The sequence below is a fragment of the Sprattus sprattus genome, assembly GCF_963457725.1.
Source record: "Sprattus sprattus genome assembly, chromosome: 4".
Lineage (NCBI taxonomy): Eukaryota > Metazoa > Chordata > Actinopteri > Clupeiformes > Clupeidae > Sprattus > Sprattus sprattus.
The window spans coordinates 33,291,847-33,356,727 of NC_137923.1; the positions used below are offsets into that span (position 1 = coordinate 33,291,847).

The following is a 64,881-nucleotide window of genomic DNA, read 5'->3' on the forward strand; positions in this document are numbered from 1 at the left end:
AAGCACAGTTTAAGAAAATTATACTTTTTTTAAAAAGTAGGAAATGCTTTTCTGAATAAAAAGGTTATTAGGCCAGTCTTAAAACAGTCCAGTGTCTGTGTTGCCCTTAAGTGGTCCGGGAGGCTGTTCCACAGTCGCGGGGCTGCAGCGGAGAAGGCCCGGTCGCCCATGGTGCGTAGCCTAGTGTTTGGGACCTGCAGGAACAAACTGTTATTGGATCTGAGGGGGCGGTTTGATGTTTGGGGAGTGATGAGTTCTTGCAGGTAAGGGGGGGCATGACCGTTTATGCATTGGTGGGTGAGTAGGAGGACTTTGTAGTCAATGCGGGATGAGACGGGGAGCCAGTGTAGTGAGTGTAAAATGGGGGTTATGTGGTTGTATTTCCTGACTCTCATCAGGATCCTGGCAGCGCTGTTCTGGATGTACTGAAGCTTTTGGATGTTCCTGCCAGTGATCCCAGTGAACAGTGAATTGCAGTAGTCCAGTCTTGAGGAGATGAAGGCGTGGACGAGCTTCTCAGCATCTGGCAGGGTTAAAGTGGGGCGGAGCTTGGCGATGTTTTTAAGATGGTAGAAGGAGATTTTGCACAGTTGCTTTATATGATCGTTGAAGGTCAGGTGAGGGTCAAACCTAACTCCTAGATTTGTGACTGTGGTGGAGAGGGGTATGACCTGACTGTTGAAGGTGAGATGAGTTATGGAGGATGACTGAACCTGGTGTGGAGTGCCAACAAGAAGGGCCTCGGTTTTGCTGCTGTTTAGCTGGAGAAAGTTGTTTCTCATCCATGCCTTTATCTCTCCACGACAGGCAGTGAGACATGACATGGCAGCAGAGGGGCTTGGGGCAGTTTTGATGTACAGCTGTGTGTCATCGGCATAACAGTGGAAGGACATCCCATGTCTGCTGACAACACAGCCGAGGGGGAGCATGTAGATAATGAAGAGGATGGGGCCGAGGACAGACCCTTGTGGAACACCACAGGAGACAGGGAGCTGTCTGGAATTGCATCTTCCCAGTGAGACGTACTCAGTCCTGCCAGACAGGTAGGACTGGAACCACTTGAGTGCAGAGCCTGACAGTCCTACGGTGGTGTGGAGGCGCTCTAGGAGGATTGTGTGATCCACTGTGTCGAATGCAGCAGTCAGATCCAGGAGGATGAGGAGTGAGGGTGATCCTGCATCTGCTGTCATCAGCAGGTCATTCGTCACCCTGAGCAAGGCGGTTTCAGTGCTGTGGGCTGAACGAAATCCTGACTGGAATTTTTCAAACAGGTTGTTGTGTTTGAGGTGGTCCTGAAGTTGAGAAGCAACTACCCTCTCTAGCACTTTGGACAGGAAGGCAAGATTGGAGATAGGCCGGTAGTTGGCTAGGACCCCCGGGTCCAGGCTGGGCTTCTTGAGAAGGGGACGGATGACAGCGACCTTGAGAGCCGATGAGACACAGCCTGACTGAAGGGAAAGGTTGACAATTTTGGTGATGAGAGGACTGAGAGTGGGGATGTGTGACTTGAGCAAAGCAGTGGGAATGGGGTCCAGGGTACAGGTACAGGGTTTCATTTTTCTGATGATTTCCTCAACATGGCTCTCCTGAACCTCAGCAAGATGCAGGGGAGACAGCACACTTGCAGATAAGGTGCTGGCGTCAGAGGGAAGCAGAGATGGAGAGCTGGACATCTCAGAGCGAATGCTGTCGACCTTTGATCTGAAAAAGTCAATGAAGCTGTTGCATTGCTCCTCTGTAGCCTCAGTTGAGGAGGATGGTTGTGGTTTCAGGAGATGCTCTATGGTGGGAAAAAGCTGTTTAGAGTTTCCAGGGTTTTTATTTATTAGGCTGGAGTAGAACTGTGAGCGAGCATCTTTAAGGGAATTGGAGTAGGCCTTTTGATGTTCATGGAAGGCCAGCTTATGGACTGTGAGCCCAGAGTGCCTGCATCGCCGTTCCAAGACACGCCCAGCTGTTTTCATTTTCCGCAGTTCATCAGTGAACCATGGAGCAAAAAAATGTACAATACGTGATTTGACCGGGGCATGGAGATCAAAAACACTGCTCAGGGAGGTATTATATATCTCCACTAATTCATCCGCTGATGCAGATGCTGGGCAGGTGATGAGCTGTAGATCCATGCTCATAGTGGCTGCGTCAATTCTTTTCCAGTTGCGAAAAGACATTTGACGCCTAGGTGTAGTGGTAGGCAGCATAAAAGTAAAGGCCATTGAGACCACCTTGTGGTCAGATACACCAAGATGGTAGACCTGTATGTTATTGATTAGGGCAGTGTCAGTGATGACCAGATCCAGAGTGTGCCCCTTGGTGTGAGTAGGGACCTCAACATGCTGCTGCAGGCCAAGACACTCAAGCACATTCAGGAAATCTGCTGCAAACAGACAGGAAGGGTTGTCGACATGGATATTAAGATCACCAACAATGACAATGTTTGTTGAGATACTGCAGAGTGAGGTCAGCAGATCACTTATCTCTGGTAAAAAAGATGGGTTTGGCTTTGGAGGACGGTAAATGAGAAGCACTGTCATGGGGTATGGATGTTTGCAATTGAAGGCCAGACATTCCATAGAAGAAAGATCAGGCATTTGCAGAGGAGATAGTTTTAGTTCAGCCCGGTGTATGATGGCCAGTCCACCACCACGACCAGAGCTGCGGGCTTTCTCCATATAGTTGTATCCAGGTGGGCATGCTTCATTGAGTTTGAAGTAGTCCGCTGGTTTATGCCAGGTTTCAGTTAGGCACATAAAGTCAAGCCTTTTGTCTATAATATGGTCATTTATGAGGAGGGATTTATTTGTGAGGGATTGTGTATTAAACAGCTCCATGGTGATAGGAGACAGAGCTGAGGGTAGAAGTCTCTGCAAGCTCCGTAATACGCGCCGATCCACTCCATATTTTCCACTTTGCCTAGTCTTGGGTATTTTCCGATTTGTTGTCAATACCGGAATGGGACAGCAGAGGGCGCCAGATGCTGTATGCTGCAGGGGGATCGTATATTCCACAGGAGAGGAGCGGAAGTCAGAGGCAGGAAGTAATTTCAGAGCATGGCAACTGCATGTCACGGCATAGTGGATATTTGCAGCTAGCAGACGTGTGCCTTTCGCGTTTGGGTGTAATCCATCCCTCAAGTAGAGTGATTGTCTGTTCCAGAACACATCGAAATGATCAATAAAGCCCACGTTGGTTTCCCCGCAAGTGTCCCGAAGCCAAGTGTTAATGCTCAAAAGTCTACTGAAACGCTTGTTTCTGCGCCCATTGGTAGGAATTGGACCGGAGACAAATACAGATTTACCACACTGCTTAAGGTAGCTAATGAGAGCACTGAAGTCAGTTTTTGTGAGCTCTGACTGACAATGGGCAGAGTTATTTGTCCCGACATGAACAATAATCCTCCGAATTGTAGATGGGAGAGTTGGTAGCATATTCCGGAGCTCAGCCAGGACATCAGTAACCAAGGGGCCTGGCAAACAATGCGTTATAACGTTGAAGAAGCGCAAATGTCTAGTAATGGAGTCGCCGATTATCAGAGTGGATGGTGGGAACAGTGGCTGAATGACTGGGATCTTGGGGCCGGGGATACAGTGTGTGGTGGCAGTGCTTTCAGAGGCTCCCTGCAGCGGCTGTTCCACTGAGGGCTGGAGGGGAGAGGCACTGTCGGGCTCCACCTCAGGAGGCATCGTGGGAAAAGGTGCCGATCGCCTGGAGACTGCCTCCTGCAGCAGCCTTCGCCGGGATGAGGAATATCCATTTTGCTGTTGGCCTGGTTGATCGGACTGGATGGTAGATGCGGCTACGGACGGATGCTTCACCGGAGGAACCCTTGGACAGCAGTTGGAGATAACTTCAGCCCCCAGGGAGGAATCGACCGGAGGAGCAGCCCCAATCGCCGGGACACTGGCAAGCGTCCAGTGGGAAGTTGCTGGAGGTGATGACTGGGCTGGCGGGGCACGCGGCAGGTCCTGCTGTTCGTCCGACTTGGCCGGTGGAGTGTTTGAAGGTTCGACTGCGGAGAGGGCCTCATACCGATTTCCGAGGGGCAGAGCAGGTGTGACCGCCCTAGTGTGCCTTCTTCTTCGGTCGCGAACGATGACCTCCGTCCAGGGTTGAGGGCCAGGAGTGGAGGAGACAGGTGCTCGGATGCCTGATGGGTCCAAGAGGACAGTGTCCTGGAGGGCTGCACTGAGGGTGGAGATCTGCTTTGATTGATCGGTTGCGAGATCAGTGAAGCTGGAGAGTAAAGTTCTTTCCCCCGGAGTTTTTCATTGAAACTGGAGAGGATCGCTTCTTTCTTTCCCAACTCAGCAGAAAGTCTACGGATGTCATCAGTCAGGTAAGCTATCTTGTTTTGGGCGTTTTGCAGGAGGATTGAGTCCTCAGGTGATGTTGCCATCTTGTAGGTTGTGTAGTCTGAATGCATCTGGGACTCACTCCTCAGCAAGGGAAGTCTAAAGAAAGTCATGACAGACAGACAGATAACTAGACGTAACGCAAAGCGTTACAAAATATGACCGCCGAACTGTTCAGTAGGTTTTTAAAACAGAATGAGTCATGGTTGTCAGTGTGTTTGTGTGTTTTATGTGTTTTTGTGTGTAAATTGATTTGTGTTTCATTTTTATGTATTAAAGGAATTATTTGTGATAGATTTTGATGATTTGGTAATGTCATGTTTTGTGTATTACTTTTTTGTGGATTGTTTTGGTATATTTTTCTTTTGCAATTTAGTTTGTTAAAACAGGTCTAATAAAGAGGTGTGGAAACAAAGTGAAGTTTCCAACCACCAACAGGTGGCGCTATAGGTGATCAGTCAGGCATATGTACAGGCATATGTACGGGTTCGGGCCAGCGTCCACCCTAAGACATTTTCTCTGGATCAAACAATGTTCGCAAGAGTTATAAGAGACTTTGTGTTTTGTTGCAAGCACTGGCAAGTTGGCAAAGTTTGAGGGTCTGCCACGCCCACACCTTCCGACTAATGAGAAAATCCAATATAACTTTTAGTCGCCCATGGCTGAAGAGTAACCTGACCACATTTCAAGGCGTTACCATTAAATTTGTCGGAGAAGTTCGATCAGATGCGAGGTGTGCAAACGCCGTCAAAATGCATCTTCCCCTCAAAATGGCCGACTTCCTGCGGATCTGCCACCATGGTGTCAAGAGACTTTTTGGTGCGTCCAAGCATGATGAAGATGTGCACCGAATTCCATCAAGCTACGCCAAAATAACCCCAATGCACAGGGTTCTTTGCAATGTTCTAGGGGGCGCTACAGAGCCATTTTGCTCCATCCATGGACAAAAACTCTACCGAAGATGGACGGTTACAGGCTTGATGTCCCTGGCAAATTTGGTAATTTTTCAACACTTTGACATACATGCGATTGAGTTATAAGAGACTTTGTGTTATGTGGCAAGCACTAACAAGTTGGCAAAGTTTGAGGGTCTGCCACGCCCACACCTTCCGACTAATGAGAAAATCCAATATAACTTTTAGTCGCCCATGGCTGAAGAGTAGCCTGACCACATTTCAAGGCGTTACCATTAAATCTGTTTGAGGAGTTCGATCAGATGCGAGGTGTGCAAACGCCGTCAAAACGCATCTTCCCCTCAAAATGGCCGACTTCCTGTGGACCTGCCACCATGGCGTCAGGAGACTTTTTGGTGCGTCCAAGCATGATGAAGACGTGTATCGAATTCCGTCAAGCTACTCCAAAATAACCCCAATGCGCAGGGTTTTTTGCAATGTTCTAGGGGGCGCTACAGAGCCATTTTGCTCCATCCATGGACAAAAACTCTACCGAAGATGGACGGTTACAGGCTTGATGTCCCTGGCAAATTTGGTAATTTTTCGAGCACTTTGACATATATTCGATTAAAACACCTCATTTTTGCTTTTTAATTTTTAACTAGGTGGCCCTATACATGAAATGACTGGTTATGGAATGGGTTGACATGGCCCCTTAACACAAACATACAAGAACAATTTGGCCCTCCAAGGCCCTGCGGTTCTCGGGATATTCGAAGAAAACTGTGTCGCAGGCCAGTTGGTGTACAACCATATAAATCAATTCATTGCATGCCCCCCCGTGAACGGAAGTCCATGAAACTTAACGTGCAGTCAGGAGGTGTCATAATGATCCCACACCTCCGATTTCGTGCAGTTCACTATATTCTACGGGACTGCAGACTTCTTTCTCTAGTAGTTTGTCTATCTGCTTGTCAACAGCTGCACTCAACGCATACGGTACTGACCTAGTCAGAATTTCAGCTTAGCATTCTTCATGACTCGCAGTTTTGCTTTTACCCCTGAGATAACACCTCGATCAGCATTGAACACTGGAGAGCATTTCTCACGTACTTCTGTCAGTGGATCTGCTACTGGTACATGGTTCACTCTTGACCAGTCTAAGGCCGAATCTCGATTCTTCTCCTTGCCCCTTTTGCTTAATCTTGTCTTAGTCTTAACCCTAGCACTTGCAAGTGTAAGGGCCAAGGGCTGAGATCTTTCCCCTATGAAATGAGACGCCACTAGGTTTCGGGTACGTCATGCGTGACTGTATGAGCTATGAAACTAGCGATTTAAAAAAAAGTCTAATGAAGAACATGGTTGCAAATATATATGTATACAACTGTGTAGAGCACGAAACAAGACTGTCGTCATTTTTAAATTAATTATAAGCCAAAAATACTTACATGTAGTGTATGTAGCATGATAGCTGGCAAGCTACCATATAAGCCAATGGAGTGGTGGTATACGCGCTAAATGTATCCTAAAACTACCGTTTGAAAGCTTCAGTTAAGACCGGCAATTCTATGCATCGCTCGTGTAGTACATTTCAGATCAAACCGAGTCATTATAAACATATAAAAAGTTGTGTAGATAGCTTTATTCATGTAAAATATTCCTCGCTTCAAGCAGCCATGTTTTTTTGAAAATTCCCGAGCTGGTTTCGCGGTGTGCTCTGGGATAGCCCTTGGAGGACCAAGGTAGCTCTCCGATCATCTCAAAAAAGAGGGACATACATCCCTTAAACTTACCCCTTAATCTTGATCAAGTTGGGTATTGAGACACCACTAGCTCTCACATGAACGCGCAATTTCAAGGGTAAGGGGTAAGATAAGGGGTAAGGGGAAGTATTGAGATTGGGCCTAAGTGTAAGTACTGAATCCAATTCCTACCCATTAGAGTCGGACCACTTCCCTTTGACACTATCAACGTTAGCTTTTCTGTCTGATTTCCACATTGTACGATCACTTGAAATTCACCCAGTAACACAATTGGCTCTGAAGAGTATGTTTTCAGACTAACATTACATGGTTGCAGCTTACACTTATTAAACCTTCGCTTGTACAGCTTCTCTGAAATTATGCTCATTGCTGCACCTGTGTCTACTTCCATTTTTATCTTGACACCATTACATCTTACCATTACCATGTATGGCTTCACATACTCACTGTCACCTTTAACTGAAAACAGTTCAAATTCCTTTTTGACCCTTGATGCTTCCATGTTAGCACAGTTCTCTGTCTCTGGAGGGTGTCCTCGCACATCCAGGTTGTGTGCAGCTCCGCAATTCGGAGATTTCAGAACGTTGCCTCAGCCGTGTGGTACCTGGTCCGTTGTCCGGTGGTTTCCTCGCAACGTAGCGGGTCCCTCGCTCGGCTGTGGTGGTTTTCGCAGCGGCACGATGTTTGCTGAAGGAGTTGCCTTGGCTGTAGGTCTCTCTCTGCGATGCGTTCCTACAGGCCCGTTCCAGATGTCCCTTCTTATTGCAGGCCCTGCACTGGAAATCCTTGTACTTGCAGTTGATAGCAGAATGTCCTTCTCGCTGGCATCGGTATCAGATGTCCCCGTTGACACTCGGTGTCTGCTTCCTCTCAGTCTTTTCGCGTGCGTGAGCTTTCCAATTGCTGCTGCTCACATTGTCTGTTCTCAGCGGTGTGTGCTGGAACGTTTTCAAACTGCTCGTTGTCGACTCAAAATTGTTCACAATGTCTTTTACTTTTGCCCATTTTCTCCATAAGCAGCACTCAACAACTTAGTTCTCAGCTCCTTACTGCTGATGCCATAAACTGGTTGATCCCGCAACTGCTCTTCCAGCGTCGCGCCAAACTCACAAGTGGCGGCAAGTCCTTTTAGCGCGGCAATATATTCTGACAAAGACTCTCCATTATGTTGCTTTCGTGCACGGAAGGTATAACGCTCACTTAACACGTTCTTCTTTGGCACATGAAATTCACTAAGAGCTTTTATAATGTCATCATATGTAGCTTCAGTCGGCTTTTTCGGAGCTAGTAAGTCTCTGAGTAATGAGAAAGTCTTTGCACCTACCACAGATAAGGAAACGGCCCTTCGTTTTTCTTGTGTAATTCCGTTGGCTTCCAACTGTGCAAAACGTTGCTCCTGCTCTCGTCGAAGCACAAACCTGTCTCACTGCTAAAGACAGCCATCTCTGGTTCACTTGCTTGCTAGCTGCTAGTTTCCTTTCGTTGACGTTAGCATCTTCGTTCAGCTTCCAACAAAAAATATGTGGTTAAGAAATCCACTCCTCGTCGCCAATATGTTGTGTCCACGCATTAAGGAAGTAAGATGCAGACGTCGCTATTTATGTAACTGGTATTAGTAGCCCTGGTTCATCAGGAGCGCAGCCTTGTGTGAATGCAGAGTCATATTCCATAAGTGACAAGAGGGTGAACGATGGGAGCTCAGCCCATTTATAGTTCCCCCATGACCTGAAGGATCATTGGAGCTGTAGTGGCAATATCAATACACAACAATACTAACTATATATATAGTGCAAAGTCGTAGCTACTTAAAGACTCAGGTGAAGAGATACATTTTTAGCTTTCCTCTTTGGAAGACTGAGTATTGCAGAGCAGTTGGACGAGGGGTACCGAATTGGCATTATAAAACATGTAGTATCATCCAGTGTTTCTGAATCTATTCTGCTCTAAACCTCTAGAATCATCAGTGTTTCTGAATCTATTCTGCTCTAAACCTCTACACCCTGTATTTTTTTTTAATCTACCCTGTTTTAAACTTCTTGTACACAATTAATGCTTCTGAATGTATTCTGCTCTAGTATCCAATGTTTCTGAATCTACACGTAGTCTACTCTAAACCTCTGCTACCCAATGTTAAAAGTCTCATACCTCTGGAACCCAACCCAATGTTTCTTAAACCATTCCGCTTTAAACCTCTCATGCCCAATTTTACAGTTTGTTGAGAGTTGTTAAACATTGTAGTGTTGAACATTGTGTTGTTATTATGACCGCCGCGCGAGAGTCATATAGGTGTAGTCGGAGTTTTTTTTTTTTTTTTTTTTTTTTTTTCTGTTTGCCGATTTTCTGTCAGCGATTCCCGGGACACTGAAACACCGAGGTGCACGAATTTTGGTGGGCATGTAGCCCCACTAGATGAGCGTGGAACCATTGAGTTCCGTTTTGATCCGTTGCACCCCCGTCGGACTGGACCCGTTTTAGAGAGGGTGGGGCGATTCAGTTTTCTGTGAATATCTCGAAAACCAAAGGGCTTAGGAGGACCACATTTTTTTTGTATGTTGGTCTTAAGAGACCACGTCAACCATTCCACTACCACTTATTTCATGTATAGCGCCACTTAGTTACAAATGAAAAAGCAAAAATGGAGTGTTGTAAAAACTTTAATTGTTAGTTGACAAGGTCAGAACTGCACGAAATCGGAGGTGTGGGATCATTATGACACCTTCTGACTGCACGTTAAGTTTCGTGGAATTCCGTTATGTATGTATGTTTGTGTCAAGGGGCCATGTCAACCCATACCATAACCAGTCATTACATGTATAGTGCCACCTAGTAAAAAATGAAAAAGCAAAAATTAGGTGTTTTAATCGAATATATGTCAAAGTGCTCAAAAAATTACCAAATTTGCCAGGGACATCAAGCCTGTAACCGTCCATCTTCGGTAGAGTTTTTGTCCATGGATGGAGCAAAATGGCTCTGTAGCGCCCCCTAGAACATTGCAAAAAACCCTGCGCATTGGGGTTATTTTGGCGTAGCTTGACGGAATTCGGTACACGTCTTCATCATGCTTGGACGCACCAAAAGGTCTCTCGGCGCCATGGTGGCAAGTCCACAGGAAGTTGGCCATTTTGAGTGGAAGATGCGATTTGACGGCGTTTGCACACCTCGCATCTGATCGAACTCCTCCGACAGCTTTAATGGTAACGCCTTGAAATGTGGTCCGGCTACTCTTCAGCCATGGGCGACTACAAGTTATATTGGATTTTCTCATTAGTCGGAAGGTGTGGGCGTGGCAGACCCTCAAACTTTGCCAACTTGTTAGTGCTTGCCACAAAACACAAAGTCTCTTATAACTGTTGCGTACATTCCCACACAGCAAAAGTACTCCACGGTGGATCCGCCCCGGAGGTCATCCTCCTGAGGTCGTCCTCCGGAACGGATCCGCCAAACGGATCCGTATCGGTGTCCACTTGCACGGCGCGTATCATCCGCCGCGGAGGCGTTGCGCGGACTCAAAAAGGACCCGTATATCATCCGTAACGGATCCGCACTCAAAGGCTCACCTCCGCAACTGGTCCGGTTCGGAGCCGCAACATCCGAGACGGACTCATTTCGTGTCTGCATATTGCATCCGTCACGGATCCACTATTTTTTATCAGCTACGGACCCATTCCGGACTCATAAATGTTCCGGGCCGGGACCATTTGGATCCGTGTTAATGAACTTGCTTTCTTATTATGCCATAGGCCTAATCCAAATAAACTAAAGCAGTTAAGCATTTGTTTCAAACAGCATTAGATTATCTAATTTTACAGATAACACACTTGTCTTCAACTTAACAATGCTGCACAAGGTAGACTAGGCTACACAGTAAATATCAAACTTCCAGAAAACAACATTGAACTTCACAATGCTGCACAAGATGGACACAAAATAGCCTCTAAGCTTCAAGAACATCCGTTTATTAATCAGTTGACTGACGAGGTGGCAAGTTCGCGTCCCCCAGGGGGACGGACTGTGCACGAACACCTCCGTCACACATAGGCCTGTTGGACTTCCTGGTGGCCCGATCCCCAGCTAAATTGAACCATCGGATGGCGTGCTTGCCGATGTCCTCGTCCATGGCAGATTTAGTGATGGGGTTTTTCCTCACGGCACCTGTAATCAGACAGAATTCATATTCAGACTATGGTGGACGAATTAATACCAAACTATCGGGCTGTCACTATTGTGTCATTGTTGGGTCACAACTAGCAGCGGGATGTTATTGATTAGCTTGGGCATTCAACGCATTGTGTTAGGTCTAGATACCTTAGTAAAGAAAATCAATTCAGACCGACAATACAGCCGACTGCGAGGAGTTGTGATGTGAACGTGTTTAATTCATTTTAATATCTTAAGTGACCATCATTTCTGGCTACTTTAATAACTCCCGAACGAACCTGAGAAGGAGCTCATTAGTTGACCCCAGGATAGACAGCGCTAGCTAATGGCCTGGCTATCACGTAGATTAGCTGACTCCCATATCTTGTGTTGCTTGTAAAAGTAGCAACACGGACGTAATTCTGTTCTCAGACCAAACGACCAGTGTGAGGGCCACGGGTTATGTGTTATAAGATATCACGAAATACATGATATGAAGTATGATATGATATCATAGAATGTATCACTAACTGATATTTAATAGCATTTCATCACTCAATGTGGTTCGTGGTTTTGGCTAGCTCTGGCTAGCTGGCATTCTTGCTAAAACACAGGTGCCCACAAGATAGATCACTTCTTGCATAGCACCGATGTATAACGGTATTAGCTTTGAATTATTTGTGAAACCATCTACCCCCATAACTTAACGATCACCTGTATAACACAGACACTGTATTAGTCTTATCTAGCCATACATTGGCATTTCACCCGCACCACTGCGAACAGTTCTGTTCTGGGCAGCGGAAACATGCTTGACTGTAACTTGAACAATGATGCTGGCTGTAATAGCAAATTAGTACACGCAAAATGTAGCAGAACAAGGGGGCAGATGTCTATTGTTGTTTTTATCATTGTTGTTGTTGTTGTTATTGTAGTTATCGTCATCGCCGTTATTGTTATTGTTGGTATTATGATGATGATTATCATTATGGTTGTCCTACCCATTCACGGAGATCTGTGCCACGCTTTACATAACTTACACCGTTTTCCTACAATTGTATTCCAAGTCATACGCAAGTTTGACAATATCCATATCATCAACTTTATATGGGGGCAATCTAGTTTTATGTAACAATCTATAAAATGTGAAAATCAATACTTACTTCGCGAGCTCAATGGATGCTGTGCGGGCCAAATATTCGTCCGTTGGGATGATGGTGCGTCCGCGTCAGCGTATCCGATACTGGTGCGTCGCGGAGGCGCATTTTGACAGTAGAATTTGTGGCTGTGCACGGTGGCATTGCAATGCATTGCTGTACGCCAGCAGCCAGGAGCTTGTGCGACAGCTACGCGGATCTGGTGATAGGCTTCAGATATACTGTTTGTACTTTGTGTATCACAGTATGTCAATACATCAACACTTGCTGGAGGGAACTGTTCAGTCGTGTCTGCTCCAGCAAAAATTGTACCAACGTCCGTTAAATGTCACGGCGCGTCCGCGTTTGTGAATCAGATTTGGATCCGGTCATGATCCGCGTTTTGACAGTAGAATGTGCGGCGGTGCGCGGTGGCGGCGCTGATCCTCCAAGCAGAACCAAAACGAACGTGACTGTGACGCGGATGTGATGACTTGAAAGCGGATCCGTATCGGAGTCCTCTGCTGTGTGGGTTGTTTGATCCAGAGACAATGTCTTAGGGTGGATGCTGGATCCGGCCCGAACGCGTACATATGCCTGACTGATATCACCTGTAGCGCCACCTGTTGGTGGTTGGAAACTTCACTTTGTTTCCACACCAAACTTTTTGAGAATGTATTTTTGTAATTGAACTGACCAAACTCCTTTAAAAATGCAGTTTGATATCAGTATTTAATACTATGAATATTATAATTTGTTTCCCTGAGTTAAAATAACATTAGCACCCCCTATCGTAACAAGAAATTACTGCACGGAGGACGTCCTCCCCTTGGCTCCCATTGAGATCAATGGGATCTGTCTCTGATACTGGCGGCTCATGGGGCTCATTCACTTACATTTCCCTGAGGGGAGGAAAGACCTCCCTAGAGTCTGAGTCTGCGCCAATATCGCTTAACCAATAAACAACGGATTTGGCGTTGAAGGGAGGGGATTAGACATTAATACCGAACGAAGTTTCCCTCTTCAACCATTCTGCAGAAGGATATCGATAACACGTCACCATTAAAGATTGTTGTAGAAAGATTGCAAATAAAGAGGATGTGCAATGGAGAACGAAGATATTGTTCATGTTTTATTAAACAAACCGTTTCATTCATTGAGCTACAGAGAGAAGGTTAGTATCAAAACAACAGGGAAACCTGTTCCAAAAATCCAAGTCACTAAACCCAATGGTAAAACCGCTTCCGTTAATACTAAATGGTATGCGAAATACTTATAGCTCACTGGTACCATACAAAAACAATCGGCTGTACTGGTTTACTGGTACCATACAAAAACAATCGGCTGTACTGTTTTGTTTAAATCGTTCGTACGCCTATTGTTAGTCTGACTATTCACGTTCAGCTGACATTCTGAATGGAAATTGTTAATGAATGTTTCAGAACGCGATGTGTTTCGTATCTATTCTAATTAGCCTACTTGTCACTTGGGCATTGGCCTCATACTTGGCTACTTTGAGTGATAGCTGTAATAATCTGGCATAATCTGAGCAGCAATTATAGGAAGTTTTTGTTTTTGCAATTTTAGAGAACAAAGGTAATTTACTCAGGGTTGTTCTTTTTCCATAGGTCTATTTGTTTAATATAAGCTTAAAGCATCTGCTAAAACAGACACATAGCCAAACATAAAAATATATTTCTTTTTAATACAAAATGTAGTCAAAGTCAGTCCACCCCTAAGTGATCAATGAACATTGACCAACATTCTGAAACATCCACATTTGCCACAAACAATGTTAGGCTAACAGCCCATGTTATAGTTAGTGAAAAATAATAATCTCTTACTTGTTGCCTTTTTTACTTGTTGTTTAATATTTTGGAAAGGATGTTAGTGAATGATTCAGAGCATGATGCATCACTTTTGGTCTTGTGTCTTAATTTTTTTTAATAAACAATTGCAGCTGAAAATTTGTCGAATAACCAATAGCTTTAGTAATTGAGGGGGAAAAAAGGCCAAATGGTAGGCCCAACATTTAGAATGTAGTTTTTCAAATATAGAGTAGGCCTGATTTGACTAATTGGCTTTGCATCCTTTCCTTCTGGCCTTGTCTAGTCCAAAGACATGCTGTCCACCAGCTTTTTAAGTACAATGGTGCCACACTGGTGGCTTTGTATCAATTGTATCCCTGCCTGCTATTTTGTAGTACTGTAGTCCACAAAAACACCCTGAAACAACTTGTATCTCACATACTTATGCCACCAACGGAATAAACAGGGCAATGGCAACCAGGCGCACAGTCCTTCCTCCCTCACTTTAAAAACCTCCAGCCTCCACTGAATGGTAATGCCTTCAAACGTGGTCAGGTTACTCTTCAACGAAATTGAAAGTGGTGGATCATTATGTGACCCTCTGAATGCATGCCAAGTTTCGTGCACTTTCGTGCAATGTCCATGGGGGGCCATACAATATTTTTTTTTTATGTAACTGTACACCAACTGGCCTGAAGGTGGCCTGACAACAAATGACAATACATACATTTACCATTGGCCAAACATAAGAGATTTTAAGGGAATGTCTGCTTTTGATGGGTGTGTGAACAGTTTAAAATAGATAGTACAATTCTGAAAACAACATATTGTGTTTGGGTCAATTCAACTTTTCTTTACTTTATGTGACCTGTTTTAACAAACTACATTGCAAAAGAAAAATATACCAAAAAAATCCACAAAAAAGAAGTCCACTAAACATTACATAACCAAATCATCAAAATCTATCACAAATAATTCCTTTAACACAAACCAATTTACACACACAAAACACAAAAAAACACACAAACACACTGACAACCATGACTCATTCTGTGCCAAAACCTACTGAAAGGTTCGGTGGTCATATTTTGTAACGCTTTGCGTTACGTCTAGTTTAATATATTCTACTCAAAACCTCTCTTTTTTTCTCATTGTGGAGTGCTATTTAAACCGCGTGTAGTTGGACGCAGTGTGCTTGTGATTACCGGTAAGATTTCTGCACTCAAGTGACTCAAAAGACTTGTAAATCCCGATCTGTTTAGATAGTGACTTAAAGGACTCTATATTGGAATCTATATTGAATCTGGAAATTCGTGCGCCCTGACGGGTTAAATACGTTTCCCAATTCCCACAATGCACCACTGACTCAGCGGGAAACCAAAATGGCGAGTGTTTTAGGAGGAAAGTAGTCGTTGATATTCTGAAGCCCACAATTTTGAGTAATTCTTTTTTTTTGATACGCCAGACTCGTTTGTCTAGTAGTTTTGGGAGTATTCGAAGTGGTTTTGACTGCGAAAAGTGTCCGAATGAGGTATTTACACTATGTTAAACGAGCTAACTGACAATAGATTCATTCAGATGAAATAACTCATAACAAACCCAACCAAACTGTTCTTGCAGCAGTTTCTTACAACAGCATACTTTATCTTAAATGCACAATACATTTTCCCCCTCATACTGATTGATTACTGCTTGAAATCCGCCGCAATTTATGTTAACCAGCAAGCTAGCTAGCTGTCAATAGTTCACTATCAAGTTATTTTTGAGATGACAAAAGGTGTTGCCCATGGGGAAAGGGCGGAACAAATGCTTACTTAGATAGCGTTTTAGTTTATTTGGTAAGTTAACGTTTATAACATGGAATAAACGCTTTTGGATTTTGTTAATATGATGTCTTGGTAATACAAATGCATATTACAATAAGAATATCTTATTTTATTTTTTTAATTAGAGAGTCAACAGAAGTGGATAACTTGTCTGCTCACTCGGAGGGAAATGATTACCAAGAGCCCCGAACACCCGTGCCCTGTATCGGACTCGGTTACAACGGCATTAAAGACGGTCCAAAGCTCGGAAACAAATTCGAGGAAGGTTTGGACGTCCTAGCAAGATGGTCAGATGGCTTGTTTTACCTGGGGACTATAACAAAGGTAAGTTTAGTGTTATTCTGCGCTATGATGAATGTTTGAACTGCAGATGAAGATCTAACGGTATTGTTAGACTAAGAAGGACCATTTAAAAAAAAAAAAAAAACATCACTACTGCCCATTTAGAAAGTGTAAGTTCCCGTAACATTCCTATATCGCTCTTGCTGGTGTAAGGAACGTCCCCCTTTAACGTTCTCACTACATTCCCAGATAGTGTGTTAGTGGACGTCTTTACAGGGACGTTATTTAGCGGACTTACATTAAGGATGTTCTGGGCATGTTTAGAGGACTATTACTATTATATACACTACAAGATAAATGATTGTGTTGAATAATGTATTAAAAACATTATAAAGTCATTACATATACTGGAATAATCTCTATGGAAAAAAACCCTGTTAGTCAGGAAGGAATCTTAAGCTAAGGTGACCAGATTTCTGAGACAAAATCCGGGGACAATTTCAGTTCAGATTCGTTAACACCTCCAAAACATGTAACGTTTTTGTCTTTGTAAACGGAAAAACGGGGACACTGACTGGGCCCATTTTCATAAAGCAGTTTATCTTACCCTTGTTCTTGTAAATCGCAAGGGTAAGTGTCAAACAAAGAGTATTTATCTTAAAACTAATCACAAAGTGGCTGAAATAAAGAGTAGTAAAGGTAACAACCCTTTGCCAGATAATTAGAACCAATTTTAGTGATAAGAACCTCGTTGACGTCAAGCTTCCTTGCAGTAGCCCTAACCTCTGTGCTTGGCTGATAAGTGACTGGTCTGCACATATGGGTGTCAGGTGTATGTTTTTCCAGCATAGAAAATGTTAAGGCAATTGAGGAAACTAAATGCAGTGTATTCCTATATTCTGTGTAAAAATCAGCTGGAACAATGAAAATACAGATTAGGGCCATACCCTCCATGATCTTTGGAATTGTTTTTTAGGGTATTACGATACCAAAAGTGATTTAAGAAACAAACAAACAAAAAGATTCAAAATGCAATTTCAGTAAAAAAAAATCCAAGCAATGTCAAGGTGAAGGGGGGAGATCTGAATAATCTAAATAATAACAAGTTCTGTGGCACACTTCCAGTTGACATCTTTGTTAATGCAGAATATGTGAAGTTAATGTGGGAAAAAACACATTTCATTAGTGTCTTTTAAGAGACCACCACAAGAACATACGTTTTTTGTTTTAGTTTTTAGGTAATGTAGTCCTACCCTTATTCTAGGCTACATGAAAATCTATGTAGCCTAAGCACATGACTCATATTTTAGCACATTTTTTAACCCCCTGCTTAAAATTGAACTGATGAGACTGTTTTTGCTTCCTCATCTTGGACTTTGAGTATAATGTTATAGTGATAAAATGGACATCTGACAGCCTGGCCCAGGGCTATTTGAAAACGTATGTTGATACAATATAAAACAAAAACGTTCGTTTTCAACCAGGCTGTATCTAAAGCCTACAACACAATTAATGGCAGGGAAGAGTGGTTGCGCGGCTTTTAAACCAACGTTCCCGGAGCCACCCAGCCAGAGATAGCATACCTCATACGGTTTGTGATTAATGTAAGTCCGCACTCCTCAGCTTTCAAGTGGTTTCATTTAATGTCAAGTTGCCAACTACCTCTAAGTAGTAACCCAGACTAGTGAAACTGAAATATCATATTACTGTAGCTAGTATCACTGCTAATGTTAAAAAGTTAACAAAGTTAGTTAGCAAGTCTACAGATGTGACTGACATCTGACCAACAGCTTATCCTTGTATTGGGCCTAGTTGTAATTTAATTAAATCAAACACGTAGGTCCAGCTTTCAAATTGATGTGACCAAGAACACATTTAACCAGGGGTTCTTAATTATATCAATTATCAATCCATCTCAAACTATAATTTTCTAAATGATTTCCATAGCCCATATAGAACCACAGACAGCAATTATTTATTTTATAATGATTTCATCTTCATATCCAATTTGAAATCTCTATCTGTCTGCAATACCGCTCGCGGCCACTACGCAACTTCGGCGCTCTCAGACTTGCCATGCGTACACAGTAATAGGCTAGGTGCACGAAAATGCTCAGTGTGGGCTGTTTGTTTCCTGTTTAGCCAGGTGTATTTGAACCTGCCGCTATTCTGAATGTAATTAGCGTCTAACATGCCACTATTCTGAATGTAATTAGTGTCTAAACGTCCTTCTTTATCGTAACGCTGATTCACTAGGTGCAACACCCAACCAGGTCCGTGTAGACGCTAATTACATTCAGAATAGCGGCAGGTTCAAATACACCTGGCTAAACAGGAAACAAACAGCCCACACTGAGCATTTTCGTGCACCTAGCCTATAGAAAGCACACGCAGCATCTACTGTTTGGGCAAACCTGGATACAGGGCTGTTAACGATGTGTTTTTCGCCTGGAAGTCTCTAGAAATCTGGCACCTTATTCAATTTCAAGTTCAATTTAAGAATCCTCCTGAGAACACTTCAGCTGTGTTCAGAGATATTTTCTGACTATGGTCTTCGAAAGTGAGTAAGAAAACAGTTCGAAAATGAAATTATTATTATTTCACGACGTGGCCCAACATAACTTACAGCGAGATTTGCGCGTATTTCGTGGACTCCATAGCAACAGATGAGAAAGCAATGGACAATCTGAAAGCCTCTGAGGCTTATCAATATAAGCTACCATTTGTAGCGGTGTAGTACTCCACTCTTGCGTTGTGATTTTGATTGGCACCCAGCCGTTTATTCATACACCCTGGCAGGTTTAATGAACACAGAGCAAAGGCGATCACACACAGTATCTTCGGAATGACAGCCTCTCCCAGCCAGGGTAAATGCAGAGGTTTATAATATTGCAATAATGAGAAAACAAAGTACACACGAATTACAACAGATACATCGGGAAACTAATATATCGGAAAACCTCTCTCATAACGTCAGTAGATGCATGAACGCATGGTCAGTGGTCTAGGCTAACCAGCAACGTTGAATAGAAAGCTAACTCTTATACAAATACATCAAACTTCAATATACTACAATATACTACTTAACATGGTAATGAGAGTTGGGTTACATGCCAGGCCCATACACATCAGCTGGGGTAACATCTATGACGACGACTGTTCTATGACTTTGACATCATTCACGTCGCGCGGGTCCGCCCCTCTTTCTCTGAATTACTACACTACCCATAGTGCCTCACTACCCATAGTGCCTACGGCAAACGGACCCATAGTGCCTTCGGCAAACGGTAAAATACAAATATCTCGCAAACTATGAATTCAGAAATCTTCAAAATCAAGGATGCACAGGTTCATGACATGCGTAAGCTACATGCGAAATCTCATAACTAACGTAACTAACGTCAGGGAGATACGCCCTAGACTGACAGACAGACACACAGAGATTTCTGAATTTATAGATAGATGTGTTAAAGTAAAATCAGCTCGGCTTTGTTTGATGGCTTGTGACCATCCATCTTCCACTTGATCACATTCCAGAGGTTTTTAATGGGATTCAGGTCTGGGAATTGGGCTGGGCATGACATGGTGGTCCTTCATCCACACCTTCACTGACCTGGCTGTGTGGCATGGAGCATTGTTCTGCTGGAAAAACTACTCCTCAGAGTTAGAGAACATTGTCAGAGCATAAGGAAGCAAGTTTTTCTTCTAAGGTCATCTGCTCTGATGAATCCAATTTTCGTCGTCTGATGGTTACACGGAGACCTGGAGAGGCCTTCAAGCTACAGTGTCTTGCACCTACTGTGACATTTGGTGGAGGATCGGTGATGATCTGGGGGTGCATCAGCAAGGCTGGAATCGGGAAGATTTGTTTTTGTGAAGGCGCACAAATCAAGCCAGGTACAAAGTTGTCCTGGAAGAAAACTGGTTTCCTTTTGCTTTGACAATGTTCCCCAACTCTGAGGAGAGTTTTTTCCAGAAGGACAATGCTCCATGCCACACAACCAGGTCAGTGAAGGTATGGATAAAGGACCACCAGATCAGGACCCTGTCATGGCCAGCCCAATTCCCAGACCTGAATCCCATTAAAAAACAGTGGAATTTGATCAACAGGAAGATGGAAGGTCACAAGCTATCAAACAAAGCAGAGCTGCTTGAATTTTTGCGCCAGGAGTAGTATAAAGTCACCCAATGGCGAGCATGCCAAGACACATGAAAGCTGTGATTGTGAATCAAGGTTATTCCACCCAATATTGATTTCTGAACTTAAGTTAAAAAACTAGTATTGTGTTGTTTCAAAAATGAATACAAACTTGTTTTCTTTGCATTATTCAAGATCTGAAAACACGGCATCTCTTTTGCTATTTTGACCAATTGTCATTTTTCTGCAAATAAATGCTCTAAACGACAATATTTTTATTTGAAATTTGGTAGGAATGTTTTCAGTAGGAATGTTTTCAACTCGAATTCTGATTGGTTATCACAACTGTCTGTTTCAGTTCATTCAATTTAAATGATTTAAAAGTTCATTGACGTTGACTGATACACTGCCCTCTGGTGGACAAAACATATACAACCTAAATGTTATACCATATAGGTCTTACTGAAGGCATTTAATGGTCAAACTGTTATTAATAAATATTCGAATATATTCGAATATTAATATTAATAAACAGACGAACTTCGAATATGATTTTTAGGCAAAAGTCAAAGCCCTAGTGTGTGTGTGTGTGTGTGTGTGTGTGTGTGTGTGTGTGTGTATATGTATGTATGTATCTATATAATATAATTAAAATAATTCAAAAATGTTCTTTCCTAGATAGATGATCAGAAGCATCGCTGCTTCGTTGTCTTTGAGGATAAGTCGAAATCTTGGATTCTTTGGAAGGATATTCAAACTGGTAAGTTATATTCTATGCTTTATGGTTAAAACTCAGAAGATGCCTAAAAAAACGTCTGGGTACAATGTAATGACTTGTACTGCTCCTCCCTTTAGTGTTAATTAGCGCGCCGTTAAAAGACGGGACAAATCGCCTGCATGTTACTGCCACCATGGGTGATTCGAGGAAGAGAAAACGAAAGTTCAGCGAAGAGGAGATAGATATATTGGTTCGCAAAGTAACAGCGAACATTAACCTTTTACGAGGAAGGAATACACTGCCGCATCCGGCTTTTCAGGACACCAAACGTTAGCTCAATCACTGCCCTTGATTCAATGTGCGCGCGGTTATATTGTTGTTCTGCTGCCGATACTGGGTTGGGTATAGGTGTCATTATCCATGGCTGTTGGGGATACCCGCCATCACCTACAGCGAGATGTAGGTGATGTGTCTGTGCAGAAGCGCCCCTAGTGGTCGCTATAGTGTGATCAAGCTGATACAATAATTGACGTTGTATGTAGCAACACAAATAAAAAACATTTAACCATAAACAGCTGGATTTTCCAGTTAAGCACTAATACTGCCACAAGCACCCGTAATATCAAATGCCAGTGTGCACCAGTTCTCTAGATTTTGTTTACTCGGACCTGGAAGTGCCCACTGCTTTGTTACAGTTTTGACGCCTCCTCACAATAATTGTCCATTTAAACATGCTATCTTTGCCAAAATGTCTTATTTTTTGTAATGGAAAAATTGTTATATATCCAAACAACTAAATGATGACACTGGAGATTATAACTGAGGGATTTATCGTGGTTTATTTTTGTGCTCACATCATAGCAACAAACGTGTCTCCATTTCCCATATCACACAATCTCAAACTTCTCGTATTTTTCACGACCATGACAAATATTTTTTTCCGAAAACATACCTGAATAAGGAAAGCCTCTTTTACTAAACTGTGTGGTTATAATTCGCCACAGTACATTTTATTTCTCATTCTAGGTTTTATGTAAAGTACACAATTGATGCAAAAGTGTACCATTTACAAAAACGGTTGTTCCGCCAATCCAGGCATTAGAACGTGATTGACAACTATTTTATCCAATAGTGCACATTCTCAGGTTTACAATGATACGCCTATTGTCTGTCTTTGAGTAATGTAGAAGCCTGATTGGATCAAGCGTAATCGCTCTGACCATGATTTATGGCCTGTGCGTAATGATGCACGACCATTGCGCGTGATACAGCTGTGACATCAACAACTGCGAAGCGACTCTACCTGTGGCGATTTTCTGTACTACTTGTGTTCGTATTACAACTGCTGAAGACATGAACACGTCAAGAAGTCTTGGAGATCCTGTTCAACAGTGAAGACGAAGACGAAGAAGAAGTTCTAGGGACTAGGGACAAGGATCATTTCTCAGACAGCGCCAGCTTAGATTCTTCGGATGAAGAAGCTTTGAATGAGCGAACATGTAAGTACAATCCTGCATTTGTGGTTGTGAATTATATACAAATACTATGAGCACGCATGTCTGTATCTTTCCACCATAATATTACCATGTATTATCTGAGTAAATAGAGCAGTAAAGGCTGCTCTTAGCTAGTCACGTTAGTTCCGTGAAAGTTGATCATTTTCAGCGCGCGTTAGTTGCTTTATATGGATAAATGATAAACTGTTGCAATTGGTTGTCAATATTAGTAACTCTTCCCGATTATAGAAATATATGATATGTTTATATATATATATATATATATATATATATATATATATATATATAAATGTTTGTATATGTTCCGAGATGTATCGAGTATGTATATGTTCTGAAAAGGCGGAATGTTATTACCTGCCAAAGGCTGCTATTTGTCTCACGTTAGATGGCTGCTCTTACGTTAGCTAAGAAAAGGTGGCTGCATTATTTTCAGCACGCATTGGTTGCTTTATATAAATGTTTTCCTGTTGTAATTGGCTGTAATGATTAGTAATTCTTCTGTGAGTATAGATATATACTGAGAATGTTTATATTCCCCGAAACGGCGGACATTTTCTCATACATCTAGATGCACTCTCAGCACTATTAGCACCTGTTACCTCCTTTGTCTGCTGTGCTCAGCCCTCCCCACATTAGAGTACACTCATTACTTGGTATTATCTGACCCATACACCTAGATATGAACTCTCTTTGGGTTGCTGGCACCTGCATTAGCACCTGTTCAGGCATACCCCAGCTTTCTTTGTCTGCTGTTCTCAGCCCCCCATCACAGAGTACCCTCATCAATTGCAAAATTAACACCTGAAGCAATAGCTGCCATGTTGTCTGAAGTTGTTTAGTTATCCTTACTCAGTAATCTACAGTTTGTTTTGCTGTATTGCTGGGTGGTTTGTGTAACATTTTGCAATATTTGTCTTTTTTCCAGAGATGTCCCTGAAGATGTTGTCCCTTCTGAACGGCCAGGGCCCTCATGCCCCCCTCCAGCGCCAAGGCAGACAAGGGCCAGAAGACGTGTGAAGAAAGCAGTGAAGAGGAAAGCACCCACACCATCGCTGCCTGAAGAAGACCAGCCAGGGCCCTCATGCCCTCCAGCGCCAAGGCAGAAAAGGGCCAGAAGGAGTGTGAGGACGGCAGTCAAGAGGAAAGCACTCACAGCATCGCTGCCTGAAGATGATGTCCCATCAGACCAGCCAGGGCCCTCATGCCCTCCAGCGCCAAGGCAGAAAAGGGCCAGAAGGAGTGTGAAGACAGCAGTCAAAAGGAGTGCACCCACACCATCCCTGCCTCCTTCAAAGAGGAGCACCCCTGCCCCACTGGTGGACAGATGGCATGATGGTGCTGAGGAGGATGTGTGCCCCCCACAGTTTCCATTCTGCCCTAAGAGGACGCCTGGACCGCAGCTGGATTTCCAGAAGTCATACAGCCCCCTCGAAATCTTCAAGCTGTATTTCACACCCTGTGCCATTCAGACTCTGTGCACCAACACCAATGCATACACTGCCCGGGAGCTTGCGCAGGGTACAAAGAGGCGGTGGACAGACGTGACGCCAGATGAGATGTACCGCTACCTGAGCCTTGTGTTGTATCTTGGCGTGGTCAGGGTGACTGCTGCAAGGGACCTGTGGAGGAAGGATCCCGCTTTCAACTTCCCCTTTCCTCCCACTGTCATGCCAGGCTACAGGTATGAGGCCATCACTGCATATCTTCACATGAGTGACCCAGCTGCTGATGAGGTGAATGACCAGCTCCGTGGCCAGCCTGGGTTTGATCTCCTTTTCCGCCTGAAGCCTCTTCAGGAAGACATCCTCACGGCCTGCAGGGCAAACTACCACCCACACAAGAACCTGGCTGTTGATGAGCGCATGGTAGCCACAAAAGCAAGTATCCGGATGAAACGGTACATGAAGGACAAGCCCACAAAATGGGGTTACAAGCTGTTTGTCCTGGCCGACAGCAAGAGTGGCTACACATGTGACTTCAACATATACGAGGGAAAGGCAGAGGATCCGAGTGGCAATGGACTGAGCTTCGATGCAGTTGTGAACTTGATCAAGGTGCCCTATCCAGGGTACCCGCGAGGTCTTAAAAACTTGAAAAAGTCTTAAATTTAGTATTGATAATTTAAGGCCTTGAAAAGGTATTATATTTTGTGAACCGGTCTTAAATTTCGTCAACAGGTCTTAAATTTCGTTCATCAAGTCCACATTTGTTTATTGTTCGTTGTGACAACGAATCTTAGTACACCCAAACGTCGCATCCAAAATACCAGGCAACCTGTATATGACTCTGAACTGGCTGAGATGCTGACACGATATAGGATAAAACTAGCTGCGCTAGCTAGCTAGACAGTTATCTAGGACACTGCCCTGTCAGGGACAGGGTAATGCTAGTTAATAAGCATCTGCTATCACAGGCAACAGTGGAGCGGGGCTTTTGGGTGATTAAAGAAATTGAAACGTCTAACATTTAAGAACACACTGTTGTACAGGGATGCAAGAACAGTTTCAGCGACTCCCGTTTTTTTCACGGCAGTTTGGGTGACTTGATTATAATTTCATCAACACTAATTCTGGATTGACTCCACCAAACATCAAATCAGCAGCGATTATTTCCCAAACCCTCGAAAGCTGTTGCAATTGAGATTTTAACTTACTTTCTGTTTGAAGATAAGGTAGCATAGTGTTGAAGAATGGGTTAGTTGAAATTGGACAACTTTAAATTCATATATGAGATTGAACAACATAAACCCCTATACAGATAAAATAAATGAACAAGGATAGCAAAACCGATTGAAAACGGCAGAAAGGCGTGCATGACAGGACGTCAGATCAGTGACACAGGCAGTTTTTCCCCATTATATGTGAAGGCTGAGATATTCATAACACTTTATTCAGTCTTACTGGTGGTCCTTTTGTAATACCAACAGGTGCACTTCGTTGTTGCTATGTACTGTTCTCACTACGTGTTTAGCATTACATCGCATAACAGCTGTTGCCATTTCCACGAGAGGAACATTTGAATGATGTCAAAGTAAAAGTCCAATACTAAACGGTGTTTGTTTCCATAACAACAATACAAGTAATATACATTTAACAGCCTATTTTGCTACATTTTTGCTACATCTTTTATTTGGCATGTTGGTGAGGTTATTATTTTAGAGGACCATTTCTCAATGGTTTTGTTATTTAATGAATGTTTGTTTATTAATAACTTATTTTTAACAAATAACTCAATTATAATTACAAAGAGGGAAATTCGCAACTCTATCACAACTTCCACTTGCTTCCGCAATTTAATTGCAACAAACACCTCAAAAACACAGCAACTTTAATGGAAAAGCTCCCACTATAATAAGTTGGCTGAACTCATCATACTGGATGAACAGATTGCTGCCAAAAGCGCAGAGCTCCAAAGGCTGTAGGATCTGTTGTATTACAACCGCACACAGGTTCACCCACAGACGTATCCAGACACGCATGCACACACACACATGTACACAAACACACACTCACACGTCCACCCCTCATAGTTATTGTTTTAAATGGTTGTCTTATGATTACATTTTTTTTTTTTTTTTCTTCATAAAATTATGCATATCAGGAAAGGTGCGATGTTGGTCTTAAATTTCATCTAAAGTGGTCTTGAAAAGGTCTTAAAAAGTCTTAAATTTGAGATGAAAAATCCTGGGGGTACCCTGCCTATCTTGGCATGGGGTACCATGTGTATGTGGACAATTTTTACACCAGTGCCAAGCTTTTCAGTCATCTCCACCAGCTGCGCTTTGGGGCCTGTGGGACCATCAGGGAGAACCATGTGGGGTTTCCCCGCACAAAAGAGAACGGCTTGCACAAGAAAGCCAACCGAGGGGAAATGCGCTGGATCCGCGAGGGCTCCTTGCTGTATGTGAAGTGGAAGGACACGCGTGACGTTGCCATGTGTTCCACAATCCACAAGGCATACAGTGGGGAGTCTGCGCAGCGCAGTGTCCGCAACCCTGATAAAAGCTGGTCCAGGAAGGTGTTTCCTGTACCTGACCCTATCAAGGAATATAATCGGTACATGGGGGGGTGGACCTTTCTGATGCCCTCATCAAGTACTTCTCTGTGACCCTGAAGACAAACCCGTGGTATTTGAAGCTGTTTCTGCACTTCTGCTGTTTCTGCACTGTAGATATTGCAGTGGTGAACAGCTACATTATCCACAAGGAGATGGCAGAGGCAAATAATCAAAAGCCCCTCAACCAAAAGAGCTTCAGGTTAGCTCTGTTGGAACAGTTGGCTAAAGTTGGGAGAGAGTCAGAGTCAGAGTCAGAGTCAGAGTCAGAGTCAGAGTCACAGCCACTAGAATGCTACCCAGTACTCATCTGTGCATCCAAGGCAAGGAGAATATGCGTGCTGTGCAAGCTCTGCACTATGTTCAAATGTTGTAATGTGTCTCTGTGCCTTGTCTCAGATAGGATGTGCTACACCAACTGGCATGGTCCCATGAAGCAAAGAAAGCCTGGTTGCCTATTTTAAATTTGTATTTTTTTTACTTTTGTATAATATTTTTAATATTTTTTTTTTTTACATATTTATAAATAGTTCTTGTTTTTGGAGTTTGTATTTTAGGACGCAACTGACATTCATTACAATGTCATAATGTACGTCTATATGCATTTGGATAGGGTTTGGGTATGTTTTGGAGAGGCTAAAGACCTTTATGTATATTCTCTGAAGAAAATGCAATACAATACAAAATATTACACTGAAATTAATTCCTAATGGTTTGCTGAAGTACAGAAGGCAATAAAAAGTTTGAATGCTAGAAAAACTGTGATTTTTGTGTTTTTTGTTTTTTGGAGAGGTCATAAGACACTTGTAACACTTGTACACTTTTGACTATCTGCTTGAAATTTGTTACACACACTGTAAAGATGTTGTTGAATCAGGAAATATAGGTTTTAGATCCCGCTGACATTCAAAACCCTGTTTTATACTGAAGCAAACTTTAATTTACTTTACTTTTGCTGCTCTAAAATGTAAACTTACATGACATAATAAAGCACTTTAACTAATTGCAGCTGATGACCCAAGTGTTTCCTTTAATTTAAGCCATGAATGGTTATTGTGCAATGTGTAGAACAATAGTTATACAAGTTTTAAATGAAACTGTGCAAAATGCGCTGAAATTGTATAAAATACCCTGCTGTGGAGAGGGGTTAAAAGAACCAGATTATAAAGAATATGCTATTAGGTGGCATTGAAGCAGCACAACGGATCAATAGCTATTCGCTAAAGGTATGCTAGCAGCTAAAACTAACGAAATCTCTTGAAATGTGCTGACTTTGACATTATGACAAACTAGTTACTCAATGACTGTCCTTACACTGTCAAACATCAAGCAAGTGCAACATAAGACAAAGCAAGACGGCAAATAAGCTACTTACTAGATCGGCAGAAAGTAAACAAGTCAGGTCGGCGGGCTGCGGCAGGCAAAACTACAGAACGCAGTTATATGCCTATGGACCCTGCTATCCCAATGGCACGGAGGCGATTCTCCATATTAAAAGTCATTGTAGCGCCCCAATTTTTTTTAAGCTGTTATTTTAAGGTTAAACTGCTTATCCTAACCCTAATCTTGAAGTATAATTGTTGCATAATGGGGCTTTAATGCATAAACTGTCTAATATAACAATATAGATGTGTACATGGCGAGATTAATAAATTCTACAAGGGACATGGGTTCACTACAATACATCCCCACTTAAACAAATACATTTACCAAGTAGCCAGGCCTCTCCAAAATCCCCGTTGCTCAATCTTGGATAGATGACACTATTCCGGAAGATAAAATTGTCCTGGACAGATCCAGGTGCAGGCTACCACGTTAGTAATGGTCATGTTGGCATTACATATGACCTGGACATTCATTAAATATGTGTGCTCTCTGTTTTGGTAAATGTGTTCGTGGATTGAAGGTGGGACTGTTTGGATGTGGGTGCAATCAATGGCTCCAATTACGTTCCGAAAGTTTGCAAAAGTCCTGTTTGATGTCTGTAATTTCGGCTATGGTAGTTGGGAAATATATATATTGACCAGTGCGCCATAGCAATCCGTCGAGGACCTGGGTGAATATTTGGCTGAGTGAAGGCTGAGCTATACTAGGCTGATGCTATAACTGTTTGAAATGATCCGGATGCCAATATTTGCAATGTTGCCAGGAGTTTAACAACTGATGGAATAGAATTTGATCGCCGGGTGGAGGGTTCAATGTCGTCTCTGATTCAGTAACTGTAGTATTGCGTTGCTGGTTAACCTGTACCGTCTAATGATTTCTGGTTAGCTTAACTGGAAAAGGGTTATTCGTGTTGAGATAATTCTTTGTCTGTGTCTTTACCTTGTTGTAATAACTGCTGCCATATCAAAAAGTTTTCAGACTCAATCAAAATAGCGCTTCCTGGTTAAGACGTGCTTTTATGAGGCGGATAATTATCCCGCAAATTAGAGACACACTCTCGCCAGGCAGTTTTACTAAACACCACGGAATACATCATCAGGCGCACTTAACGTCTCTCCTCCCATCTCTTTGCGGCACACACACAATTTTCCTTATACCCTCCCAGCAGCGGTAATCTGCGCTTCTACTCAAATGCGCCGCCTTTGAAAATACCGTTTTATGTTTACACCCGCCAATTTACGCCTGAAATGGGCGCAATCCTGTTAGTAAATCAGGCCCTCAGAGTCTCAAATCTGAGTTAGCGACTCAGAGGTTGCTAATCACTTCCTACTTTGTGTTTGATAATTGAAGAAAATCAACAGATGAATTACCTTCTCTATTTTTTTATTAGAGAAAAAGGTTTTACAATTATTTCACAATTATGACTTTCTATGAACAATGCAAGAATCAATGCAGCTTGCATTTCAAGACAATATGGGTGTAAAAAAAAAAAAATCATTTTCATCAAGACTTCAAACACAAAATCCTCCTGTTGTGGGTTATCAGCAGCATATCCCTGAGACAGAAACAAAACTTCTGCAGTTGCTAAGCTGTGAAAATCAACAGATGAATTAAAAAAAATCTTTGTCACAAATATAACTTTCTATCAACAATTAAATAACTAATGCAGCTTGCATTTCAACACCATATGGAAGTAGCCTATGTAAAAAAAAAATATTAAACCGCTTAATTTTTGCGTCATTGAATAGTTACAACACTTATTCAAATAACCAAGCTCTGTATGTGGCCCACTGCTTAACCATATAATCACAAGGTGATTGGTGTTAACTTTCTGACAGAAGCATCGCTTTTCTATGGCAACATGACCACAGGGATTAGCATGAAGCAGACACGGTCAACATTAGCTCCCTCTCTGTAGCTACTTAGCCAACTGACAAAGTAGCGAGACGTATGGAAATCCATATAGCCAAGGCTAGTGAGCTAAGTAGCGAAGTTAGCAAATATGCTCTCGGTTAGCAAGCTATCTAGCCAGCCGAGAACTTCTTGCAAGCGGTATGGGATTAAACAAAATTAAGGGGGCAGCTAGGTACTTTTCCAAAGTATTTTGTTCGACTTCCACAGACCTTACAAATTGTGTACGTCTTGTCCATCTTGCCCTCAATCTCAAAAAAATAAAACCCAAAATGCTGCCATACGGCAGCTTTTAAAGAAACCGGTGCAGGTCGTATAACTCAATATAGCTCAGAGGTATAACTCTAGTGCTCTCCATTGCAGCCATTTAGCTGCCCCTTAAACTTTGTATGTAAGCGGCTCGCGCACATGTTTGTTTAGTGTGCTTAGAGCGCATGCGTGTATAGCAGAGCATCAGCAGGCTAGAGGGGAGAATTTTCTGTGGCGTTCTGCAGCGGGTGAACAGAATGTTGCAGGTGAACTAATTCCAGCTCTTCCGGAGCACAGTTGAGAAGACTTCTGCACATTTTCAAGTGTTCATGAATTTGTCGGAGGTCATTTTCTTATGTTGTTTTTCCGAAGCCCGTAAGAAACATTTCAGAAGAAACTTCGGAAAATGTTCGAGAATGAGGCCGAATGTTATGTTAACTGTACATTGATTGAGCAGCTATCTTAGAGGAGGACAGATGTCCGTGGTTTGTACATTGACATTACAGTTACATTCATTAATTTGGAAGATACCTTTATCCGTATCCATTTGCACGTACACTCACACACACACACACACACACACACACACACACACACACACAAAATCTCATTCCCACTCACAGTTGAAAACCATTTATTGAGCATTTATTTAGTGTTATGGTGTCTAAGTCAAATAAACAATAGTACCATAAACAATAATCTTCTGATACTCTTGAACTGGGAATCACAATCATTTAACTAGAAAATGCATTTCCTGAAGGAAATACCAGTGCATGAAATGCACAAGTTAGGAAAGGAAGAAGAAAAGAAAGAATATAGCTGCAAGCAGCGATGGCGGTTTCCTCCTCCAGACATTGCGAACCAGGGAGAAATGTATTTTTGTGACAATTTGTCACTGTATAGAAAAATCCATGCTGCAGACTTGCCAATGGGATATTACATTTCAAATGCATTACTTTGAAGATCCTCAAGGGCCATGGCTTTAAGCTAAGAGTGAGAAGGGGTGTGGTCATCCCTAAATTTCCTTAAATGATGTGTGTGTGTGCTTGCGCGTGTCAAAGGAGCCTGTCCCTGTCCCTGTGTGTGTGTGTGTGTGTGTGTGTGTGTGTGTGTGTGTGTGTGTGTGTGTGTGTGTGTGTGTGTGTGTGTGTGTGTGTGTGTGTGTGTGTGTGTGTGTGTGTGTGTGTGTGTGTGTGTGTGTGTGTGTGTGTGAGTGAGAGAGAATCTGGAGCGCACACGCGCGCAAGACCAGAGGGGCAGAGAGGCAGACTTGAGAAACACCCTAGCAATTAGCCAAGCATGCGTATTTCAAATATTCACCAAAAATCTACTTTTCATCTTACAGTCAAATTTTTTTCAGATTTGTGTTCTAAACATTCTCAAGTGTCTTCACATGAACTTGTGATTCAATCAGAGTATCACTTTTTGACCTGTTGATGTGTAAAGCATTGTTTTAGCGTTAACAATCTATCCAATTTGCTTTATATCAATCATTTTTCAAGATATGAAGTTGCCTTTGCACATGGCAACATGTTGTAGTGTCTTCCAGTGACATATCAAGTTTGGTGTTGATTTGTCAAAGATTTGCCAAGATATGACCTCACTTCCTGTTTGGCGACTTTTCTGCTGAATTTGAGTGGCTGTACCGGACAAACGGTTGTGAGGATCAAAATTCTAAAAAGTAACTTTTGTGAGGCTAGGTCTGAAGATCATCTCTGGTAATTTTGAAGAAGTTTTGCCAAAAATTGTAGGAGGAGTAGGCTTTCAAAGGTTTTTGATAAAACCGGAAATAGCGGAAAATCTATATAACCGGAAATGGACGCCATGGGGTGGGTTAAATTCGTCTTGATCCAGGGAATCCAAGGGTAGCTCATTTTTGAAAAGTTGTGTGTGTTACAAAAGTCCAACTTTGCCCTGTTGGTGGCGCTAGAGAGGTGTCATGAGAGCCATGAAACTTGGTGTGAATGAAGAACGGGCTGTCCTTAATGAGTGTGCCAAATTTCACAAAAAGTTACCATATGGTTATAGGGGCTGCCATTGACTCCCATGGTACAAGAATAATAATAATACCTACGATAACAATAGGTTAGAACCTAAAGAGTGAAAGAAGGAAAGAAGAAAGGAAAGAAGAGTGGAAGAAGGAAAGAAGAAAGGATAGAAGAGTGAAGAAAGGAGAGCAGAGAGGATGAAGGAAAGAAGAGTGAAAGAAGGAAAGAAGAAAAGAAAGAAGAGTGGAAGAAGAAAAGAAAGTAGAGTGAAGAACGGAAAGAAGAGTGAAAGAAGGAAATGATAGTTGAAGAAGGAAAGAAGAAAATGAAAGAAGAGTGAAAGAAGGAAAGAAGAAAGGAGAGTGAAGAAAGGAAAGAAAAGTGAATGAAGGAAAGAAGAGCGGAAGAAGGAAAGATGAGTGGAAGAAGGAAAGAAGAGTGAAAGAGAAAAAGAGAGTGGAAATATTGAAAAAAGGAGATAAAAATGGAGTGAAGAAGAGAGATTGAGTGTGAGAGAAAGTAGACTGAGAGGGATAGAGAGAAAGATGGAGAGATGGAGAGAAAATAAGTAGAGAATGGAAGGTGTCTTAATGTTCCTAGTTACAGTTAAATTGAGAGGGACAGAGAAGAGGTTCCTTTGATTTGGTGCAGCTGTCAGTGAAGCACAGGTGCAAGCCAGTTTAAAGACCCTATTATGATGTCATAATGGCCCAATGTAAGTCAATGGGAAAATTTAGATTAGTTTTTATTTAAAATCTTAAAAAGTATAAAGTTTAGAAAAGTGAAAAATACATAGCATAAGTGTCCTTTACAAGACCTACGCGACAAAGTTTGAATGAAGTTTCTACGTTAAGCGGTTCGGGCTGAATTAATCGCAGAAAAAGGTAACAAGAAGAAGAAGAAGAAGAAGAAGCCTAGGAATAACAATACAGGGCATTTCATGCACTGTAATTAACGTGTTCGACAAGGCAAGGGGAGGGGGGGGGGGGGGGACTTTCCCTTCATCCACTACATTAGTATCAGAGTAATCATTGCTCTATTGATGTCCCATTATTTCCTTGGATATTTAATGTCCATGTGAAGCCATTTTATAACAAGAACAAGCTGAGTGCCTCTTGACTGCTGCTGTGTGTATCTGTATGTACTGGCTTGGTTTTTACTATTTTAAAACTAATACTACTGTGAATACTGCTTGAATACTCATTGGATAGGCAATCAGGCAACTTCCTGAGGGCAATCAATCTAGTTTCACTCAGTCACTTTCTGAATTGCTAGGACACACCTGAAGGTAATTAGTCTCCTTTGTCTCTGCAACTGCTGGGCGGGACTTCAGCCGGACGCAATCAGTGAATCTGCTATTTCAATAGGACTGATACTGAAGCGTCAGCGTAAGTGTCAGCCCTCGTGTTGAGCCCTTTTCGTGTGAAGACATTTTCGGGTAAAGACATACAAGTCTACCTGTGCAAGTCCACCGAAGCAAGGACACGAACAAGGTAAACCTTTCAAACCAATACAAAAAATTGTCTTTCTAGTCATGTGTCACAGCAGTATCTCTGTTGTCACTCGCTGTCACAAGAGATCCCAGCGCACCAGAAGGCAGCGCAACCTGGGTAACCTCCGCTCATTTCAACAAACCTCATCTGCTGTAACCTCCTTCTCTGTTGGCCTGTGGAACTGCCAGTCTGCAGGCAACAAAGCCAACTTCATTTCAGGTTATGCCAATCACCTCTCACTAGGGCTCTTAGCTCTCACTGAGACTTGGATCAAACCTGAAGACACTGCTGTCCCGGCAGCACTCTCCACTAACTACGCCTTCTCCCATACATCTCGGCCATCTGGTCGTGGAGGTGGGACGGGGCTGTTGATCTCGGAAAACTGGAAATTTACTCCACTGCTGTCTTCAAACAGGTATGCCTCGTTTGAATATCATGCAATTATGGTAACTGCTCCTGTTAAAACATATGTGATTGTTATCTACCGGCCACCAGGACAACTGGGCGATTTCGTCCATGAGCTGGACACCCTGCTGTCAGCCATCCCTGACCATGAGTGTCCAATACTCATCCTTGGCGACATGAACATCCACCTAGACAACCCCAACTCGGCTGACTTCCGGACCCTGGTCCACTCGTTCGACCTACAACAGGTACCCACTCCCCCAACTCACAAAGCAGGGAAAGAGCTCGACCTCATCCTTGCTCGGAACTGCACCACGGAAAACCTAACTGTAACCCCTCTCCATCTCTCAGACCACTTCTTCATTCGCTTTGATGTTCGACTCATTGAGCAACCCTCTGTCCCTCCTCCTATGGTCTCGTTCCGGCGCAACCTCCGCAACCTCTCCCCCACTCACTTTTCCTCCCTGGTTTCCTCTACTCTTCCACCTTTATCCACCTTCTCCTCACTAGGTGTCAATGACGCCACAGAATCTCTCTGCTCCACTCTAAGCTCATGCTTGGACAGTTTGTGTCCACTTTCTACCAGACCTGCGCGAGCTACCCAGTCTCATTCATGGCTGAGTGATACCCTCCGAACGCAGCGCTCCAATCTCAGAGCGGCTGAGAGAAAGTGGCACAAATCTGCAGCACAGGACGATCTTGCAAGCTACCAGACACTGCTGGCCTCCTTCTCAACCAGCATCACTGCTGCTAAGAAAACTTTTTTCAATGACAAAATCAACAGTGCAACTGATGCTCGGAAACTATTTTCCACCTTCAAAACTCTGCTCTACCCTCTTCCTCCTCCCCCAGCTACTAACCTCACAGCCGATAACTTTGCTTCCTTCTTCACAGAGAAAGTGGCAGCCATTGGGAAACAATTCGACCAACTGTCTTCCCCCCCTAAGGGTGCTACCATCAATAACTCATCTTTTCCCTCCTTCACCCCCCTCACTGAATGTGAGGTCTCCAAAATCCTAGCAGGTAGCCGTCCAACTACATGCCCGCTGGACCCTATCCCATCCAACATCCTTCAAGCCGTTTCCCCTGCCGTCCTGCCGGCAATAACACAGGTGATTAATGCCTCTTTTAATTCTGCAACATTTCCTTCTTCATTCAAGGTGGCTCGGGTGACGCCGCTGCTCAAAAAGCCGTCTCTCGATCCCACTCAGGTGGAAAACTACCGACCGGTCTCACTTCTCACTCTCCTATCTAAAACACTTGAGAGGGCAGCCTCCAAACAGGTCACAGAGTTCCTGTCAACAAACAATCTCCTCGATCCAAACCAGTCTGGATTCAAAAGCGGTCACTCCACCGAAACAGCCCTGCTATCTGTGACAGAGGCTTTAAAAACAGCTAGAGCAGCAGCTCAATCCTCAGTTCTTGTCCTGCTTGACCTATCAGCTGCGTTTGATACAGTCAACCACCGCATTCTTCTGTCCATACTATCAAGTATGGGCATCTCAGGCAAGGCGCACTCCTGGTTTGAATCGTACCTCTCTGGGCGCTCATTCAAGGTGTCATGGCAAGGTCATCTATCTGTACCCCACCACCTCACCACTGGGGTGCCCCAGGGGTCTGTAATGGGACCACTTCTCTTTGCCATCTACACCACCTCGCTGGGCCCCATCATCCGCTCGCATGGTTTTTCCTACCACTGTTATGCAGATGATACTCAACTGGTTCTGTCCTTCCCTCCTGAGGACAACACTGTTTCGGCACAGATCTCAGACTGTCTTGCTGATATATCCACATGGATGAAAAACCACCACCTTCAGCTGAACCTGGCCAAAACAGAACTGATGGTCTTCCCAGCCAAACAGTTCATCCACCACAACATCAACATCAAGACTGACTCTTTATCTCTGGCTCCATCCAAAACAGCAAGAAACCTCGGGGTCATTATTGACGACCAACTAACCTTCACAGCCCACATTGCCTCTGTCGCGAGGTCATGCCGCTTTGCGCTTTACAACATCCGCAAAATCAGGCCGTACCTAACCCAGTATGCCACCCAGCTCCTGGTGCAAACCTTGGTGGGTTCCCGCCTCGACTACTGCAACGCCCTCCTAACGGGCCTGCCGGCATGCGTGGTAAAACCACTACAGATGATCCAGAACGCGGCGGCGCGCCTGGTGTTCAACCAACCAAAGAGGGCACATGTCACCCCGCTACTCACTGAGCTCCACTGGCTGCCAGTAGCTGCTCGCATCAAATTCAAGTCACTTATGCTTGCCTACAAAGTGCTTACTGGGTCTGCTCCCACCTACCTAAATGCTCTTGTAAGGGCAAATGTCACACCCAGGACGCTGCGCTCATCCAGTGAGCGTCGTCTGGCACTGCCCCCAGTGCAAGCAAGGCAATCCAGACTATTCTCAGTTGTAGTTCCACGTTGGTGGAACGACCTGCCTAGCACTACCAGAGCAGGAGCGTCCCTCCCTACCTTTAAGAAACTCTTGAAGACCCAACTCTTCAAAGAGCACCTCTCTTCCTAAACTGGCACCTTGGCTCAACCTGCACTTAAGCAGCAACAGGCCTGCACTTCTTTTTTTTATTCTTTCTATGTCGTTTTATAAGCAATATTTATTGTTACACCAGGTTTTTTAATGCTCTACAAAAGCGTCTGCTAAATGACTAAATGTAAATGTATATCATCCAGAAGTGGTTGTTATCACTCTGAACCTAAGATCGCTTTAATTGGAGTGCTCATTTTGAGGAATGAAACTTTTAACAGGTTATTCAGCAAATGATTCCATTCCATTTCCATTTGCCACTGTTACCTTTCGATATCACAGCACATGGACATAAATGTTAGATGGCCATGTCATTTTCCATTTGAAAGTGACAGAAAGCCTTTATGCATATAATTATTATTATTATTATTATATCTTAAACCTTAAAGAAAAGTTTGTCACTCTATTATATGTTTTTTCGCAGGCATTCCAGCACAAATAAAACACATTTTTACAGTATGTTTATTTAATGATGATTTTAGTATTTTACAAATACTCACCTGAAGTGGCCAGAATTGTCCAAAATATTTGAAATCTCTTTACTACTGATTTTAGAAGAAATACCAATGTGACATGCATGATACATGTTGTTCTCAAAAATCAGTCTGAATCACCAATGGCCCTGAATCTTGCAGCGGTTCCTTTTGAGGTGGAGGGGCAAAGGACACAAGGTGAAGGGGTGGGGAAGGCGGGTGTTCATAGCAGGAAGGAGGCTATCTGGGGGCAAAGAGTTAACATGCTATAGGAAAACTTGAATTCTCACACAAGTCATTTGAATGCTGATGAGTCAAGTCTCAGCGATCTGTTCTTAATGAGACAAAGACAGAGGTCGTATCCAGAGGCATGGGCTGCAGAGTTATATGATGCAAAATAATCTAAGCACTCAGTTCATGTCTGACACAACAGGCCAACAGCAATATAAGGTTCCATCACTTTCCAGTCTCACTTCTTATGTGTTTCCGACAAATTAAATGACATTGCTTACATACCAATATATTAGAATAATTTTCTTTAGATACAAAGTGATCAGATTACATTCATAAGCATCCAGCTTGTCCTTTCTTCAACTGTGCCAATCCACCTCTTTAAAATGCACCTATTTGCATTGTTGTGTATCCACAGGAGAGAGTGAGGACACAGAAATGGTATGCACCATCTGTCAAGATGAAAATTCAGAGGCACCCAATGAGATGGTCATCTGTGACAAGTGCGGACAAGGTTTGTGGCAGTTAAAGTATTTCACAACAATACAAGTGAATATCTGAATGCTTTGCATTATGGCAAAACTCTGGGATGCTTTTTGTAACTGGTGTCTCATTTAACTAAGGTTAAAAATGGGTTGTTCCAAAGTACAAAATAATTTAATTTTATACCACTTTGTCATTGATTTAGTACTGCGTTTCAGGTCATCATTTTGTTATTTCTGCTATCTTCTAAGCTAAACGATGTGATGTCTGTGTGATGGTCTGAAATATTTAGAAACTTGAGCAACTTTTAAACAGTATAACAGTCACATGTTTTTTTAATAATGTGTTTACTGACTCAGGCAAATTTACTACCATTTAAGAGTTCAGAGTCACTGAGAAATGTCTGTTTTTAATAGAAATCCTATTTTTCAGTTCAAAAATTGACCAGAAATAAATATAGGGCCCTATCTTGCCGATCAGAAAAGCAAGTAGGACAGCGCCAAGCGCAAGTAGCTGTGTGGGCGGCTCTATGGCGCAGTTGCTATTTTAACGGCGGAAAAAACACACTTGCGTCCAGCGCAAGTGTCAAAAGGGTTGGTCCAAAGGAGGTTACTCAGCCATAGGTGTGGTTTGGGCGTAATATGCAATAAACCAATCCGAGCGTCATCTCACATTCCCTTTAAGAGCGAGGAGCGCATAGTCCATAGCGGCTTGTTATTTTGATGGCGGAATTACCTGGTGGAAGACCGGAAAAGTTCACAGCCGAGGAGACCGACGTGAGATTTACACCAATTTTTTGGCAAGCCATATATAATTACAAGGAAAATAAAGTATTTACCACTTGAGGAAATCATTGTGATATCCATATCCAAGATATTTTAAAAATAGGCATACATCTAGCGTAGCCTACACATTGACCCAAATTATTCAAGTTAATTGAAGCTGCGTGACATTTGATTTATTGTATGGCTTTGTAAAAAGCCGGGAGATAGATATATATGGGGATGCGAGAAACCCTCCAAAAGTAAGCAAAGTCAAGCAAGCATGTCAAGATATTGCCGTGATTGTTTCTGGAACGGGGCACCCGAAAACGTTGCCCAAAACGCTATAATGACGTCCGGAGACGTGGGACATCCAAGCTGGAAGGTAACACACGTTCTCGTGGCTTCACGGGAGGTGGATCTGCCTCGACCCAGGATCTGACGGCAGTAGAGGACATCGCCACGTCTACCCTCACGCCTGAGAGCGTGCAGGGATTTGGGGGCATGGAAATTAGAATTAGAATCCAAGCCAGTGCACCAGCTGACCTAACCCAAGGTACATAAATAAAGTCCACATACACAGAGATGAGTTTACAAGATTTATAATAATACTGGCATTAAATAAATGCAACAAAGCCATACAATAAATCAAATGTCACGCAGCTTCAATTAACCTGAATCATTTGGGTCAATTGTGTACGCTAGATGTATGCCTAGTTTTAAAATGTCTTGGATACGGATATCACAATGATTTCCTCATGTGGTAAATACTTTATTTTCCTTGTAATTATATATGGCTTGCCAAACAATTGGTGTAAATCTCTCGTGAAGGCGACAGAAGTAAAGTGTAGCCTATAGGTCCTATACTGTGCGGGCAAGCACATTCGCCCTTAAAATAGCGTTCTGAATACGCGTTACAGACTTTAGACATTGCGCCTTTGACATTAGACCAGCTTTTTTGTGGTCAATGGCGCACGGCGCACGGCGTTGTTTTGAAACTGCAAAATACCACTTGCGCCAGAGAAACGCCTTCTCTGTTCCGCCCCCGCCCATGACGACGCAAGTTCATTTCGAAGCGCGCCTCTGGATGGAAAATCGCGCTGTGTGCCGGGTGCAAGATAGGAATGATAAATGCGTCAGTGACAATGTCAATTGCGCTGGGTGCAAGATAGGGCCCATAGTGTTAATTTTGTAAATGAGTATTGAACACTTTTAAAGGTCAAATGGCCAAAACGGCTTTCTCAAACAAATCTTCACCTTTGGTAGTAGGGATGGGAATCAATCGAGAACCGGTTCTTTTTTAGAACCGATTGCCAGTGAACCGATTCTTTGGAATCGTAAGCAAAATTCTTTAACGGTTCTGCTATCGGTTTTCTGTGCCGTTGCGCATGTGCGAAGTTTGCAGCAAACATGGCAACTAGGCAGAAGCATTCTAAAGTTTGGCTGTATTTCACACGACAAAATGACAACTACGCCACTTGTAACGTGTGTAAAAAGCCTATTTCGTTGAAGGGAGGAAATACAACAAATATGAATAAGCATTTGGACACACAGCATGGAATTAAATTACAGCAATGTCATGTGTGATGCATGCAGCGGCTCAGCTAACGTCAGGGCTTCATCTCTTACTATCCAAGGTAAACTCCTCAAAAGTGATCACAACCACTTACTGTGTGAAGCAATTTGCCTTTATTGTGTGTAGTCGATAAAGTTATCTTCTGTCCCTTCGTTTGAAGCATACATTTTAGCTCTGGCATTGGTCTCCCATTATTGATCACTACACGTTTGGATTGAAAGTCCAGTTTTGAGAAATGTTTTATCGTAACGGTGTTAATTATCGGAGGGCGTGTGTTATCCGCAAACGTTCGCATTGTCGTGTTAACCCATTATTAAACGTCATCGTATTATTCTGAACGTCATCATCAGCTAAATTGGATGGAAATGGAGATTATTTATATAGCCTAGTGAAAGCTGGTTTGCACAATGAAACAAATGCATAACAAAATCGCTGAATTTGCTGATCTGCCATAAAGCCACATTGAAATAACAGAGGGGAGGCAAACACTACTTCTGCCTCTATGAAGGGGGCTGAAAATGGAAGATTCTAAAGCTAAGCTAGCGTTGCTATGTCAGTTATACAATGTCCAACATCGGCCATTCTGTTAAACAATTAAATTCTAAGTTTAATAATGGCTCAATTTAGCTGATGATTTTAAATCCATTATTAAACTTAGCATTTAATTGTTTAACAGAATGGCTGATGTTGGACACTGTCATATAACCGACATAGCTAGTTGGTTGGTTGGTTAATTAAAAATGGTAACTGTGTATGTATACATACTGTATATGGTGTGTGCAGCATTATAGAAAATTATATAAAAGAAAATTAATGTAAATAAACCCATTTGTGCTCTTATTTTCACCCCTTGCCCAATAAGAATCGATAAGAGAATCGATAAGGAATCGAATCGATAAGGAATCGAATCGATAAGCAGGAATCGATAGGGCACAGGAATTGTTAGAATCTTATCAATTCTCATCCCTATTTGGTAGTGCCATGCATGGTTTGAATAGTACCGTGTTGCATTCAACCTGACCGTGACTAGGACAGGTATACAGCCAGAAAGGAATCCCCTTGACACCTGACTTAACTATTTTGTGTTGTTTTTAGTTTTTTTTTTTGTATTTCTGAATTGCCTCGTGGGCTGGATGAATCTGTCTTGTGGGCTGCATATGGCCCAGAGGCAGGAGTGCTTGCAAAAAGATATATATTATACACACACACACACACACACACACACACACACACACACACACACACACACTCACCGGCCACTTTATTAGGTACACCTTGCTAGTACTGGGTTGGACCCCCTTTTGCCTTCAGAACTACCTTAATGATTTGTGGAATAGTTTCAACAAGGCGCTGGAAACAGTCCTCAGAGATTTTCCATATTTTCCATATTGTCATGGAGCATCACACAGTTGCTGCAGATTTGTCGGCAGCACATCCATGAAGTGAATCTCCCATTCCACCACATCCCAAAGGTGCTTTATTGGATTGAGATGTGGTGAATGAGGAGGGCACTAGAGTACATTGGGGAAGAAGTCACTTCTGGTCTGCATCCACTATTTTCTGTAACTCCCTAAGGAGTGTAGACGATTTTGTCTTATAGGCTGAAGGCCAGACATCCCACATTGGTCTTCAATCAAAGATGTAGTCCTCTTCATTCAACATCAGATCTGTTGTTACTGTCCTCCATAGGGTAGTCTCTTCCTTTGATTGTAGAGCACCTGGCTGATGTTGGAAGACATCATTGTTTACTTTACTGAGTTAACGATTCCCTTTGAAGATGCGATTAAGGAAGCCTTTGAAAAGAATAAGTTAAAGTATGTGAAACTTAGCGTAAACAAGATTGGCAATCACACACAAGAGCAGTGGAGATATGTGTTAGAGGCTGAATCAACCACAACAGTTATGTTGGATTTTACTTTTCGAGGACAGTGATTAAGGGGACTTTTAAAGGAGTTGTCTGTGGATGCTGAAAGTCTGCCAGTGGCTGAGGTACTCGCAGACAATTTTCGTTTGTGAATTAACGTGAGCTATCACTGAGATATGCCAAATCTTGTATGTATATCTTGAGGTGTGGCATGTGGCATGTGTCCTAACATGAGTACGGGGAGGGGGAATCTGGGATGCCAGACACCAGTGTTGAGGTGCTGATAGCCAACACATTAGTCTCAGAAACACCAACAATGGCACAATTAGCACAGATATCCCTATTAACTGATGGATTTCCACAGTATGACAACAACATTCTGTAAAATCGTGTTTTACATGTTCATGAGTTTTTGACTCGGGGCACAGACCTCCAGGTAGTGTGAACGATAGGTGTGTTTATTGTTCTTTCACACGGTGATATAAAAGCTAGCTGAAAAACCGGAAAAGCATTATGTTGTGCTCATAATTGGTATCTTAATAGGCACATTTATAGAGTTTTTTTTTTTTTTCATTTTGTTCTTTTTGTTTTGTGCACTCCCACATCCTCCAAACCAATCTGTTGAGAACCTCTGCATCGTGGTCTGGATGTTTAATGTGATCTGTAAACTGAAGAGAAGGAAAAACATTTCAAACTATTCCTCTTGTGAAATTTGAGCACTAATCTGCCTTGTTACATGGGTTGATTGACAGGGTACCATCAGCTTTGTCATACACCCATCATTGATTCCAGTGTTGTGGCGTCTGACGACAAATGGCTGTGCCGGCAGTGTTCGACAACGACCAAGGTATCCCTCTTTACTTTGAGCACTGCTGCATGGAAAGTGCTTTACTTGAGTTACTGTCAATGCATTTTGTTTCTGACCACTCACACCGTCAACTTGGTTCTTATTGATGATTTGTTTTTAGAAAGAAAATGTGTGAAAATATGTGGATTATTTGATTTCATCTCTTATTTGTGTACTTTGACTTGAGTACTGGACTTTTTTTCTGTATTGCATTTTTTCAAGTTCGACCATGTTAATTAAGCAATAAGCCCCAAGAGGCCGTGCTTTGCGCTGATTTTAGAACAGGTAAGGGAGTTGTTAGGCACGACGCAAAGCGGAGTGCCGTTAAACCCCCTTACCTGTTCTAAAATCAGCGCAAAGCACGGACTCGCGGGGCTTATTGCTTTTCTAAACCTGTTACTACACATATTTTATATGGTTTCATAAATAAAGACAATTCAATTTAAGAAACAATAGTTTAAATGTAAACCGTCATTCTTCCGCCACTAAAAATTATAGTTCCTAAATAAATCATTGCCACGCAACCCTTGAAGCAACGCAACAGCCAGATGGAACACTGGGTATGAAATGCGCTATATGAATGCCTTGCCATTCGCTGCGCAGTAGTATGGAATGTAATCAGGTCAAATTGTAAGGTAATGCTGGATTTTACATCGGCTTTTAGCCAATCACAATCAAGGATTTGAACAATCAGGTTTAGAATATTACTTTGGGTTTAACCTTTGGGTATGTATTCATATTTGTGTATATGTGTACTCATAGAAAGGTGGTTTACCCTTTGGGTATGTATTCATATTTGTGTATATGTGTACTCATAGAAAGGTGGTTTAACCTTTGGGTATGTATTCATATTTGTGTATATGTGTACTCAGAAAGGTGGTGCCCTGAAGAAAGGTCCAAATGCCCAATCTTTTCCTTATGTTGTGGATGACCTGGTGTGGGATCAGGGTCACAAAACCAACATCCAGCAATGTTACTGCTACTGCGGTGGTCCTGGAGAGTAAGAGACATCCTGTTAACCTCACACAAACAAGCACACACTTTAAAAAGTATGACTGACAGGTGTGTATGAAATATTCAAAACAGATGATGGACATGATTTATTACTTGTGGAAAGCATGTCATCTGTGAACCATTTCTCATGGTAAGATCACAACATGTCAATATCAGAACATGTCAGAATCAGGGATTTCAGGGGTTGTATGCACATTATGCAGGCATATGCCATGTGAAGGGCAGATAAACACGGTTGTTCTTCCACTAGCTGCCCAGGCTATTTGCTATGTAATTTTGTGATTTGGGTCTAAAATCCCCCACAATTGTAAGAACAGCTTGTACAGCAAGATGTTGCCAAAGATATACTACCAAATCTACCAAAAACCATCAGTTGGCAAACAAGCAATTTTTTTTGTGTGCCAGATTTTTAATCTACAGCCAAGACATTAAATGTAGATGTGTAATGTTGCAAAATAGCTTTTACTTTGAGAAATTATTCATGTATTCATGTTCTTAATGTAAAAAAGTTTCAGCAACCATTAACTTAGTGTCCTCATGTAAAAATCCAGATCGGTTTTTAAAACATCTCTATCATTTGTGTTATGTAGTACTTCTCTTGAGAGAGAATCACACATTGCATCTGAACAGCACCAGGAAGAGAGGCCAATTGAACTTGTTTAAAATGCTTTCCAAGCAGGTGTCTGAATGGGAAATGGAGTGAACATGAATGTGCTTCCTGTTTCCTGTGTCCCTCACAGCTGGTATCTGAAGATGCTGCAGTGCAGGCAGTGCAGACAGTGGTTTCATGAGGCCTGTGTCCAGTGTTTCCACAAACCCATGCTGCATGGAGACAGGTCCAGCACCATTTTACTCTATGTTCAAGAAGCATTTTTGATGAGTTAATATGGAAGGGTGTATAATATATATCCTCTTCTGTCTCATTAGGTTTTACATATTTATTTGTTCGGTTTGTAATTCTGGACCAGAGTTTCTGAAACGACTGCCTCTTAGATGGTGAGTTTGATTGGATTTTGAACTTGGTTGCTGAGGAACTGCTTTTCTTATTTTCCTAGCACAGTCTTACATGGCATTTTAAGATATTAAATGCCTATTTCATTTCTAATATTGCATGTAGATATTATGTGACTAAAACTAAAGAAGTCGGATGACTCATTGGTCTGTACTTTTCTAACAGGGCAGATGTTGCACATCTGTGCCTCTTCAATCTGAGTGTCATTTACAAAAAGAAGTACTTTGATTCAGAAAGGGAGCTGATGGCTTATGTCAATGACAACTGGGATCGGCTACAGCTTGGTGAGGTATGTGTCCATTTAATGTGTAGTACACTGATTTTGGCCTGTTGCAGATGATGGACAGCAGGTATGTGTGTCTGCCAAAGTCCAAATTGATCAGATATTTCTCACTATCGCTGACAGTTTTAGCCACTCTGGGTGCGATTGTGAGATATGGGCATTACACCAGTCATCCTCAGGAACGACACAAGGGCAGACAGAGCATGCATGAATTCATTCTGTAACAAGCGATAGAAATTCACTTGCATAACAAAATTTCATTACTGGACCTATGAGCAGGCACGTGCACAGATAGACCCCAACTGGTGCTCAAGCACCAGCCCTTGTGCCCTGGTTGAGAAAAAGTGCCCTTTTTTTCTGGAGACCAATTTTTTTTTCAATCATCAATATTTCTAGAATACAAATTAGTCTCTCGTCATCAATTTCCCCAAATGTGTTTTGATATCTGAGGGGGCATTTATTTGGATTTCTTGTGAGAATTTCGCCCCGACATGCTCCGCGGCATAGACATAGAATAAGTATTCTTTGCCTATGATCTGCGGTGCTCACAAGCCCCCTCCGCGCCCCTCCCTCCTCATCCCCCACATCAGTGTTGAGCGGCAGGCCAACAGGTGCAGCCTACTTCTTCACTGACCTGCATCAGACAAACAGGTAATGACAGTGTTTGTGCAATCCCCCGACGTTGTATAAATTAACAACATTAGTGCCGCTGAAAACAATACGTCTGAAAACCGGACTGGTCCGACGTTTCCTAAAAAAAAAATAAACAGACAACTAACTCGATTTCAAAGCATTGTCCAGCTGTTTACTGACGTTTGCCAGGTTTAATGACATTATTTGTCTGAAAGTGCATATTTTGTGTTGTATAAATGCCGTTTAAACAATTTCGAAAGTATGTTGAATGTTTGTTTATAAATGTCACGAGAATTCACAGCTAGAAAATAGCAGGTAAACTATGCTAGCTCTCGGGGTCATGCTATTCTTGTCCCACATTGTTTAACGTGATATTTATGTATCTCTTCGTTTTGCCTGTTTTACAACGACAACCAGAATTTTTCCTCCAAAAAAATTATGAAGGGCGGTCATTCCAAAAGCATTGGTTTTCTAAAAATGGGTGGCTGGAGTATTCCCCAAGTTCAGATTTGATGCACAAGCATGGTGAGGTGGACCAATTACAGAAAAAAGGGACCGCAGACATCATTTGATGTATCAGACGTTAAGGGAGTGGAAGCCAGAGAGCGAGAGAGATTTAATTTCAATAATCATTTTGGTGATGGGCGCCCTTTTTTTTTTTTTAGCACCTGCCCCCCCAAAATGTCTGTGCACGTGCCTGCCTATGAGCAATACAACACAGGCTCTGGCAGGGTGACCAATCAGCTTTACAAATAGTGTTTCTGAAAAGACAAGAAAAAACATGGATATGGAATTAATAATAATGTAAAATTCATGTACAGTGTCACTTGAATGTATGTGAACCCCTTGAGCACTAAAAGTTTTCTGTTGTTTTACCATGTTTTTTCATTTTTTTTCCATCACCAATTTTCCATAGAAGAAATGTCAGGTTTATGTTTATCATTTGCATGTACTTGTTCTGAGGGAATTGTTTGAGTAGCCAAAAAACTACATGAAGCATGGAATTAGTCAATTTCAAAAGTAAGTGAACCCCCAGCTGAATTGGTAAAGTCAAGCAGGTAACAGATTCGGTGAAACTTATTTGGGTGCTTAATTAGTCAATTAAGCAAACCGATCAACTGAGACATCCTTAGGGAAAGGTTTGGGCAACACAGATTAAAAGAGAGAGAAAACCAACCAAACTACTGTAGTACCAAGGTGTACCCACACAGATCAACAATGCCGAGAGGAAACGAGATATCCGAGAACATCAGGAAGAAGGTACTGACAGCCCATCAGTCTTGGGAAAGCTATAAGACCATCTCCAAAAGATTCCAGCTCCATCCATCCATCCAAGACAAATAATTTAGAAATGGAGGGCATTCAAAATGACCGCATCTCTGCCTTGAGGTGGACGCCGATCAAGACCATTACCAAGAAGCACCAGAAAAAGAATAAATCAGGTAAAAGTCAACCCACACATCACCTCTAAAGAGTTTCGAACCTCTCTGGCAGCATCTGGAGTAAATGTACATGGGTCTACAATCAGACGAAAATTGTTGGTTTTGATCGTGACCAAATAATTCTATCTCGGACTCATCTGTCCAAAGAAGGGACTTCCAGAAGGCCTTTGGTTTATCCAAGTGCTCTCTGGCAAAGTTGAAACGGGCAGTTTTGTTCTTTCTTGAGAGCAGAGGCTTCCTTCTAGCAACCCGATCATGAATGTCATGTCTATTCAATTTCCGTCTGATTGTAGACCCATGTACATTTACCCCAGATGCTGCCAGAGAGGTCCGAAACTCTTTAGAGGTGATGTGTGGGTTGACTTTTACCTGATTTATTCTTCTTCTGGTGCTTCTTGGTGATGGTCTTGATGGGCGTCCACTTTTAGGCAGAGATGCGGTCATGTTCAATGCCCTCTATTTCTAAATTATTTTTCTTGGAAGGATGGATGGAGCTGGAATCTTTTGGAGATGGTCTTATAGCTTTCCCAAGACTGATGGGCTGTCAGTACCTTTTTCCTGATGTTCTCGGATATCTCGTTTCCTCTCGGCATGGTGGATCTGTGTGGGTACACCTTGGAACTTCAGTAGTTTGGTTGGTTTCCTCTCTCTTTTAATCTGTGTTGCCCAAACCTTTCCCTAAGGATGTCTCAGTTGATTGGTTTGCTTAATTGACTAATTAAGCACCCAAATAAGTTTCACCGAATCTGTTACCTGCTTGACTTTACCAATTCAGCTGGGGGTTCACTTACTTTTGAAATGGACTAATTCCATGTTTCATGTAGTTTTTTGGCTACTCAAACAATTCCCTCCAAACAAGTACATGCAAATGATAAACATGAACCTGACATTTCATCTATACCAATAAATCGAAAAACCAGAGAAACTGATCAATTTGAAGTGGTCTCTTAATCAGTGGCGGACCTACCATTAAGGCGAACTAGGCAACTGCCTTAGGCCCTCACCCAGCAGAAAGCCCATGATAAATTGCCCACCCAGGCACTGATGGGACGGCCTAAGTCCATAACCAACCGGCCCTCCCGCAGATATCGTCGGTTGCGACAGTTTTTCTTGCTTAAGCGAATACATTATATACCTGTCATGATAACCAACGGGATTCACTGTCTGCTATTTATACTACTCCTAGTGACCTGTATTCACACTCATGGTTACTATTGTCTTACTATTTTCTGATCTCCTCCGTCAGTCTTACTATGTTTATTTGTTATTAAATGTTAATCACTCTAGCCTAATACTTGCATGTCTCGCTCGTAGACACCTTTAACACCCCTACACACACACACACACACACACACACACACACACACACACACATAATCACACACCCAGCATGCAACACTACCATTACCACTGATGTTTACACCCCATCGTATGTTCTGTTCTGTTCATTTCTACAACAAAGTTCAAACCAGTGGCGGCGGACCTTAAGGGCGATTGTGGCGACGAACTGCTTTCAGGAAAAGGAGATTTGTTTTCTCTGTCGGCGTACTAATTAAGATAAATTGACAACAAAACAATTAGGACTTCCTACACCAAATGTATCGATTCAACAGGTTTCTATAAAGGGTGGAACCCTACATCCAAGAATTGGAACGAAAGAAAATCATGGCTAGCACGCTGTGAAGTGGCTAACGCGGTCTGTATTTCTTTATTTGTAGGCTACCGCTGTCACTTTTCATAGGTTGTACAGTGTGAATGTTCGCTTTTTGCCCTAATACTGAGTTATTTTCTTTGTGAAGACTTAGTTAGCTTTTGTAAGCCAATACTTTCGAGATCAGTCAATAAATATAGTTGGTTTTGACTTATATGTTGCCCCCTTCTTTACTGGACATTTATGTGTCCTGTAAAGCTATGTTGCATCATACAACATTTGAGACATGTGGATAATGAAAAAGTGGGATAATTTAATGCGGAGCCAAATCATGTTTGCTTATGAAGGCTCCTGAATGCAACTTTCTTCCATATAACTAGCTACTGTAGCTGTGTAGGTAGAGGGGAAATATTTTGATTGTGTGCTGCCATCTACTATACGAAAAGGTATTGCTGTATGAGTTAATCAGCCTACAAAAAAAATGATATTGCTTAATGTAGGTCGCCCTAATCATTATCAAAAAAATTGTGTACTCTTTCTCTGCTGACATTTATTCCTAAAGGCTCTGTAGTTATACATATAGGCCTAACCATCTGATACTAGCCCAGAGTTAAGCATATTCATCTAGCAAACTATAGGCCCTACCTACCTTGGAGTGTTACAATAGCCAGTATCATTTTATTCCATGTGTCCATCCAGGCAAATTTGTGGATCCAAATGTTATTAAAAAACATATATAATGTTATTTCTTTGTAATCATCCAAAATTATGTTAAGTGTATGGGTATTTTGCATACATTGAGCGGGCAACGCGCCGTATATTAAGTGGGCCGCTCTGACAGACAACTCCCGGGCCACTTTTTCCCCCCAGTCCGCCCCTGCTTTGAGGTGGCCCTTTTTTTTTGCATTAAAAGGACGGATGAAGAGGGCCCCTGGCTATGTTTTCGCCTTAGGCCCCCAAATGACTAGGTCCGCCACTGCTCTTAATTTTTTCCGCGGCTGTATATATTCTCAGGGCCCAGTTGTTCAAAAAATGTAATCTGGATCAAAATCCCATGTTTTGCTATCCAGGATCACTTGATCCAGATTACTTTTATGCCAGTTTTTCAAAGAAACTTTGGATAGGATCAAAGTGATCCAAATCCCAAATTTCAGAATTACCAAATCTCGATTACCGAATTTTAGAATGGAACCAACAGTGCAGCCTACAGGCTTAGCAAAGAACAACAGGTACACCGAAAACTACATGTGGCCACAAATAGCCATTGTTTGTTTTAATTTTAAGAAACAGAAAAATGATAATGAACTGAAACATTTACATTCCTTATTTAGTTTTGGTAATAAACAAATTTTAGCACTGTCCAATGGAAACAAATTGATTGATCAGACTGCCCAGTGCCATGGACACAACCTTCGCCACATTACTCACAGTGGATTTGTCCACTCCCATATAGTCTCCTATGACTTGGTAGAAAGTCCCACATGCGTAAAAGCGCAGCGCAATTAAGCACTGTTCCTCCACGGAACAAAAAATAGCACTGTCCAATATTCAAAAAAATGTTAGGATCATTTACAGCAGGGGTCCCCAACCTTTTTTGCACCACGGACCGGTTTAATGTAGGGATTTTTTTCACGGACCGGCTTCAAGGTGTCATTTTACACGTCATCCATTCATATTGATGTGAATCATTCAATTGCACCCGTGAAGCAACCGCGAATTTGATAGAATGAAGCCCGATAGAATGAAAGCTAACATTAACGTTAGGTGGAGTTAATTTGCTGCCAACACCATTGTATTACAAACGTTAAGTGCATGAAAAATACAACTCACCAAAACTCTGAATCAGTTGCTTGGTCTCCATGTGCCGAAGCAGTTTTAAAGGCTTCATTGGTGCTAGCTTGTCGCCACATATTAAACAGAGCGGAATTGGTGCGTGAGAATCACCTGTTGCGATAAACCCGTATTTTAAGTATGACTCCTGGTATTGTCTGTTGAAAGAAGCTTTCTTTTTTTGAGGTCGTAGGCTCCTCTTCTGGCTCCTTAGTCGGCCTTTTCACCTTTGCAAAGAAGCTCTCCAAAGATGTTTTTTTTTTTTTTTTTACTAATTTTCGCTAGTTTGTGGGCTTATGTGAGTGACGTATCACTTGAACGAGAAGCGTCTTGACGTGACAAAAGGCACAGGCGAATGTGACGTCCGGGAAAATCCGGTCGTTTTTCAAAATAAAACACCTTTCAGACGCTAATAATTAATACAGCGGAATTGATATAAATTATGTATTCTTTCTGTGCGGCCCGGTAACAAATGCCTCACGGACCGGTACCGGGCCGTGGCCCGGTGGTTGGGGACCACTGATTTACAGGACCAAGACCAGCTCAATCCACCTCTGCCTTTAGGAATTGTTTCTCCATTTTCACTTTTGTCTGCTGCAGTTGGGTTAGCAGGAGTTTCTCTTTTGTCAGTTGAATCTGAATTTCTGCTCTTTCAGTTTCCTTTTGCAGAAGCACCTCATAGGCCTCACCATCCTGGCCCGAGGAACGTTTACGCTTTGTTTTAGCAACTCTAGATACAACTGGCTCCATGGTCAGGGGGGATCCATCCTCCTCCTCAATCACTGGAGTAAGGTCCAGGACAAATTCCTCTGCAGGAGGGTTTGGCTCACATTCTCCAGCCTCTGTCATTGTGGCCTCTCCATTTCCTTCTACATCTTCTATACCGTGCAGAGCCTCTGAATTTTCGCCTCCGACCATATCGAGGACCATATCAGTGTATTCACCCCTTTTATATGGCTTGTTACCAGTGCGAGGGTTTTTTGCCTCACTGAGGTCCTTGGTTGCCTTGGCCCGCAGGTTTGGGGGAGAGATGACATCAAGTACATTTCAGACCTGCTCAGACCAACACTCCAACACAAAACCCGAAGGAGTCATGCTTTGTCCGTGGAGGAACACTGCTTAATTGCGCTGCGCTTTTACGCATGCTGGACTTTCTACCAAGTCATAGGAGACTATATGAGAGTGGACAAATCCACTGTGAGTAATGTAGTGAAGGTTGTGTCCATGGCACTGGGCAGTCTGATCAATCAATTTGTTTCCTTTCCCAAGGATGACCAGATTGCTCAGACTAAGCACAAGTTTTTCCACATGGGGAACATGCCTAACGGAGTTATCGATTGTACACATGTGCATATCCAAGCACCTCGTGAGAGGGAGAGGGAGTATGTAAATCGGAAGGGGAGGCACAGCATCAACGTACAACTTGTGGGCAACGCCGACCTCATCATCACCAACTGTGTTGTGAAATGGCCAGGGTCTGTCCATGATGCACGCATTCTAAGACAGAGTGCACTATACAGAGAGCTCTAAACAAACCGACCAAATGGCATTATATTGGGAGACAGCGCTAACCCACTTCTACCATGGCTAATGACCCCTTTTCTGGTTGCAAATACACCTGAGCAAGCACGCTTCAACATTGCACATTGCAAAACAAGATGTGCCATTGAGCGCTTAAATGGAGTGCTGAAGAGAAGGTTTGCCTGTCTTAACTACCTGCGAGTAGAACCTAAGATGGCATGCAACATAATTCTGGCCTGTATTGTTCTGCATAACATCGCCACCAGGCGTCATGTCCCTTGCGATGCCAGTGACACTCATGATGGACCTGAGCCTGATGTAGACCCAGAACAGCCACGAATGGTCCTACCTAGTGAGGGACCCACTGGACATGCTATGAGAGAGGGAATGGTACGAAACTACTTTTAACTTGGAATAACTGTGTACAATTTTTGTGTACAAATGTGTCATAGCTTTTCTTTATTTTATTTTTACTCATCATTATCATTTTGATTATCATTTTCATGATTTGAATTCATCCAAAATATGAATAAATGTATATCATTTGCAAAAAAACTGATTTTGTCATAATTAATTTTGTTTAAAAAACTCAGAAAATCACAACTGAATCCACCCTTCTGGTGGGATCAGGATAATCTTGTTTTTTTGGATCAAATGTATCCCAAACCAACTTCAAAGTTTTGAACAACACAAAAGGAAGGTTTGATCCAGATCAAATGTAAAATCGGATTACGTGATCTGATCTTCTTTCGGAATCCATCTTTTGTTTTAAGCAACCCATTTTCAAGATTTGATCCAATCCGTTATCCGAAATCCCACTGGATTACTTTTGAAAAACTGGGCCCAGGAGATACAAAAAAGAGCAAATTCCCAAAAAAGCAGGGAAGGATCACAAAAAGGTTTGATAGTGATTGAGTGTGTGTTATCTATTTATCATCAAGACCTTGGTTGGGGAAGGTTACTTTTGAAATACCATGTGAAGAAGTAATGTACCTATTTTAATTACTTCAAAGTAATGTAACTATTTTAATTACTTCAAAGTACTGTCGCTTATTACCTCACTTTTTGATTGGCAGATGAGAGACGGGGCATATTCAAACAAAAAAGAATATAAAGGGATTAGCAAGAATAATAAAATTACCAATATTTTGATTAGTGATGGATTATAATAACATTTATTTTGTAATTTAATTATATAAATCCTTTAAATGTAACTAGTTTCTCCCCAACCCTGCTACAGACATATGAACATATTGCACAGCTATACAGCTTTGAATAGTCAAATGCTCAATAAATTGGTTATGTTGAAGGCATAACCCTCTATTTATCTGCTGCTCATCAGTGTTCATTTTGGCAGCTATTTTAGATTTAGTCTTTAGACGAAAATGCATATTAGTTTTAGTCATATTTAGTAATTTTTATCCTTCTAAGTTTTAGTCTAGTTTTCCTCGACGAAAACTCAGATCATTTTAGTCTACTTTAAGTCACATTTAAAGTCCATCTTATGGCTACATTTAACTCCTTTTCTTCTCTTCTCAGGCCCAGGGACCTCCTGTATTGTGTCTACAACTGCATATTAGTCAAGCTTGCAGTACTTACATTGTGGATACAATTAGTCTCTAAGATACATATCTCCTAGTATAAGCCTACAGCTGAATTCCAATTAACTCAATGTAAATAATCATTTTAAGGCAATTAACAGTATTATGATTAAAATACAAGATAATTTCAAGTCTAGATTTTGAAGATTCAAATTATGTGATAGCACAGTACATCACAATACAACTGCTATGCCTACCTTGCCTTAGAGTTAAATCAACAACATATCCTCCAAATAAATTGCTGTGCAATCGGATAACCAAAAGATTCAGCTAGACGGATAGTTTTGACAGTTGAAAGTGGTGCCAATGATAATAAAAATTGCCCAAATAGACAAGGATATGTAAACCAATCATATATTCATATTTTTTTTCTTGATTAATGTCATGTGTGGCCTGTCCCTATAGTCCATTCTGCAATGATTTTACTAGCTAGCTATTGATAGCTAGTATAACTTAGCTTTGCTACCTCATCGTAAACTAACGTAAGCTAGCTAAAAGTTTTGGAAATCATTTGCCAAGGCTAATGGGAAGCTTCAATCGAAAATTGCTAGCTAGCTATCCAAGCTGACACAACCAATACACTTGACTGCTCCTTTGAATTAACTTAACTTTGGCTAATATATTCTAATAACTAGTTAACATTTAGCTAATTCTAATTGACAGTTACTAGCTAATTAACCGTGATATTAATTAGAGGATTGTGCGCTTTCAGGTGCCTCTTATTGTGTTTCTCCCACCTCTTTTGAAGCCACAAGGTTTCTCTCCCGTTATTGCGGTGCATTGTGTTTTTTTTCTGTCAAGTTATAATTAAAGAGTATCCAGATATCTATTCTTTTTCTTCCAGTACAGAGTGCTTGAACTTGAGCCATCATATAACGTTTGTTAGGGTGTCACTGGCATGTCTGGGCATCTCAGCGAATAGAGAAGGGATACAGAACCAGGCAATATTCAACCAATGATGTTAGGTGCACGCAAGTTTAGAAAAGAAAAATGTGAGTTAGTCAACCACCAACATTTTCGCCTCGTCTCGTCAACGAATGTAAAATATATTTAGTCATAGTTTTTTTTTCAAATATTTAAGCAATATAGCACGAGTGGGAGTGGGGTAGGTAAGGGATAATCCCACGGGTGGTGTTCGGCCGTAGCCACCGAGGCCGGAGGCCGAGTGCCGTAGGCAACAACACACGTGGGATTATCCCTTACCTACCCCACTCCCACGAGTGCTTTATTGCTTAAATATTTGAAAAAACTGACTAAATATATTTTACATTCGTTGACGAGACGAGACGAAAATGTTGGTGGTTGACTAACTCACATTTTTTTTTTCTAAACTTGCATGCACCTAACATCATTGGTTGAATATTGCCTGGTTCTTGAATTAACGGTTATCCCCGTTGGTATGTTGACGGATAATCTATAGCATGGAACGTCTCTCGTCCAATCAGAAACAGCTAAATAACGCGATAGAACCCAATTGTTTTATAAATATATATATTAGGGCTGGGCAAGTTAACGCGTTAATCGTGCGTTAATCCATCTGTCATTTAACGCCGACAATTATTTTAATGCGCGTTAACGCAGTTTTTATTATTTATTTTATTATTGTACAAGGTGGTTGCTTTCAGGCTTTTATTTTGTAAACGTTTGCCGGTGGCTGCTGTGGAACCGGAAAAGGAAATAATTCGCGGTTAAAGACCTGAAACGTGTAGTGGGGTAGGGAGATTTTACATGGTACTACTAATGCGGGTGCAACACACCACAATGGTAATCTCACTTAAACATATCGGGTAAACACATTAGAGTTAGGCTACTAATAGAGACACCACAGTAACGAATAGGCTACATCCATTATCACACGCTCAATAGTAGACTATCTAACATCCATGTTGCCAACTACACATTTTACACATAACATTCACACACGCAAGGCATTCTGGGAAGCACACACACGCCAATGTCGCAAATGCAGGGCTCCCTTTCATTCATTCAACGCTGCTCTACATGCAATGTTAGCCAATCAAAGTTAAAAGAAGACCTAAGTTCACCTTTCTAATAAATCTAATTATATCATATATCTAATAAAGTTCTCAGACCTGATGTCAGATGTTAAAGTTTCGGCAACTGTTGAAATGCAATTCCATGCGATTTTCTGCAAAATAAAGAACGACGTAAACCTTGATCTTTCAGTTTCTTTGTTGTTGTTTGGTAGGCCTACTTAATCTTTTATGAAATTGTATCACAATCTCTACTGCGAATCTAGCACAAGGCAGTGTCTTGAATGAGTTCTCTTTATTTTCCATTTAGGTTACATGGCAATATGGATTCACTGGCGTTTTTTCTTTTCTTCCGCGGGTTGGGTCGGGTTTGGGTAATTATCAGTGCATATTTTTGCAGGTTGGGCGTTCAGATCTCCTCACGGGTTGGGTTGGGGCGGGTGTAAAAAAAAACCTGACCGGCGCATCACTAATGGCCAGGGTAGAAGGGTTTCATAGATATAATGCACTGTAACTCCGAGGTAATTGTGGTTACCGAGTTTGCTGTTGGTTGAGTTAATCTGATTGAACTGTCAATCTTGCTCATAGCCTACTGTAGGACTTTATAAGGGAAGAGCTATGTTAGAAAATAAAACAAAATCTTTACAATTATAAATACAGAACTTCCTTCTATGTTTGCTGTTTCTGGTTTACGTAAATGTAATCACATTTTTGGTGCTTCACCACACTCTAACATTAATTCAGTGGCAATAAGCTTTAGTTTTGTGTTTGATACAATTGTTTAAATTGAAATTAACACCATCGCGATTAATCAGTGAAATAATGCGATTAATCGCGATTCAAATTTTTAATCGTTGCCCAGCCCTAATATACAGTCCCGCTCAGCAGTATTGGCACCCCTAGTGAATATGAGCAAACAGGGTATGAAAAAATATGTCTGTGCTGTTTATCCTCTTGGTGTTTCACTCAAAATATTCACAAAAATCTTACCTTTACATTGAAGTTAAATTATTGTAAGAGAAAACAACGGTTGAGATTAAATACATATTTTTTACAAAAACATGTGTACCACTATTATTGGCACCCCTACAAAAATCTTATAATTGAAATCTAACTGAAGTATATTTCCAGTCTTGTTTTACATTTTTAAGTTCGCCTGTTTAATTATGGACTCTTAAGAGGTTAACCATGACTTCCTGTTCCACTGATGTACAAATATGAGATGACACAGGCCAAATTCCATTAGTCATTCATCACAATGGGAAAGACCCAAGAACGCAGTGACGATGTGCAATAAAAAGTTGTTGAGCTGCACAAATCAAGAAATGGACACAAGAAAATCTCGTACCTGTTGAAAATACCCATTTCCACTATCATGGAAATAATAAAGAAGTTTAAAGCGTCAGGTGATGTTAAGAATCAGCCTGAAAGACGACGTGTGTGTACATTGACCCCACGCACCGTGAGGAGGATGGTTCAACTGGCAAAATAATCTCCAAGGATCACAGCTGGAGAATTGCAGACATTAGTTGAGTCTTGGGGTTAGAAAGTCTCCAAAACTACCATCAGACGCCACCTACATCACCACAGGTTGTTTTGAAGGGTTGCCAGAAAAAAGCCTCTGCTGTCAATCAACAACAAACTAGAGTGCCTACAGTTTGCCAAATGGAAGTCAGACTTTCAATGGGACTGAGTTAAATGGTCAGATGAGACCAAAATAAAGCTTTTTGGCAAAAACAACAAAGGTGGGTTTGGCGTAGACAGAAAGATAGCCATACAGAAAAGCACCCCATACCTACTGTGAAGTATGGTGGCCGATCTTTGATGTTGTGGGGCTGTTTTTCTTCCAAAGGCCCTGGACATCTTGTGAGGATACATGGTATCATGGACTCGATCAAATACCAACAGATATTAAATGAAAACCTAACAGGCCCCTCTAGTAAGCTTAAAATGGGCCATGGTTGGACCTTCCAGCAGGACAATGATCCGAAGCATACCTCAAAATCAACACAAAAATGGTTCACCGGCCGCAGAATAAAGGTTTTGCCATGGCCATCACAGTCCCCCGACCTAAACCCCAAAGAAAATCTCTGGGATGAGCTGAAGCCGAGTCTACAAGCGTTGACCTCAGAATCTGAAGGATCTGGAGAGATACTGTATGTAAGAATGGTGTCAGATCCCGTGCCATGTGTTCACCAACCTTATCAGGCATTATAGGAGAAGACTCAGAGCTGTTATCTTGGCAAAGGGAGGCTGCACAAAACATTTAATTAAGGGGTGCCAATACCTGTGCACACATGTTTTGAAGAATAATATTTATTTAATGTAATGAAAAAAACTTTTTTTCTCAATTATTTTACCTCAATGAAAAGGTAAGATTTTTATGAATATTTTGAGTGGAAGACCAAGAGGATAAACAGCAAAGACATATTTTTTCATAGCCTGTTTGCTCATATTCACTAGGGGTGCCAATACTGCTGAGCAGGACTGTATATATATATGTAAAGGCATAACACCATGACCATGTTAGGGACACTAGAAGGATCCCTGGATTCTCTGTCCAACTTGATTGGTGTTGTCAGGTTAAAATTGTTGTTACAAAAGCCCAACATTTACTTGTTTGTGGTTTAAGAATGAAAGCATTTATTTTTCTTTTACCTGACAGCTTTCAGAAACTCCAAAATCTGAACGCTACGGAAGTGTTCTGGAAGCACTGAATAACAACCACAGCATGTGAGTTTCCTCTTCTTGTGCAGTTTACTGTAGGTGAACGTCAAACCATAAAGGAAATTGCATCCATAAATCTTAACTTTTTGCATATCAATGTGCGTATCAAATAAGCATGTTATACTCTATATTTTGTTAAAACCAAAATGATCTCTCCGAATGGTACTTATGGACAGTAAGATAATAGGTTAATGATCTATATTGTTTACAGGTTTATGTCTGGAAAGGAGATAAAGAAGAAGAAGCACTTGTTTGGTCTGAGGATCCGCGTCCCTCCGGTGCCCCAGAGCTCGGAGCTTTGGCCGGATCGAGAGCAGGAGAAGGGTTCCCATGAGATCAAGATCAAAGGCCGCAAATCTTCAAAGCCCCTTTATGTGTCTGCCAGGTGTGAAAACTCTTTTTGGATGTATTTGAGGTCAGCGTACAGGCTTTATGATTGTTCTCATCTTACAGAAAAAACACATTGGAGATGAAACTATTTACAGCATTACCATTACTACTATGTTTTTATTTGATTTTATTAATTTGCTGGTTTGTGAACGTGAATATAGCTAGCTATATCTCAAGTAAAAAACGAAACAAACTAAATTTGCAGAATCCACCCTGTTTTAGCCAGGAAAATTAAAATATGTGCTGACATGACATTTAGCTTAATCGACCTATCTACCATTGCGTCAAACTGTCCATTCATTCACTTCTTCTCTCTTACCAGTCTTTTTACTTCCAGCAGAACACGTAAACTTCTGCCATGGCCAGGTCCCCAGTCCTCTCTGAAAAGACGGCGGGGACGACCTCGTCGGACACTCCCGCCGGCAAATCCTGAAATTCAACACGTTAACCTCGACGAGCAGCCAACATGTCACACCACTGGCAGCGAAAGTAGAAGTTTGGAATTTAGTAGAAGTCTTTTCCCTCTTCCTGGTATTCCATCTCCAGAGCACTGCCTTAACGATCAAGACCAGATCAACCACCTCAAGTCCTCCATCAGCAGCTACTTTGGAGCCTCGGGTCGTATGGTTTGTGGGGAGAACTACCGTGTGGTGGGTCGCCGCGTCACCGGAGATGGAACAGTGCAGTATCTGGTGGAATGGGAGGGGTTCACTGCCTCTTGAGGCACGGCCTCAAGTTTCTTATTTAGATCCAGCTGTCATTGTTTTTGTCTTGAAAAGGAGGCCTTGATGGTGTTAGTTGGATTCTTATTTTATTTTTATGCCAGTGTTTAAAAAAAATCTAAGCCTACTTTTCCAGTGTCCCGATAACTCGGACCTGTGACACAGTAATGAGTCATTTCAGAGCAAATAGTTTGACTTAATCTTCAAACCTCCAGCTGCTTGCCTCTATGTACTCTTTGTAGAGAGGGCAAAACACAGAGACTGAGCCGGGGATAGTTGATAGGGCAGAGGTGTGTTTGGATAATATTTGTGCTCTATGTTGTAACTTTTCATTTTGGTGGAATGTATTTGAACAGTAATTGAAACATACTTGTATGTTGAATGTAATTTTCACACATTGCATGGTGAAGGGCAATGGAGCTAAATGCTTAATGAGGAAAGCATGGGGAGTTCATAATTATCAGAATTGTAAAGCTTATTCTTATTCTCTCATTCTTTCCTTTTTTTCTTTGTAATTGTCATCCCATTTTCAAGTTGAACTATTTCTTTGTTGTAGTAGTTTCTGCATCAGCATCATCACAATGGTCTCAGGCTTTTCTTTTGATTCATCGTGCTATTTATTTGACCTGAAACAGTGCCCCTGTACTAACTGTTTACTGAGTCTGCTCAGGATCATTATAGGTTCACTGTAACTTGCTGATCAAAGTCAGATATGGTCAGAAATGTGGTGTGTGTGTGTGTGTGTGTGTGTGTGTGTGTGTGTGTGTGTGTGTGTGTGTGTGTGTGTGTGTGTGTGTGTGTGTGTGTGGCAGGCAGAAGGTGACATGATTAGAGTTCTAGTGTTATTTAGTGTGTTATTGTAGCATGAAACATTTAGTGTCGGTGCCCAAGGGGAACATAGAGAGGAGAGGGATTCATACCTCTTTTGTGTCTCTCAGTGAAGAACTCTTATCGATCATTTATTATGGTTGAACCTATTATGTCAGGGCTTCACATTTACGCTCTTGGGAGGCATGGTCCTTCTGCATTAATACCTCTCTGTGAATTATATTCATACGTTTACATAAATGTGATTATATATATATTTTCTTTTCTTTCTTGTTGTGCCAGTACAAGTTACTTTATGGCCAAAGAATAAATATGAAAATCTCATTGTTTTCATAATGTGGTATGTTCCTACAAAACTTGCCTCAAATTGTCTTGCAAAATGTATAATTTCTCTCTGAATTTAAGCTGCAACACACCAAGAACGGCTTTTAAAAAGTCGCCAATTGTATTTTTGAAATAAATCAGTGAGGAACTTCTGATTTAAGAGCTTTTGCAGCTGCGAGCTTCTGCAGCTGCTACAGCTCTCATACAGGGAATCACGCATCTGGCCACCAGATTAGTACCACCAGAAGTATTTTAGACAAATAAGCCAATAGTCTTTATTGTCTTTTAGACAGATAAGAAAATAGTCTGTATTGTCCTTTAGACAGATAAGCCAATAGTCTTTATTGTCTTTTAGACAAATAAACCAATAGTCTTTATTGTCTTCTAGACAGATAAGTCAATAGTCTATATTGTCTTTTAGACAGATAAGAAAATAGTCTGTATTGTCCTTTAGACAGATAAACCAATAGTCTTTATTGTCTTCTAGACAGATAAGTCAATAGTCTTTATTGTCTTTTAGACAGATAAACCAATAGTCTGTATTGTCTTCCATGAGTATGAATCATGAACACTTCTGACATATAGCTCTCTTCTGCACATACTGTCGTGGCCAAAAGTTTTGAGAATGACACAAATTTACATTTTCACAAAGTTTGCTGCTTCAGTGTCTTTAGATATTTTTGTCAGATGTTACTATGGAAGACTGAAGTATAATTACAAACATTTAATAAGTGTCACTGGCTTTTATTGGCAATTACATGACGTTAATGCAAAAAGTCAATATGTGCAGTTTTGACCCTTCTTTTCCTCCGAGAGCAACTTCCCCCAACCATCCAGGAACAGTTTGGTGATGAACAATGCCTTTTCCAGCATGATTGAGCACCTTGCCATAAGGCAAAAGTGATAATTAAGTGGCTCGGGGAACAAAACATTGATATTTTGGGTCCATTGGCCAGGAAACTCCCCAGAACTTAATCCCATTTAGAACTTCAAGTCAAGTGTACTTTATTGTCAAAAATCTATGTAACAGGGTTAGCACAGAAGTTTGAAATTGCGTTTGACCAGTCTCCAATGTGCAGTTTAAAACATTTAAATAAGACATTGACAATAATCTCTCACACACACACACACACACACACACACACATACATACAGTGGGGAAAATAAGTATTTGAACCCCTTGCGATTTCACAAGTTTGGCCACTTGCAAAGAAATGTGTGATCTATAATTGTAATGGTAGGTGTATATTAACAGTGAGAAACAGAATATCAACAAAAAAATCCAGAAAAATGCATTTTATAAGATTTATGACTTTATTTGCATTTGATGCAAAAAATAAGTATTTGAACCCCCAAAACTGACTGGCAAAAATGACTTAGTACTTGGTGGAATAACCCTTATTGGCAAGCACAGACGTCAGACGTTTCTTGTAGTCGGTCACCAGGTTTACAAACATCTCAGGAGGGATTTTGGTCCACTCCTCTTTCCAGATCCTCTCCAAATCTTTAAGGTTGTGTTTTCAATGGGAGGGAATGAGGTTCAAGCCCAATATTCCACATTACATGGCCCCATCCATAGTCCCCTTGATGCGGTGGAGTCGTCCTGTACCCTTGGCAGAGAAACAGCCCCAAAGCATAATGTTTCCACCTCCATGCTTGATGGTGGGTATGATGTACTCTTGGGGTCATATTCAGCATTCCCCCCCTGTCAAACACTGCAAGTCGAGTTGATGCCAAAGAGCTTGATTTTGGTATCATCTGACCACATTCTGTCTCCCAATCCTCCCTAGAATCATTCAAGTGTGCAATGGTAAACTTCAGATGGCCCTGTACATGCGTTTCCTTGAGCAGGGGGACCTTGCGAGTGCTGCAGTACTTCAAAAAATTACGGCGTGGTGTGTTGCCAATGGTTTTGTTGGTGACTCTGGTCCCAGCTGCCTTGAGATCATTCACAAGCTCCCCCTGTGTAGTTCTGGGGTTATTTTGCACCTTTCTAATGATCACTGATTCCGCACGAGGGGATATCTTCCATGGAGCCCCAGACCTAGAGCGGGTGACAGTTGTTTGGTGTTGCTTCCATTTATGAATAATCACACCAATAGTTATCTGCTTCTCACCAAGCTGCTTGCCGGTGGTTTTGTAGCCCATTCCAGCCTTGTGCAGGTCTGCAATCTTATCTCTGACGTCCTTGGACCGCTCTTTGGTCTTTCCCATGGTGGTGAGGTTGAAGGTGTGAAGTATGATTCTTTGGACAGGTTTCTTTTATACAGGTCACCAGTTGAGATCAGTATACCTTGTTAGACCTAATGAGGACTAATCTGTGTGGTTTTTGGGCACATAACTGGCCATTGGTAGCCAGAATTCTTGCTGTTTGCTTGGGGGTTCAAATACTTATTTTTTGCATCAAATGCAAATAAAGTCATAAATCTTATAAAATGCAGTTTTCTGGATTTTTTTGTTGATATTCTGTTTCTCACTGTTAAAATACACCTACCATTAAAATTCTAGATCACACATTTCTTTGCAAGTGGCCAAACTTGCGAAGTCGGCAGGGGTTCAAATACTTATTTTCCCCACTGTAGCAGCAGAAGTACAATCAGTGGTCATAAGGTGCAACAGTAAAGTACCAGTGGCATGGTGAAGTGACTATGGAATGTTCATGTGGTTTTCTTCAGTGTGTTGATGAGTCTGATGGCTTGTGGAAAGAAGCTGTTACTCAGTCTGCTTGTGCGGGCCCGCAGGTTGCGGTACCGCTTCCCTGATGGTAGAAGGGAGAACAGACTGTGTGCTGGATGAGTTGTGTCTTTGATGATGTTCATTGCCCGCTTGGAACAGTGTGAAGTGTACAGTTCCTGAATGGCTGGTAGGGGTGACCTGATGATCTTTTCTGCTGTCCTCACCACCCTCTGCATTGCCTTCTTGTCTAGCTAGACAGCTGCCGTGCCAGACAGAGACGTTGCTGGTCAGGATGCTCTCAATGGCACCTCTGAAGAAGATGGTGAGGGCAGAAGTGGGGAGATCAGCTCTTCTCATCCTTCTCAGGAAGTGGAGTCGAGTCTGCGCCTTCTTGACCAGCGCGGTGGTGTTGGTAGTCCATGAGAGGTCATTCCTGATGTACACTCCCAGGAACTTTGTGCTTTTCACAGACTCTACTGCACTGCCGTTGATGATGTGTGTTGGTTGTTTCTTTCTGAAGTCCACAGTAATGTCCACAGTAATTTCTTTTGTTTTGTTGACGTTGAGAAGCAGATTGTTCCTCTCACACCAGTTGATGAGTAGCTGTACCCAGTGGCGGACCTAGTCATTTGGGGGCCTAAGGCGAAAACATAGCCAGGGGCCCTCTTCATCCGTCCTTTTAATGCAAAAAAAAAGGGCCACCTCAAAGCAGGGGCGGACTGGGGGGAAAAAGTGGCCCGGGAGTTGTCTGTCAGAGCGGCCCACTTAATATACGGCGCGTTGCCCGCTCAATGTATGCAAAATACCCATACACTTAACATAATTTTGGATGATTACAAAGAAATAACATTATATACAGCCGCGGAAAAAATTAAGAGACCACTTCAAAATTATCAGTTTCTCTGGTTTTACTATTTATTGGTATGTGTTAAAGTAAAATGTACATTTTTGTTTTATTCTATAACCTACTGGCAACATTCCTACCAAATTTCAAATAAAAATATTGTCATTTAGATCATTTATTTGCAGAAAAATGACAATTGGTCAAAATAGCAAAAAAGATGCAGTGTCTTCAGATCTCGAATAATGCAAAGAAAACAGGCTCATATCCATTTTTAAACTACACAATACTAATGCTTACACTTAGGAAGAGTTCAGAAATCAATATTTGGTGGAATAACCTTGATTTAAAATCACAACTTTCATGTGTCTTGGCATGCTCTCCACCAGTCTTTCACATTGCCGTTGGGTGACTTTATGATACTCCTGGCGCAAGAATTCAAGCAGCTCGGCTTCTTTTCATGGCTTGTGACCATCCATCTTCCTCTTGATCACATTTCAGAGGTTTTTTATGGGATTCAGGTCTCGAAATTGGGCTGGCCATGACAGGGTCC

At 41.9% G+C, this 64,881-nt stretch overlaps 1 protein-coding gene and 1 pseudogene across 2 annotated transcripts; both read left to right on the forward strand.

Moving 5' to 3' along the window:
• The first annotated feature begins 15,486 nt into the window (after positions 1-15,486).
• mtf2 (metal response element binding transcription factor 2) lies at positions 15,487-59,939 on the forward strand. Its single transcript, XM_080836398.1, has 12 exons — positions 15,487-15,617; positions 16,038-16,236; positions 21,011-21,092; positions 37,727-37,822; positions 42,745-42,839; positions 43,712-43,839; positions 44,594-44,689; positions 44,781-44,849; positions 45,031-45,154; positions 58,486-58,553; positions 58,759-58,932; positions 59,260-59,939. The coding sequence occupies exons 1-12, from the start codon at positions 15,613-15,615 to the stop codon at positions 59,657-59,659; spliced, it is 1,536 nt and encodes a 511-aa protein (XP_080692524.1). The 5' UTR covers positions 15,487-15,612; the 3' UTR covers positions 59,660-59,939.
• Positions 50,060-52,633, forward strand: LOC308364465 (putative nuclease HARBI1; annotated as a pseudogene). Its single transcript has 3 exons — positions 50,060-50,103; positions 51,361-51,523; positions 51,722-52,633. The product of its transcript is annotated as a putative nuclease HARBI1 (transcript).
• Positions 59,940-64,881: the final 4,942 nt, after the last annotated feature.

Coding starts and splice junctions, on each gene's coding strand:
- mtf2 (XM_080836398.1), top strand. Junction 16,237..21,010: donor ACCTGGGGACTATAACAAAG/GTAAGTTTAGTG, acceptor GTTCTTTCCTAG/ATAGATGATCAGAAGCATCG. Junction 44,690..44,780: donor CCCATGCTGCATGGAGACAG/GTCCAGCACCAT, acceptor CTGTCTCATTAG/GTTTTACATATTTATTTGTT.